At 47.9% G+C, this 68,108-nt stretch overlaps 5 protein-coding genes and 1 pseudogene across 13 annotated transcripts in view; 3 read left to right on the plus strand and 3 right to left on the minus strand.

Moving 5' to 3' along the window:
- Nucleotides 1–5,813: 5,813 nt before the first annotated feature.
- Nucleotides 5,814–18,817, minus strand: ARHGEF15 (Rho guanine nucleotide exchange factor 15). Of its 4 annotated transcripts, none has more exons than XM_080922540.1 (16): nucleotides 18,725–18,817; nucleotides 16,390–17,045; nucleotides 15,644–15,994; nucleotides 15,227–15,281; nucleotides 13,415–13,473; nucleotides 13,125–13,336; nucleotides 12,844–13,004; nucleotides 12,541–12,693; nucleotides 11,780–11,909; nucleotides 9,986–10,060; nucleotides 9,795–9,887; nucleotides 9,551–9,711; nucleotides 9,299–9,451; nucleotides 8,872–8,954; nucleotides 8,656–8,760; nucleotides 5,814–7,359 (listed from the first exon to the last, which is right to left on the minus strand). In XM_080922540.1, the coding sequence occupies exons 2-16, from the start codon at nucleotides 16,994–16,996 to the stop codon at nucleotides 7,208–7,210; spliced, it is 2,550 nt and encodes an 849-aa protein (XP_080778666.1). In that variant the 5' UTR covers nucleotides 16,997–17,045; nucleotides 18,725–18,817; the 3' UTR covers nucleotides 5,814–7,207. The 4 variants fall into 4 exon arrangements, with proteins under 4 accessions (XP_080778666.1, XP_080778667.1, XP_080778668.1 ...); XM_080922541.1 differs by lacking the exon at nucleotides 18,725–18,817 and adding an exon at nucleotides 18,225–18,258; XM_080922542.1 differs by lacking the exon at nucleotides 18,725–18,817 and adding an exon at nucleotides 18,148–18,236.
- Nucleotides 18,818–21,804: 2,987 nt separating this feature from the next.
- LOC308425149 (AN1-type zinc finger protein 6-like) lies at nucleotides 21,805–27,705 on the plus strand (annotated as a pseudogene). Its single transcript has 3 exons — nucleotides 21,805–21,836; nucleotides 27,024–27,430; nucleotides 27,562–27,705. The product of its transcript is annotated as an AN1-type zinc finger protein 6-like (transcript).
- Nucleotides 27,706–30,475: 2,770 nt separating this feature from the next.
- On the plus strand, nucleotides 30,476–34,485 carry SLC25A35 (solute carrier family 25 member 35). The gene is made up of 6 exons (XM_080922494.1): nucleotides 30,476–30,495; nucleotides 30,973–31,360; nucleotides 32,775–32,840; nucleotides 33,247–33,399; nucleotides 33,696–33,830; nucleotides 33,974–34,485. The coding sequence occupies exons 2-6, from the start codon at nucleotides 30,986–30,988 to the stop codon at nucleotides 34,145–34,147; spliced, it is 903 nt and encodes a 300-aa protein (XP_080778620.1). The 5' UTR covers nucleotides 30,476–30,495; nucleotides 30,973–30,985; the 3' UTR covers nucleotides 34,148–34,485.
- A 20-nt stretch (nucleotides 34,486–34,505) lies between these two features.
- Nucleotides 34,506–39,103, minus strand: RANGRF (RAN guanine nucleotide release factor). 2 transcript variants are annotated; one of them, XM_080922496.1, is made up of 5 exons: nucleotides 35,644–39,103; nucleotides 35,444–35,560; nucleotides 35,125–35,281; nucleotides 34,958–35,043; nucleotides 34,506–34,640 (listed from the first exon to the last, which is right to left on the minus strand). In XM_080922496.1, the coding sequence occupies exons 1-5, from the start codon at nucleotides 35,718–35,720 to the stop codon at nucleotides 34,628–34,630; spliced, it is 450 nt and encodes a 149-aa protein (XP_080778622.1). In that variant the 5' UTR covers nucleotides 35,721–39,103; the 3' UTR covers nucleotides 34,506–34,627. The 2 variants fall into 2 exon arrangements, with proteins under 2 accessions (XP_080778622.1, XP_080778621.1); XM_080922495.1 differs by having other exon boundaries at nucleotides 34,511–34,758.
- A 4,547-nt stretch (nucleotides 39,104–43,650) lies between these two features.
- PFAS (phosphoribosylformylglycinamidine synthase) lies at nucleotides 43,651–61,457 on the minus strand. Its single transcript, XM_080922380.1, has 28 exons — nucleotides 61,440–61,457; nucleotides 56,812–56,985; nucleotides 56,196–56,331; nucleotides 55,425–55,530; nucleotides 54,808–54,997; nucleotides 54,595–54,700; nucleotides 54,175–54,315; nucleotides 53,933–54,057; nucleotides 53,696–53,824; nucleotides 52,682–52,813; nucleotides 52,437–52,565; nucleotides 52,055–52,128; nucleotides 51,777–51,933; nucleotides 51,435–51,496; nucleotides 51,160–51,321; nucleotides 50,785–50,907; nucleotides 50,562–50,693; nucleotides 50,089–50,319; nucleotides 49,769–49,949; nucleotides 49,600–49,683; nucleotides 49,240–49,395; nucleotides 48,939–49,058; nucleotides 48,542–48,687; nucleotides 48,223–48,430; nucleotides 48,029–48,120; nucleotides 47,832–47,946; nucleotides 46,674–46,997; nucleotides 43,651–46,587 (listed from the first exon to the last, which is right to left on the minus strand). The coding sequence occupies exons 2-28, from the start codon at nucleotides 56,951–56,953 to the stop codon at nucleotides 46,277–46,279; spliced, it is 4,014 nt and encodes a 1,337-aa protein (XP_080778506.1). The 5' UTR covers nucleotides 56,954–56,985; nucleotides 61,440–61,457; the 3' UTR covers nucleotides 43,651–46,276.
- A 5,577-nt stretch (nucleotides 61,458–67,034) lies between these two features.
- Nucleotides 67,035–68,108, plus strand: part of CTC1 (CST telomere replication complex component 1) — a 19,765-nt gene continuing 18,691 nt past the window's right edge. For 3 of the 4 annotated variants that reach the window (XM_080923357.1, XM_080923358.1, XM_080923359.1), the window contains exon 1: nucleotides 67,095–67,221. In XM_080923357.1, the coding sequence (XP_080779483.1) occupies nucleotides 67,189–67,221 (33 nt within the window). In that variant the 5' untranslated portion in view covers nucleotides 67,095–67,188. Of the gene's footprint in view, nucleotides 67,222–68,108 lie in introns of all 4 variants that reach the window. The other variant, XM_080923360.1, reaches the window with a different exon arrangement.

A 68,108-nucleotide genomic window follows, 5' to 3' on the forward strand; every position in this document is an offset into this window, starting at 1 on the left:
CAGTCCTGACTTCCTCTGGTGATAAACAGCGATATGGAAGTGAAGCTGAATAAACCCTTTCCTCCCCAATTTGCTTCTTGGTCATGTTTTGTGCAGGAATAGAAACCCTGACTAAGACACAGAGGGATGAGGCTTATAATTTAAGGGTGACCCAGGAAATGGGAAAATCTCACCTAGAATAAAAAGAGAGCCAAGGAAAGAACAAAAGCTTCCTTCGTGAACTTACACAACACTGAGATTGCATCTGGCCTCCTATTTGAAGACTCCAAACTCTTCACAAATTAGCTCACTGGATTATAGATGCAGCTCAGTGGCAGGGAAGACGCCCAGCATGCCTGGCCCTTAGTTAGATTCCCCGGCATTGGGGGATGGGCTGACAGGTCATTATACGCAAATATGATTGTGTACTATTCCTTGTTCTATCCTTTAGTTCTTACTTGCTAAAGATTCACTGGCAGGGGAAGCAGCATTTGCAAGCGTCAGAGGCAAGGTCCATGAGCCCTCCCCACCCTGGCCCCAGCACCCCGTTGGTCAGCTCAGCCCAGCCACAGTCGAGGCCATCCCCATCTTCAGCCATCAGGCAGTCATCAGGGGGATCGCCCATTTGTTTTCTAAGCGAGATGACAATATAATGTCCTAGAAAGAGGAAACCATGCCCTGGCTTCAGCCGTGTATCTACCCCCACAGAGTTAAAGCTTAGCAACTGGAGGGTCTGACCACAAACTGACCTGTAGACATTTTGTCAGGCTGTAATTGGTCTTCTGCATGGCCTCCTCATCTAACTCAAGTGTCTGTAGAAAAATATCAGACAAATGCTTTTTAAAATGGACTTAGCATTTCATGTAGGCAAGGCTCACAATCCCCTTTCAGAAAAGGTGACGGGAGAGCGACATTGTGGACAAACACAAGTGTGAGACGTATATACACATCGGTGTATAAGATGAAGGGGAAACATCTGAGGTGAGCTTAGTGGAAAATGCAGCCCATACTTGTTGGGATTCTGTAAACCCCACCTCTCAGTTACCTAGCAACAGCCAGGTATACCCCACCCCTCAATTACCCAGCAGTGGCCAGGTATGCTCCGCCCCAGTGACCTGACACTATAAAAGAGCTGCTTGACTCCTCCTCTCTCTCTTGGCCTCTCCTGCCCTTGTGCTCTTGCAGCCTTGCTCTTCCCTTTCCCTTTCCCCCTCTGTCCCATGTGCTCATGGCCGGCCTCTACTCCTCTACTCTACTTCTCTCTCTCTCTCTCTCTGTCTCTACCACCCTCTTAACTCTCCCATGACCTAAATAAACTCTATTCCGTACTATACTGTTGTGTGGCTGGTCCCTCAGGGAAGGGATTCCCAACATGGGCCCCCCAGAGGCATCTCCCTTGCCCTCAGGCCTCGCCGCACCTCCATGGGCCATATGCCCCCCACTCTCTTCATTCTTCCCCTAACATTGGTGCCGTGACTGTTATCCTTTCACAACACTGGTGCCCTGTGACTTTTCCTTTCATTGGTGCCCCGTCATCTTTTCCTTACAATACTGATCCAGCTGTAAAGAATATGAATAACATAAATCTTCCCCAGATCCCAAAAAATAGTAACGTTAATGACCTAGGTATAAGAGTGTCAAACCTGCCCTCTGTTAAAAAAGATATTTAAAAGGTTACTCCAGGGTACAATCCAGGGAGAAGCCATCTAAGTTTATCTGGCTCAGAGAGAAAAGTCTTAACTCTGCTCTTGGTTTTAATTCTTAGTAGACACTGTATAAAATCAGTGTGGAAGTTTAATATTGCTTTTATTGATCAGTGGTGTGAAAGGAATTGAGCAGTTCAAGTGTGTGTGCGCGTTTCTTTTCTAAATGGCATTTTATTTACAATTTTTAAATAATGAAGTGTTAAAAATAAATAAGTAAATTACATTCTTGTGCCTACATGAAGCCATGTCTCTATGTATTGGCTAAAGTAGTATTTTTTTAAATGACATGTAAACACGATCTTTTCCTACTTTGAATAAATTCCAAGGTCACCGAAGAAAAGAATTACAGCTAAGCAGAGCTTGATGGTAGACATGTGTAATCTCAGTACTGGGGAAAGGAAGGCAGGAAGACTGAAGATTTGAGATAGGCCTAGACTACATATACCAAGTTCCAGGCCAACCTCAGAGACAAGGTGAGACTGTGTTCCAAGTCACAAGGCTTGGTGTGGTGGCACATGCCTTTAATCCCAGCATTAGGAAAGCAGAGGCAGGTGGATCTCTGTGAGTTCGAGGCCAACCTGTTCTACACATCGAGTTCTAGGCCAGCCAGAACTACATAGTGAGACTCTGTTTCAAAGAAACAAATAAAGAAAAATAACTAACACTTGGCTACTTATTAAATAAGCATTAACTATGTACTGAGCATTGTTCTCATGTTTTTTAAAGTCTCTCAATAATCCTGTAAGTCACATACAAATGTTGTCATCGTTATTATATGAATAAAGAAATGGAGGCACTGAGTAGAGAAGTCAAGTGATAAAACACGGGTCGGCCAGCTCCAAGGCGTAGGTTCGCTAATTAATGCCTTAGCGTTTAGGTTGCCATGGTCCTAAACCACCTTTCCTAAATTCTCCTGCTGGTATTCTTTATGTTTTGTTTTCCAGACTAATTACCCACAAAAATGCTCAGAGAATCCCTTGCATTCTTAAGTAGATGGTAAATTAAGAGACTAACATCTGGATTTGGTTCTGTGAATCACAGGACCAGGTTGGAGGAGAGACAGGCTCAAATGATTTTACTGGTTTTGAGGACAGGTCCCACAGTGTATAATCCAGCCTAGCCACAAAAGAGCCACGAGGCCAACGGACAAAGCACAGATCCATGTAGTAGGGTTTGGCCTAAAGTTGCTTGCATTGTAACGTTAATTACAGTCCCTAAAAAACCCGCGTATACAAGGGTCTGCACAGAGCTTCTGGGAACTTGCCCCCAGCTCGTTCTGATTGGTAAATAAAGATGCCGACAGCCAATGGCTGGGCAGAGAAGAGGCGGGGCTTTAGGATTCCCGGGTTTGGAAGTAGGAAGAGAGTAAAAGGAAGAAGATCCGCCATAGTGGGAGGATGTGAAAGGGAGGAGAGATACCACGCCTGAGAGTGTGCAGGACAGAGCGGCTTGGCCGCCATGTGAAGGAGTTGGGAGATCCCTCTGGGTACAGAGCAGCCAAGATAGAGAATATAGAGTTTAGAAAGTAATAACAGGATTGTTGGCAGGAGGTGGATTATTAACCTCGTGGAGGTTAGGCAGTGGCCCAGCTATTGAGCTGATTAAGGCATATCAAAATATAAAGGTTGCGTGTGTCTTTCATTCGGGAACTTAAAGCATTGAGGGGAGTAGAGAACCTGCTGCCAGAATTTATATAATCTTTCATTCAACTCATTTAAGTGTGAACGAAGTGGAACTTATTGGGAGGTAGGGATTCTGAGTAGTAGCTAAAATAAGCAGACTACTGTTAGGTAAGAGCGTGCATTGTGGTTAGGACAAAGTGTTTTTATCCGAGATCAAATGTACTTGGATTATCTTAAACCAAGGGAAGAGTTAAGCACATTTCTGTGTAGGTCATACAACTGTTTTTACTTGTTTATAGTTTACCAAGAAAGAAGACTCAGTTACTTTGGAGCAATTCTGTGATTGTCTTGGTTGGCTTCCCATGTTGTGACTACAGAATCCAAATAAACCAACTTCTAAGAAAAGCCTTGTTTATTTATTTACTTGGTTAGTTAGTTTTTTTGTTATTGCTTTGTTTTTGAGACAGGGTTTCTCTGTGTAGCCTTGGCTACACACTGTAGACCAGGCTGACCTCATATTCACAGAGACCCACCTGCCTCTGCCTCCCGAGTGCTAGGGTTAAAAACGTGCACCACCATGCCTGACAAGGCAAGCTTGAGCTCACTGGCATGCTGCTTGCCCTGGTGCTCCAGGGCTATGGTAGAGCAGAGGGTGCATGGCCAAGGGAACCCGCTCGCCTGCTGTTGGATAAGGAAACAAAAGAGAAAATGGTCAAGGTTCCACTCTTTCCTAGAAGGGCTCTCAGTGCCTAACTTCCTTTAGGTCCCACTTCCTAAATTTTCTCCCACCAACTAACCTTGTAAGCCTTCAATACACGTCCTTCAGGAGACATTTAAGATCCAAACTTGTGGGGCTCGGTGGCACCGATACAGAATCCCCATATTCAGAAGGCTAAGGCGGAGACTCAGTGCCGTCCTGAGCTCCTGGTAAGATTCAAATCCACAAACCAAGTAAGATCTGAGCCGTTACACAGTTCAAACTAGCTTAGCTATGTCAAGCAGAGCCAAGCAGACGGCTCAGGATCTGAGTTACCCCATAACAGCCGGGGTGCTTAACCCGTTAGCCATTCTCGAGAACCTAATCGCTAAGCCAGGTGTGGCGGCACAAGTCCGGAGCCAGCACTTGTGAGATGGGGTCAGAAAGATCCAGTGTTCAAGGCCAACCTCACAGAAAGTTTGAGGCCAGCTGGGCTGTGTGCACGCGCACAAACCCACACACTTCAATCATCAAATGCCTATTCAAAAGGCAATATGTCTATGTAAAGGCTCGGATCTCGAGAGCCGGGAATCACTGAAGTTTACTTATTATGCTAAAAAACGAAGAAGAGTTTCCTCAACTTGTTTTCCTTTAGTTGGACTTCAGTAATAAATTGGTTTTCGTTTGGGGGAGCAGGGTCTCACTGTGTCTGTGGGCTGGCCTGATATTCTCTATACATACCAAGGTGGCCTTAAATTCACAGAGATCCTCCTGTCTCATCCTCCCTAGTGTTGGGATTAAAGGCATACACAACCATATCCAGCTTTGGTTTTTTGGGGGTGGGGGTGGTTGTAGTTGTTTTTTGTTTGTTTTTGAGACAGGGCATCCCAGCCCCAAGTTTGTATCTCATGTGAAAGAGGGAAAAGGTTCTTTCTGATACGGTGGCTCATGCCATCATCCTCAGCAGTTGGGAGTTTGAGACAGGAAAATTAAAAGATTCCGAGGTCAACCTGGGCTATACAGTAAGACCATGTCTCAAAAAAAAAAAAAAAATGTTTTTGAAACAAAAAGGGGAGCTTGGTGGAGAGGAACACCCATTAAGAAACCTTTGTAGATACAACAGGTCTGTTTCCACCGATTCTACCTACAACCTCTGGCCCACAGTCCCCTTGTCACCTGGGTCAGATGTCATCTCCTCCAGGGTCTCCCTGTCTCCCTAACCCCATACCATTTTGTCACAGCCTTTGGAGAGTGTCTTTTCTTTGTAACAGTGCATCCTAACTTCATCTTACCTATTAATGTGTTGATTTCAGAATCCACTCAAACCAATATAGGCCCCCTACGGTGAAGGGCATTTTTTACACCGACTTTTCTGTCTACCAGAAGAACTGTGCCTGGCACATAAGAGGTGGTCAATGAGCAGGCACAGAATGGAGTCAGACAGACACTTGACTGGGCAGTGAAAGGCCTCTGTTGCTGACTTTCTATTCCTCTGACTTTACACTGTACCCTCCAATCAGCTCCAACCACGGTGACCCTGCCTTCTTCCCCAGCCTCCAACAACCCCAGCTACAGTGGCTGTAGTCCACTGCAAACATGGCTCCCCTAAGAAACTGTGCAGGAGCCAACACACTGCAGGCAGACCTTGGACCTGCTCTCTAAGCTCTAGTTCCAGCGGAGCCGACACCTGTTCTGGGCACTGGTGCATCCAGCACTCTGTCCCCACTGTGTTTGCAGACCACTGCTCTTCCCGGATCTGAAGAGCCTCGGTATGATGACACCATGACACCAAAATTTATTGAGAGTTTTCCAAGCTGGCACTTTGCTGGATGAAAGCTGTGGACACACAAAGTGCCCTTCTGCCTTCAAGTCCCCAGAGTCATCACCTCTCCCATAGTCATGTAGGCAGTCTCTATTTGGTTGTCATTCATGAAGGAACAGTATTGCACAGTCATGAAGGTTTAGGAAGCCTATGCCCAGGTCTGGGCCCCAAGTCCAGCAACTATCTGTTCTACTGTCTTTGCCTTCAGCCCTTCAGCATCACACAGGACAGGTTCTCTAGCAGAAACCTAGGCTAAGTCTGAGCAACACCAGAAGCTCTCTATTCCCTCCTAGTTCAGTCTTCTGCTTCTGAAAGGGTCAGGATAGAAGAAGCTCAGGACTGTTGCTGGCTGGCCTGGGATCCACCTTGTTCTGCAGCCTGAGGCTGGCTGACATCAGGATGACAATTCAAGCTCAGGGATGATGCAGAGCAGATGTGGATCACTGAGGTCAGTGATGGGGACAGGAAGAGGGTCACAGACTGCAGAGGATCTCAGATCCCAGCTGCTTAGCCCTCAGTGCCTTCCTTGGCAGACCACCAACAGCTTCATGATACCACCCTTCAACTATCATAGAACCCAGAAAGACCAAGAGACCCAAAATCCACGGCCCTCACTCCCAGTCTTTGGGCCAGCTCTGCTCAGAACTCTCTTTTGGAACTCAGGGCATATGGCTTCTTTGGAGAAAATGAGAGGATAAATGTGAGAGAAAAAGGAAAGGAAGTGTTCAGTCACCGACAGGAGAGGTGCTCTCTCTCCCTCTCTCTCACACACACCATATTCAACACAGTTGCCTTCCTAGATACATATATATATATACATGGACATACATGCACTCACGTTCTCTGAGATGCATTCTCTGGATTCTTCAAGAAGAAAGGAAGTGGTTTAAAAAGGCAGAGAAAGAAGCCCCAAAGCAGAAGTATTAGATTAATTTAATACTTCCTATACTCAAAAAGCAGGATCAATGGCTTCTGTAAAACCAACAAGAGTGATTATTAGTCTCTTAGGCCCAAATCACTATCTTCTTTGGCTGGATGGGTCCTATTCCATCCCTGTTGTCTACAGGACTACTCTGATGACACCATTTCTCACTGCAATGCCCCTTGGTTGTGGACATACTGTGATACTCAGTGGCCAGGGCCTCAGCCTTGGCCACTCTGTACTTAGCTTCCATCTCCATTGGCAACACATTAAAGCCCTCTTTCTTGTGGTGGGCTCCGATGGTCTTGTTTCATTAGCTGCTCTATCCCTATTGGTTGCCTCTAGAGGTAGTGTTTCCACTGACAGCAAGTAGATGGATGGTTGGACGGATGGACAGGCAGACTTTGTCTTCCCCATGCTGCTGCCAGTGTCGCGATCTGTGCTCCTCACTAGCCTGCCCTAAGGTTGAGGGGTGTCAGGAGTGTCTGAAGAGGGTCCTACAGCCTCAAGGAGCTTCTGATGCTGGCGAAGGTGCTTCCTCCTTTCCTGTTCTCCTGTGACTTCACACACCAGCTGGGCAGGGAAGGCTCCAGGAAGCCCCTTAAGCCAACCTGAAGGGAAAAAGACGTGTGTGGAGCAGGCCAGCGGTCAGGTGATGGGATTGAGGGAGGGGGATCCTTAGGCCTCAGGTCATGGTGGGGTGGGGGTTAGTGGAGAAGATCAGAGCATTCAACGCCAACCACTAATGCTCCAGCCACTAATGCTCCCGGAAAGGATATCAGCATCTGAGAGGGTCTGCGTCAGCTGTGCGGGATCCTACAGTGACTGCTCCCATCACACAATCAGAAGACCTGAGCTCCAGAGCTGACTCAGCAGTTAAGAGAAACTGCTGTTCTTCCAGAGGACCCAGGTTTGATTCCCACCACCCACATGGTGACCCACAACCACCTGAAACTCCAGTCCCAAGGGATCCAGTGCCCTCTTCTGACCTCACCAGGCACACACACGTGCACAGACATGCATACAGGCAAAACACTCGCACACAGAAGATAATAAGATAGATAAATCTAAAAAAAGGAAAAAAAAAAAAAAAAACAAAGAAAAATAAACCTGAGGAAAGAATCCTTGCAAAGGGCTTCGAGGTCTTATCTGTCTTACCTCTGACCTCCTTTGCTCCCAGCATTCCCTTCTGGGCACAATGGCGTCCTGACAGTGCCTTTATTGCCCTGTTTATGCCCCCCTGCTAGTCTACTCTTCCTCCAGACACTGAATGCCTGGGTTGATCACCTCTGTCGAATTCACACTCTGCCTCCTAGCTGGTCTGTCTCACCTGATTAAGATCCTACAGAACCCTAAAATCCCCGCCTTCCTTACTCCTCTCCATCCTTTGTCCCATTCTGTCCCCTTCTAACATGCTACATGTAACTACATGTAACTTTTATTTATTTATCCCATTTAGACTTGTTTTGCTATCTAGTGCTGGCTGTTTCAGAAATCACTATGTAATCCAATCAAACATCAATCCTCTTCAATCCTCTTGCCTCAGCCTCCCCAGTGCTGAAACTACAGAGCTACAGATATCAGCTGGCTAGCCTGAAACTCACTATATAGACCAGGCTAGCCTTGAAATCGCACAGATCCGACGGCCTGTGCCTCCCAAGTGACAGAGACCAACATCAGCACCACCACACCAGGCTCACTTATTCTTTTCTACTTCCTCATTAGGAAGCATACTTCAGGGCCAGCGTGTGGCTCATTAGCGTAGCATTTGCTCATCATGTGTAAGGCAAGGGCTTGATCCCAGCACAGCCTGGGAGAAAAATCATACACAGGGTATAGCATGACACATAATGTATTTGTTATTCGAGAAATATTTACTGAGGGAGTAGATGAAAAGGCTGGCTCACCTTCAGGATTCTTGTGCAGATTCTTCCGGGGGGCCTTGGACTCCAGACTTAGCCCCTCAGTCTTGGAAGGTGTTGATGGCTCTGAACAAAGCTCCTGGGAACACTCTGGTGAAATGGAGGTAACACCTCTGTTGGACCCCTTGCTCTTTTCAGTTGCCATCCCATATTCCCCTTAGACTCACATCTCTTCCCCTCTGCCCTTTGACAGAAGCTTACCACAGTCCTCATAGATGGTGTCTGGGGGACAAGGAAGGGGACCTGGGGTGGGGAAGGCTCCCAGCCAGCGCTGCATGTCTGACCTAGTGATGAACATAGGAGAGAGGGGGTTCATAGTTGGCCCAAGAGATACTCCTGGGGGATGAAGTAAGGGCAACAGAGGAGAGAGAATAGAAATAGAACACAGAGTCTGAGGATCCTAAGTGTGGCTTGCTTGACTGCATGTTTTGACAATACTGCCCACGCTGGCCTCACATTCCCTATCCCCAGTCTTTCCAATGCTCAGATGATAAAGGTTCGCCACCAGACTGGTTTGTTTTCTTTGGCTGCTGAAGACTGAATCCCAGGGCTCAGGCGTGCTAAGCAAGCTCTCTACAACTAAGCCATCTCCCCAGCCCCCAAGGTGTTTTCAACAGAGGCGACTCACAGTGAGGCCGCTTGGAGTAGCCTGTGGGTGGGGCGGCCCTGGTGGTTGCTGAGCAGCGAGAGGCGGAATGTAGGGGGTCCAGATGGGTCAGGAACCTGCTGGGCCTGCACCAGGGAGCGATGGGCATAGTCCAGAACCTGCAGCCGCTGCCCACTGCCCAGGGAAGAGGGCGTTCAGAGGAGAGCAAGGGTCCTGCTAGATGCCTCTTCCCTACTCCGGCTCAGGCTCCCTCCCCTCCCACGCAGGACCCACCTCTTGGGCTGAGTGATAAGCAGCAGGTCACTGAAGAGCAGCAGGCAGAGGGGAGTGAAGCGCGGGCGGGAGGTGAAGAGCACACCCCCCCTCCGACACCCCAGCTCGGTCAGCTCCCCCTGCAATTCCAAGCGCCGTGACCAGGAGACCAGGGGTAGAGCCTGGGAGGAAAAAAAAAAAGAGAAGGGACTAGCCTTGCAGCATGTTGAGGAAAGGCTAAATAGAAAGTCTGGGCTTGACTAACCTTGACCTTGTGGAAGCGCAGCCTTTGGGTGAGTCGGATCAGCTCCTCAGTCTGCTTCATGCGCCCCACCTCAGCGCTGCAGCGCTCAATGATCTGGTGAGGAGGATCCAGTCACCCATCTCAGCATATTCGCTTCCACTTCCCCTCCGCCACTTGGCACCTCTTCCCTCCTCGGCTTCCCTTCTGCCCACCTTGCTCACAGCACCCAGGGCCTTCTGGGCATTCTCCTGACGACTGGACCCCTCCTCTGTCTGGCTTAGGATATTCTGGAAACACAGAGGAAAGGAACCGAGATCATCCTCCGTGGCCCCGAGATTCTGAGGTGCTGTGGACGCAGCCCAGCTTTGCCAAATGTTTAGGGTTGAGACCTCCCCCTTAACCAGCTGCCAGAGCCTGAGCAATTAGGGTTAGTGCTCAGAGCTCAAATTTCTCCATTTATAAGTGGGGCTGATATCTACTTGGCACTTGGCATGTTAACATGAGGAATCGAGGAAGGAATAACGAGGATTTAGCATAGTTCTTGGCACATCATTTTTTTTAAAATAATTACTAGCCTAACGATAAAGCAGGGCAGTTAGAAATGCCTGAATTTCTATTTATTTTTTTAGCGTGTGTGTTTTTCTGAGACGGCTTTTTTTTTTTTTTTTTTTTTTTTTTTGCACACAGCTCTGGTTAGCTTTGAGGTCTGAATGCTCCTGCCCAGCCTCTGGAATGCTGGGATTACAGGCATGTACCATCGAACCTGGCTCCATCCATTAGTTTTGTATAACCTAGGGCCAAATTATTCAAACTGCAACTCAGTACTGTCCTTTGTAAAATCTTATAAAAAAATGGTTCCCGGTGTGGAACGTCTAGAGTATTGGCACACTCAGCAATCCCTGAATCAGTGTGGCGTTACTGCTGTTATATTGTCTTTAATGCCAGAAAAGAATAAAACTCAAGGCGACTGGGTTGGCAGCTCGATAACAGATCGCTTGTTTAGCATGAGTGAGGCACTAAGTAAATAAATAACAAAAAAAAAATGTAAAAGACAGTATGTACACACCCTGTTATCCCAACACCCGAAAGGCTGAGGCAGAAGACTGCAAGTCTGAGGCCAGCCTGAGCCGGCAGTGAGTTCTAAACAATAACAAAGACCAAACACCAAAGCCAACTATCTCAAAACAAAGCAGTCTTTCTTCTTTCCCATCATCGAGTTGCAGACTCTGCACACCGAGATTCCAGTACAGCCAGGCAGGAGGAAGGCTGCACCTTTACCCCCAGAGGTGCAGGCAAGCAGATCCCTGCTGCCAGGCCAGCCTGGAATGCCGAGCAAGCCAACCAGAACTACGGAGTGAGAGCTTGTCTAAAACGGGAGAAAGAAAGCTGGGCGCACACTTTTCATCCCTGCTCTCTGAGTTCAAGGCCAGCCCGATCTACAGAGCACGTTCCAGGGCCACACAGAGAGACTCTGTCTTGACAAATCAAAGAAACGAACAAAACAGTGTTCCTCCAAACCTCCCTTTCCCTTTCTCAGTATTATCCCACTGAGCAGAATTTTCACTTATTATATTAGTCAGTTACTCAGTATCCAGGGCCTACCTTTGTACTGTACACACTAGGGAAACTCTGCTCAGCCTACCCTACAGCCACCATAAAAACTGAATTTTATAGATACACTATAAATCTGTGTGTCTACCATTCCCCTTCGAAATTCACAAACACTGAAATAGCTAAGGTTTTTTTTTTCAGTCCTCCCCAAAAACCACTGTTTGTTCCTTTGGAAATCTCAACTAGTTAGAGGCGGAGCAGAAAAGTCTAGGAGGCTCTTTCTCTGAACCGATCTGTCCCCTAAGGCATTGAGGAAGCCGAGGCCCGTTTGGAAGATGTCCCGAGACCTTTCCGGTCATGGTGGGGTGGGAAATGGTGACAACTAGACCAGATGCTTTGGCGAGTTTCCAGGGCAGGGTTGGTGGGAGAGGACAGGCACCAGGCTGAGGCAGTACCTGCAACAGCATCCGGAGGCGGGTGATGCGCTGGAAGGGCAGCAGTAGGAAAGAGGGCAGTGGGAGCCGCTCACATTTGGGGAGGCTCTGTAGCCTTCGCAGCTCTGCAGAGAAGCGCACGTTTGTATCCCTGCAAAGAAAGCCCAGACCCTTATGGGCTGCCTCAAGTGGGGTCCCGAACGCCCCCAGCCAGCTCTGGCCTCAGCCTTAACAAGATCTCACAGGTTCCTCCGACTCTGGGACACAGAAACCCCTATCCATAGTTTGCTCTCATCATTTCAATTACGCGCCTTTAAATGGAACGTTCCAGAAACAAACAATTCATTCATTTTCACGGGTTTGCTTTTGTAACTTCAGCTACTCAACACCTTTACGTGGAATGTTCCAGAGACAAACAATTCATATATTTCAAATGCTTTTCTGATCAGCGACGATTTTAAAAAAAAATCTCAAGATGCCCCATCTTAAGATGTCTTATCTGGAACACCAGTGGTCATTCCCTTTGTCCAGTGTATTCATGCACATACACCACTCACCGGGTAATCACTTATAGCGTTACTGTCTTCCTCATCAAATTAACTCTGGTGGTATCCCAGAGCTGTGTCCAGGTAATTCTTATTTTACTCACTAATGTCCAAAAGTACGAGAGTAGTGATGCTGACCATTTTATTACATTATAGTGCTCTCATTTTTCTAACTCATTACTGGTTGGTTTTGAAACACATTCCCAGGGAGAAAGGAGAAAAACCACTTATTCTCACATAAGGCGGCTATACGTCTCCTCTTGATACTGCTGGTTCCGTACATAATCCACATACACGGAGAAAGGACCAACTGCATGGGCATGCACCACGTCACACAGGTCAGTGATGTGTGGAGAGGAACGAACACGAGACAGCAGTGTTCCTAGGAACCTGGAAGTATAGACGGAAGCAATTGCTAGAGGGACAGAAAGTCTGGTTTACCAGTGCTGAACAGTAACTGGGTAATGAGAGGAAAGATGCAGACGAGGGAGAAAGCCAAAGGGGATGCTCAAGGCCCAAGGAAGACAGGGCCCCACTGACCGCTCACTGACACTCTGGACTCGCTGCACATTGGAGAAGAGCGTATGATGATCCCGAGGGGTGAGTGTGTCCCGGAGAGCCTGGCTCAGGACAAAGGTGTCTGTCAGCAGCCTCAGGGAGCGCAGGTAGGAGGCCTCTGATGTCACCACCTCAAACAGGCTCTAGACAGGAGAGCAGGGCCACAGTAGAGAAGGCAGCGGGCCACCTCACAACCACCCCAAGACTCAGGTCATGTACCTTCCCCATCCCCACACTTCTCAGCCCCACCCAGGGGTTCCCACCTCCTGCATGCGCCTTTCCTGAGGGCTTAGACTCTCTAAGAGACCACTGCCTCGCACAGCCGGGAGCTCCTGCCACAGAGTGTTTCGAGGTCCAGGGAGCCTGGAGAAGGTGGGAGCTTCTCCAGGATTAGCTGGAGAGGGACCCCCATCCTCACCCACACCCCACAGCTCCTCCGACAGCACAGCTGCTCGGTAAGTCTGGTATAAAGGCTCTGGAAGGTAGAGAGAGAACATCAGGGAAGTCCAGGGCCCTAGAACCCTTCCCTCCGCTGGCCACAGCAAAGACCTACCGTCCTGCAGGGGAAGTTCCCACTGCAGCTCCTTCAGCCCCTCCAGTCCTTCCTCCTCCCTGTGGAGAAAGAAAGGAATACCTGTGTAGGAGTAACTCCCATGATACCAGAAGAAAGCTCCCCTAATGGAATTCCAGATGTCTGTGCCTGTTGGAGGGGAGGCCCTCCACAAATCAGGTCCTAGAGAGTCCTGCCCCATCAACTGCTGTCAAGTAGACACTTCCGAGTCCCTTCCGCCAGCCCTGTCACATAGCATTGTCTGGAGGATCTTAGCGGCTTGGTAAAACTCCATATGCTCAAACTCTCACACATGTAGCTCTCCATCTTCCTGCTCCCGGCTCAAACTCTCACACATGTAGCTCTCCATCTTCCTGCTCCCGGTTGCCCGCCATTCACTAAAGCCACAAGCTGCTATAGTAGATACTTTCTGAACAAACGAGTATACTTGGATTATTACTTCTGATTTAAAAAACAACCAGTCTAGGATGATTAGCAAGCCCAGACAACCATAATGGATGGCCATGGTTGCCAAATGGTTTTGCTAACAATAATTTTAATAGAGGACTTGAGAAATGGCTCTGTGGTTAAGAGAATGTGCTACCCTTGCAGTGGAGTCGTGTTTGAGTCTCAGCATCCACATCAGATGGCTTACACTGCTCTGTAACTGAACCTATAGTGTGTGTGTGTGTGTGTGTGTGTGTATGAGTATGTGTGTGTATGAGTGTGTGTGTATGAGTGTGTGTGTATGAGTGTGTGTGTATGAGTGTGTGTATATGAGTGTGTGTGTTTATGTATGAGTGTGTGTGTGTATGAGTGTGTGTGTTTATGTATGAGTGTGTGTATGAGTGTGTGGTGTATGAGTGTGTGTGTGTATGAGTGTGTGTGTGTATGAGTGTGTGTGTGTATGAGTGTGTGTGTTTATGTATGAGTGTGTGTGTGTATGAGTGTGTGTTTATGTATGAGTGTGTGTGTGTATGAGTGTGTGGTGTATGAGTGTGTGTGTATATGAGTGTGTGTGTATGAGTGTGTGTGTGTATGAGTGTGTGTGTATGACTGTGTGTGTATGAGTGTGTGTGTGAGTGTGTGTTTGTGAGTATGGGGGGAAGTACCTGAACGTGCACTCACACTCACACAGCACATTTAAAAATAAATTTTAGTCAGGCATAGTACTGTATACCCTTAATCCCAGCCCTAGGGAGGCAGAGGCAGGAGGATTTATGTAAGTTTGAGGCCAGCCTGATCTACAAAGCAAGTTCTGGGACATCAAGGGCCACATTAAAAACCCTGTGTCTGGAAAGAGAAACAAAACAAAACAAAAAAAGACTCAATAAATACTTAAATAGAAATAGATCTTTCAAATATTTTAAATATAAACTCACAATAAGAAAATTTAAGCAGAGCCTGGCCCTGCCTTTTGTTTCTTTTTGTTTGAGTGTTGCTTTGTTTTGTTTTTGATCTGTTGTTGCTGTTGTTTTGAAACTGAACTGGGATACGTATCCCAGGCTGGCCTCAACTCCTAACTTTCCTGCCTCAGTCCGCTGAGTGCCTCAATAACCCAATATAACAGAGGCATGCTTATCCCTATTTCTTAGAGAAAGACTCTGAGACCCAGAAAAAGAGACTTTATTTAAGGTTGCACAACTACTAAAGAACAGAGGTCAGACTGGAAACCTGGGCTCCTTGTTTCTGGATCCCTGACCCTTCCCCCTTCTGCCTGAGTAAAGTAGTATTCATTGAACTTGAAGGTTAGTCTGCCCTTAGGTGAGAATGTGGTGAGGTAAGAAGGGGGAGCAAAGGTAGGGAGTTCAGTACCTTCCCTCCAAGGCTACAGGAGGAGCATTCTGAGGAGCTTCTTCCGGTCTGTCCCCTGGAGAGAGAAGCCAGAGTGACCAGAGCTAAACTCCAAACACTGAGCCCTAGCCCTAGTGAACACTGGCACTGAGACTCCCACTCCCCTTAACCCCGAAGCTGAAGCCGCAGAGGGTAGGAAAAGAAAAGAAAACAAAACAAAAAAAAAACCAAAACAAAACAAAACAAAAAAAAAACACCGAAAAGTCCAGGGCATGGAAAGAGGTGTTGTTGGCCACTCAGCTCCATCCCCGCCCCTCAGCTCCATCCCCTCCCCTCACATCCCAACCGTCCCCACATCCCACCTCACTCCCCACCCCACTCCACCGATGTCCCCAAAACCCAGAGATCCTATGCTCTAGCCCCGTCCCCTCTCCCTACCTTCCCAGGCCTTTGTAGCTATTTGGATCCCATCTTCCGTAGGCAGTTCCAGGTCCCGCTGTTGAAGCTCCTCAGAGGTGCTGGTATCCTGTCTGACTCTGGTTGGCTTGGGGGGCTTGAGGGGAGGTAGGAGTTTGCGCTCCGCAGTGGAGCGATAGGATGTGAGCACAACCGGAGGGTGACTAATAACAGGAGGGTTGATGCGGGAGCGGGACGCTCGGAGTGGGGAGGCCCGGCAGGGGGCCCTGAGGATGTCGTCAGAAGTCCCCACTGGCACCCATCGGAGCTCCAGGCCAGGCTTTGCTACATGGCAGACACAGGGACAGCATGGAGGACAGGCCAGGGCAGCATCTGTGACAGAAGCGGTTGCCTAAGTAGGAAGTCCTTGGGGGTCTGTCTCATTCCAACTACGCCTCGTCCCACATCAAGGACCAACCCGGGTATCTACAGATCTCCTGCATCCTGACTGCAAACTCAGAAACACAGAAAATATATTTCTCAATCATAAAATCTACATTAGGGGCTAGAGAGATGGCTCAGTGGTTAAGAGCACTGACTGCTCTTCCAGAGGTCCTGAGTTCAAATCCCAGCAACCACATGGTGGCTCACGACCATCTGTAATGGGATCTGATGCCCTCTTCTGGTGTGTCTGAAGACAGCTACAGTGTACTTATATATAATAAATAAATAAATTTAAAATACAATAAAATCTACATTAGAAATATTAGCCCTTTAAATATGCTTACCGGGAGTGCCATTCTCCTGGGACCCATTCCCGGAAAGGACGACTTGGGGAGTCTCTTTCTCCCCATTCACATCCGTGCTCCCTTGGGAGCACCGTTCCAGGGAGTCTGAGGACTGGGCCTTGCCTTCAGCTCCCCATTCAAACTTGCCGGCCAGTCTGCGAACCGTGCCAGGGGCCGAAGCAGAGCCATCCTGGAGAGGCATAGGGCCCAAGGGCAAAGGTGCTCGGGAAGACCCAGAGGGCTTGGGTGGGGGCACCGGAGAGCAGGGAGCTGGTTCTGGGGAGATGGAGCGCCGGGACACTGGGCTGGGACTCGGTGTGCTGGAAGGTGAGTCAGGGAAAGTCTGAGAGTCCAGGCTGGCTCTAGAAACTGAGGGAGGCAGAAGAGCAGGGGGCTTCAGGGAAGCCGTGGGGGGCTCCCAGAAGATGGAGGCACACACTGAGGCTGATGCGTCATTGGATATTTGAGGAAGGGCTTTCGGAGAGGAGCCATTGTGGGGAGGCCCCGGGGAGTGTGGAGCCCTATGCCGAGATGGGGGTCGGGGGCGGATGATCCGAGGGGGCTTCAGGGTAGGGGGCGTTGCTGCAGGGAGAGACTGAGCTGACATCGTCTTCTGAGTGTTTCCAAGGAGTGGGGTGTTCTGCGGAAGTCATCCCCTGAGGAGGGTGGAAGGAAAAAGTGCCCCTCAGCCCCTGGACTGAAGTCAGGAGGAGAGAAGGCTGATTTCCCTCCCTTCCTTCACATCTCTACTGTCTTCTTTCTTCACCCTTCACCCTTCCTTTTTGAAGACAGGACCTCCATTCTGCATCCCAGACTGGCCTCAAAACTTCTGTTCCTCCTGCCTCGTCCTCTGGCGCTGTGTCACAATGCCCAGCTTCTCTATCCTTTGATTTCTGCTGCCACAGTCAAGCCAAGAGGACACAGTGGGGGTAAGGACAAGCCGTTGAGGAGGACGGGGAGGCAGCAGCGGGAACAAGAATCAAGGAGGAGAACTCAGCTTGCTGGTGTGTTCACTGTGTGTGGGGGTTTATGTAAGCGAGTGTTCGCTGTTATCCAGCGCTGCTGGATAGGTGTAGTTGAGTGTGCACCGATGCTGTGTTGTGTGGTACAAGCAGTGTGTGTGAGTCCATGCGTGCGTGCGTGCGTGTGTGTATGTATGTGTGTGTTTGTGAAGCCTGGTCTGAGGGACGCATCACTGTTTCCCTACTCTGGCTGCCCCTCCTCCCCCTCCCATTTCCCAGTTCCTCTCTCCGGACTCTCCCTTTCCGGATTATTTTTAGTCTCCTTTTCCTGCCGTGAAGATTCCTGGAGCCTCTGACCCCAGGAGACCAGGAGGCCCCAGCCTGGTCTCTTCTGCTTCCCATCCTTATTCCTGCTACACCTGGGTCATAGAAAGAGGCTCCAGCGGGAACGCTGGGTCCTGTCTAATGCCGGGGAGTTGGCTACAAGGCCAGGCAGAGGCACAGAACCAGCAGTGCTGGGACAGTGGACCTGTGCTGCTCTTCCTCCTGAGGACCAAGAGGATGGGGACCAGAGCTGGGGCACAGGGAGCCCCAAACTTCCCTATAACAGTCAGAAACCATAGCCTTCCAAGTCCCAGGTTAAGTTCTTGAGAAAAGATAGGTACCAGAGACCACTTAGATTGCTGCCCCTCCATGGGGCCAGTAAGCCAACCAGACGGTGAGGTTATCCAAGCTTGGCCTCCTGTTCCCCAGCCTCTGCCCCTTCAGGGAACCCACCCTTCCCCATCCCGTGTACCTTCGGTTACTTCCTTCCCCACTCCAGGCTGAGGCCTTTACAAAGCCTTGATAGTCGGAGCCCCAAAAGGCGCTTACCCTCCGGTTCCCTCCACTCCCAGTCACCTCCGAGGGCTGAGTGAGTTGGGGCAGGAAACAGGAATCCGATCCTCCTCCCAACCGGACACCACCACCCCCAACCACACCAAGCTCCACATGCGCAAACTGGGCTAGAGGATGTGAGGGATCCGGCATCCAAGGTGTTGGAGGTTAGCAAAGGCTGAAACTCAGGTATGCAGAGGAGGCGATTTTACGTGTGCTCTTTCACCTGTGCGGCTGCGTGGCGGGGGTGGGTGTGGGTCGGTGGGGTGTTCAAACGAGGGTGGGCAGCCCTGGGCAAGCTGGACTGACAATACGGATGACCATCCTCAGTGCCTCCCTCTGAGCAAGGGATATCTGTCTGGCTTGCACAACTGTCTGTCTTCCCTACTTCCAACCTATTGTCTTGGTGTGAGCCAACCACACTTAGGGCCCAGGAAGCCTCTCTTCTCCACCCTCCTCCACATCTGCAGCTCTCCCGCCCCCTCCCAGGAGTTTACCTTTATGGTTTGAGGTAGATTTTGTTTTCAGCTTATCTTCCCATCCCCTCGGAGCACCAAAGGCTGCCCAACCTCGTCACACCACTGTTCCTGCATCTCCTCTGAAGCGGGGAAACTGAAGGCCCAGATTTCCATCTCCAGAGGAAGCCAGTTCCTCGGCCCCACCCAGCCATTGTGTCAGACCAGGGGTGGGTGTGTTGAGGGTGGTGGGGAAGGGGATTCTCTAGATTTGTAGGATGACTTTCCCGCTTACAATTTTGCATTTCCAGTTTCTCTGGGCCCCAACTCTCAGTGTTGGGCTGGGAGGCTTCCGCGGTGATTGACCTAAAAATCAGTACCTCAGGAGAAGGGAAGATAGTTTGTGAAGGACTCACCACCAGATACCTTCGACTCGCTCTCTGGTTGGGAAACTGAGCTCCCAGGGCTGGGAGTACATCATAAAAACAACTGAAAGGATGGAGTGAATTATACGCCAGCCCGGGAGGGAGACTGGTGGGAGTGGCAGGGGCAGGTCCCTGTCCGACTCCTCCATGGGCATACATCCCATACTGGGAAGAAAATCCAGTAAGCTTGTATTGAAAGATGGTTTAAACCCCTTCTAGCTGACCGCCAAAAGCCTAAAGTCTTTCTAAGGGACTACACGATCTACCCTATCTCCCAGCTTCTCCTTTCAGGCCTAGTCTTACCTTAGGATCTTTGGAGTTCTGCCTAATGCCTGAAAATTTTCCCAAGAAATCTCCATGAAGCATTCCTTCACATCCTCTGGGAGGCTGGAAGAAACCCTCTCAAAGAGGTCTGTTCTGGCTACTCTAAAATTTCAATCCACTGGACTACCTTGGCCAGGCCTTGTCTCAAAAGAAGGAAGGAAGGAAAGAAAGAGAAAAGGAAAGAAAAGAAAAGAAAGAAGGAAAGAAAGAAAGAAGGAAAAGGTGTAAGCTAGCAGCAGAACCCACTAAGTGGTTTGGGAGGCTCTGAATTCCATTTTAGTGCTGATGAGAAAGGAAACTAAGAGAAGGCTCAGTGGTTAGGAACACTTCCAAAACAGACTTCCCAAAGACACCATCTTCTAGCCTCCAAGGGCACCAACATGCATAGCACTCGAGCTCGCACACACACACATACACACACACACACACACAGGCACATAAACGAAAATAATCATTAAAGAAGAAGAAATTAAGGACTGAGAGATGGCTCAGCAGTTAAAAACACTTCTGCTTTTCCAGAAGACTCCAAATTCAGTTCCCAGCACCCACACTGTTCGGCTGACAACTGCCTGTCATTCCAGCTGTGGGGGAATCCAACACCCCTGGCTTTCATGGGCATCTGTGCTCACATGCACATATCCATATAAAAGCAAGCACATACGTGCTCATACACCCAAATAATTTTATGTTGTTAAACATACAAACCGATCTTTTCAAAAGAGAAAGTAAGGAGGAGCTAGCCATAGTAGCGCACACCTTGAATCCCAGCACTCGGGAGGCACAGACAGGTGGATCTCTGTGAGTTTAAGGCCAGCCTGGACTACAGAGAAAATTTCAGGATAGCCAGAGACTCTGCCTATAAATAAACCAATAGAAAAAAGTAAGAAGGAAATGAATAAAAGAGTAAGAAGGAAGATGGCTGGGTACCAGGTCCTCACACCTGGCCGGTTCACATTCGTCTGTCTTATTTAATAAGGTAAGTAATCCCAAAAGTCCTGACACAGTGCCAGGCATACAGTACATGCTCAACAGAAGCTTAATGATTTGCTTGGTCTGGTTTTTCGAGACAGGCTTTCACTGTGTGGCTCTGACTGTCCTGGAACTCATGCTATAGGCCAAACTGGCCTTGAACTCACAGGCAATCCCCTGCCTCTGCCTCCTGGATGTTGGAGTTAAAAGTGTGCACCACTATCATGTGGCTTTTGTATTTTTTTTTTTTACTACTAACTATCTAACTACTACTAACTAATTACTACTGACGTTCATCACTGCCAGGCAGCTGCTTACCATTTGACAATCTAAACCAAAATGAATAAATTCTCCTCTTATCCTGTTCTTCACCAGGTATCTATAGTTTATATTGATCCCATTAGTTTCCCAGTACATCCCACCTTAGAGCCAGGCACCCACCCAGCCCCCATCTCTAGACATTTAAAGAGAAAAAAAAATTTCCCCTAAGAGTATTGGAGACTCCAGCAAGAAAACTAGACACCTATATCTAGCCAAACTAGCCATGTGCTGGTTTATTTTGACTGAAATGTTAGGGGGTTTTGTTGCCATTTTGGGTGTTTTTTATTTTTTATTTTTCCTGTTTGTCTTTTTTTTTGTTGTTGTTAATTCATTTGTCTGTGTGTTTATTGGGATGAGTCTTTTGTTGTTTAGTTTTGCTGCTTACAAAGTAACATCTTGGGCTGGAGAGATAGATGATTCAGTGGTTAAGAGCACTGGCTGCTCTTCCGAAGATCTGGGGTTCAATTCCCAGCATCTACATGGCAATTCAAAACTGATCCAGTTTGAGGGGATCTGAGGCGCTCACACAGACAAACGTGCAAACAAAACACCAATACACATAAGATAAAAGTAAAATGTGCTGGGCAGTGATGATGGCTCATGCCCTTAATCCCAGCATGAAGGAAGCAGAGGCAGGAAGGTCTCTGTGAGTTCGAGGCCAGCCTGGCCTGGTCTACAGAGCTATAGCCACAGGCTGTACAGAGAAACCTTGTCTCAGATAAATAAATAAATAAATAAATAACACCTGGAAACTGAGGCAGGAAGATCCTGCCAAACTGCCACCAGAGTGAGTGCTTCAGGTGTTGCTTTGGCAGCCAAGATGAACCTGCCCAGTCGGAGACATTGACAGCCCTATGCCTCCTGAACCCCAGGGGTGTGGGGGGGAGTACCCCTTTTACAATCATCAAGACAATCTGATGGGACTGGAGAGATGGCTCAGTGGTTAAGAACACTGGCTAATCTTGGAGCGGTTCCAGGTTCCGTTCCTAGCACCCACACGGTGGCTCTGAAACTCCAGTTTCAGGATAAAACAATGCCTCGTTGGGCCACGGGGTCCAAATAAGACACGAAGGTAAAACGCTCATGCACAAGAGGAATCAAAAGGTGAAGCTGTGGTGTGATGACACACACCGTTAATCCCAGCGCTTAGGTTAGGAGGTGGCAGTTTAATCTCTATGAGTTTGAGGCTAGCCCAGTCTGCAGAGCAAATACCAGGCCAACCACTGGAGTCTACACAGTGAGACTTTTTTTTTTTTTTGAGATAGGGTTTCTCTATGCAGCCCTGGCTATTCTGCTACTTGCTCTTTAGACCAGGCTGGGCCTGAACTCACAGAGATCTACCTGCCTATGTCTCTCAAGTGCTGGAGTCAAAGGTGCATACCACCACCACCACCACCCAGCTTGAGATCCTATCTTAAAAAGAAAACAACAACAACAACAAAAGAACTTGGGAGGATCTCTGAGTTCAAGACCCACCTGGTCTACCAAAGGAGTTCCAAGACAGCCAGGGCTGCACAGAGAAACGCTGTCTCAAAAAACCCAAACAAACAAGCAAATAAACAAACAAAAAGCTGAACTGCAGATTGCTGAGTGGAAGTTTTATCTCTGCACAGTCAGCACGTGTATGAGGGAAGGAAATACACATATATCAAGTCAGGCTAATTAGGGAGGCATGCGCCTGTGATCATATCTTCCCTACCTCGACGGACTGTGTCCCTGAGCCACGGCTAAAATGATCTTTTCCTCCCTCACATTGTTGTAGCTGTTATTTTCTCAGCAGGTAAAGGCATTGATGTGAAGGCCTAGTGACCCGGGTTGGATCCCTGGAACCAACATAAAAAAAAAAAAAAACAACTACACACAGCCACCAAACCCACGCACTATTGCTGATGCCGAGTAGTGCTTACTGGCAGGAACCTGATATGGATGCCTCCTCAGAGGCTCTTCGAGAGCCATACTAACAGGAGGATGCTTGCAGCTAACCATCGGACTGAACACGGGGACCCCAATGAAGGAGCTAGAGAAGGGACTGAAGAAGCTGAAAGGGTCTGCGACCCCATGGGAAGAACAAAATGATCAACTAACCAAACCCACCACAGCTCCCAAGGGCTAAAACACCAACCAATGAGAGTTTGCATGGAGAGACCCATGGCTCCTGGTGCATATGCAGCAGAGGACAGCATTGTCTGGCATCAATGGCGGGAGAGGCCTTGGGTCCAGCGAAGTCTCATTTTCCCAGTGTAGGGGAACGCCAAGGCACTGAGGTGGGAGAGGGTGGTTGGGAGAGAGAGCACCTTCATGGAGGCAATGGGAAGGGGAGGGGGATGGGACTGGGGGAAGGGAATAACATCTAAAATGTAAATACAGAGAATATCGGGGGGGGGGGGGCAACTGCACAAAGTTGTTCTCTGACCTCCATATGCATGCTGTGGCATGTATCTGCACCCCCGGGTACACGTGTACGCACACGCTCAGACACACAAGTAATATTATTATTAAAATGCTTTAAAGGATCAACATGAGGCTTCAGGGACCAGAGGTGAAATGTTATGTTTTAAAAGTAATGTGGGCTGGAGAGGTGGCTCAGTGGTTAAGAGCATTGACTGCTCTTCCAGAGGTCCTGAGTTCAATTCCCAGCAACCACATGGTGGCTCACAACCATCTGTAATGGGGTCTGATGCCCTCTTCTGGTGTGTCTGAGGACAGTTACAGTGTACTTATAAATAACGAGTAAATAAATCTTAAAAAAAAAAAAGTAATGTGTTTGGCTAGGCATGCATGCCTTTAATCTTGGCACCTAAGAGGCACAGGCAGGTGGATCTCTTTGAATTCAATGCCAGCCATGAATTCTAGGGCAGCCAGGGCTCTGTAGAAAAACCTTGTCAAAAAAAAAAAAAAAAAAAAAAAAAAAAAAAAAAAAAAAAAAAAAAGGCATGTGTTTGGTTTGTGGTCAGGTTGAAGGAACTTGTGATAGTCTTCATTGTCAGCTTGAGTAGATTTACAATTACTTAGGAAATATACTTCTGTTTGCATCTGTGAGGGTGTCTTTCAGGGAGGTTAGATTTTTGGAAGACACACCCACCCTGAATGTAGATGGCTTCACCCTGTGGGCTGAGATTCTCGACTGAATTTTTTCCATGAAGAAAACCAGTTGAGCATTAACATCCATTTTTGTCTGCTTCCTGAGTGGCCATCACAATGGACTCTGTCACTTGAACCATGAAGCTGAATGTACCTTTTCTCCCTTAATCTGTTTCTTGTGAGGCACGTGGTCACAGCAAGGAGAAAGAATCCAGTGTACCCATGGACCAAGGTTATGAAAGCAGGCATCTGCTGACTTTTTTTTTTTTTTTTTACATTCTGTGGTGTTCTTGGTGGAACCCAGCCCCTTGCACATGCTAGGCAGGTGTTCTGCCACAAATCTACACATCATCTCTTTTTTTCCAGAGACACATTCACTATGTAGCCTCAGCTGTCCCTGAACTGCGGATTCTCCTGCTTCAGCTTCCAAAGTGCTGTGATTATAAGCATGGACCACCATGCCAGCTAGCAGTTTCTCATAAAGCAACGCAGGACTACCTAGCCCACAGGTGGTGGTAATGCTACTTTTCCCTCCTCCCTTCTGCTTTTGCCTGGAAGGTATTTGTCATCCAGGAGCTGCTACAGTGGGCTCATGCCGCTCACTTCCTGAAGTTCTCCACTTCATCTCCCAGGAGGAGGGATGAAGCAGGGATGTCCCCTGGTGATCACTGAAGTCCCTTTCCAAAGAAGGAAAGTTCTGCTGGCTTAGGCACTTGTGCTCTTCCTAAGGCTATAAGGCTAATGAGCTGTGACCATTGTGCTGCCTTAATAGAAATTCTAGAATTGCAGGTTAAGGGTGTAGCTCAGTAGATTAGTGCTTGCCTAGTACGTATAGGCCATGGATTCCATCTCTAACACTTAAACAAAACAAAGTTCTCCCCAAAATTGTACAGTACACACACAGAGGGGGGGGGACATAAATTTATTTTGCAATCAACTTTAATAAGGGTTCAACCTCTCCTTTTACCCACCACCTACCAGTGGTAGTGGAAGAGAAAAGTTATCAGGATATGGGGGAAGTAGACCCCATTTAGCAATAGTTCTTTGGGGGTGTGCTCCATCTTCTTGGGCAGCAGTTCAGACCTGTAGCAAACACCACACACGACTCAGCAGCTGCAGACCAGTCCTCTAGGCAGACAGACACCACACACGCGCCAGCTGCTGTGGTTCAATCCAGAAGAAACTGAAAGGCTTGCCAACCGGCCCGAGGGAAGGCCACTGAAGCAGCAAGCTGCTGGCAGGAACCACATGGTGAGTTTCTCTCAGTTGTGTGAACCACAAGTCAACAACACTGTGTAAAGTGAACCAATACAGGTCTATCACTGGCGAAGGCTAGCAAGGCGGAGCAAACCAACCAGCGCTCAGTGCTCGTCTCCCACTGTCTGTGGGGTTGTATTTATCCTCTTTCGTCATGCTTCTTTTACGTGTCTGCTCTAGCCAAACATCCTTCCACCTGTGTCTGCTTCAGGAACATATGCTTTCATGTGTCTGCTTTAGCAAGGCATCCTTTCACTTGCGTGCCCCAGGAAACCACCAACTTTCCAAACAAACTAAAAGTTTCCACGCCATATATATATATATATTGTTTTTAATGCTGAGTGTGTAGAGCAGGCCTTTCAATCCAACACTCAAGTGGATCTCTGTGAGTCTGAAGTCAGCCTGGTTTACAGGTTGAGGAGTGCCGGACCAGCCAGTCCAACCAATATGAAAAGGAATGCACTGAAGCTGGGGACAGACCTTAGTGGAGGCATATGTGAGGTCCGAGGTTCCAGCCAGGACCTTAATTTTGTAGCCAGCTCATTCACAATCATGTAAAAACTAGAAGCAGCAACCAAGATATCTTTTCATATATGAATGGATAGTAAACAAATTGCCAGGCATCAACAGATGGGATATTATTTAACTGATAAAAGAAATTAGTTATCACACAATTGTGATAGTGTAGAAGCTGAGACAGGTGGCTCTCCAGTTCAAAATTAGCCTTGACGATATAATTTTATCATCTCAAAAACAAACACACAAGCAAACCAAAAGAAATGGTCTATCTAGTCACAAAAGTTATGAATTTAGTTGTGCCTGGCAACATGTCTTTAATCCCAGCAATCACAAGGGAAGACGTGGATCTTGTGAGTTTAAGGCCAGTCTGGTCTATAACAAGTTCCAGGACAACCAGAGGTAAAAGAAACTCTGCCTTGATAATAATGATAATAACAACAATAATAAACGAAAATTAAGAACATATTTCTAAATCAAAGATGCCTATCTAAGCCAGGTCTGGTAGACTATGCTTGCAATCCCAGCACCCAGCTGGCAAAAGGGTTTTAAGTTCTAGTCCAGCCTGGGCTACCTGAGACTATTTTATTTTATAACGATAAAAATGTTAATAAATGAGAGACTGATATATTTACATACACACACACACACACACACAAGCTCTAAAAGATAAATTGAGCAATAAAATAAAATATGTTGAACCTTAACTCAAAATATAAAACAAGGGCTGGAGAGATGGCTCAGTGGTTAAGAGCACTGACTGCTCTTCGAGAGGTGCTGAGTTCAAATCCCAGCAACCGCATGGTGGCTCACAACCATCTGTAATGAGATCTGATGCCCTCTTCTGGTGTGTCTGATGACAGTACAGTGTACTTATATACAATAAATAAATCTTTAAATATAATGTATAAATATGTACATAAGTGTATTAGTGGGGACAAAATCCCATACAGAAGAATTCCATGTAGGTGTTCTCTTTTCGTGGTGGGGAGAAATAGCCGCTCCTGTTTTTTTGTTTTTAATTTTTATTTTACTTCATTTTTTTTCTTTAAAGATAGATTTCTTTTTATTATTCCTGTCTATGTATGTGTACATGCGTGTGCAGTAGCCACAGAGGCCAGAGAGGAGCATCATACACTACTAGAGGTCCGTCAGCTGCTTGTGGGTGCTGGAAATTAAATTGATTCTCAGAAGCCAGGAAGAGGGTTGGGGGAAGAGGGTGGAGTGGCACGTATCTTTAATATCAGGAGGCAGAGGCAGGTGGATCTCTGTGAGTTTGAGGTGAGTCTGATCTACAGAGTGAGTTCCAAGGCAGCCATGGTTACACAGAGAAACCCTGTCTTGAAAGAAAGAAAAATTACTTAAAAACAAAACAAAACAACCTTAAAATCTGTTAATCTCGGGGAGCGAGTGGAGGTTCAGTGGCCTCACCTGTCCTCCCTCCGCAGCGAGAGGAGGCGGCAGCGCGTCAGGCCGGAGAGGGCGCAACAGAAGAGCGTGGAGCGAGAAACTAATCAAAGCCAAGCACCCATGCGTTGCTCCACTGGCTGCGGGTTTTATGGAAACCCTCGTACAAATGGCATGCGTTCCGTATGCTATAAAGACCATCTTCAAAGACAGGATGGTAGCAACGGTAGGATAAGCTTTTGTCGGCAGTCTGTCTGAATCCTTACCAGTGCCGTGCAAAGGTGACAGTGTCCCAGATGCTCAGTCAGCGCTAGAGTCTACGTCTCCACCTGTGCACCCAGGCCCTGTATCACACCAGTCACTTTTATCAGAATCTGTAGCACCTTCCCAAGTGGACAGCTCATCTGTGGACAAAGCAGTATCCGAGACAGAAGACCTGCAAGCTTCAGTATCTTATACGACACAGCAGCCATCTCAAGAGCAAAGCAAGTCTCTTGAAAAACCAAAGCAAAAAGAAAAGAAAAGAGAAAAAAGAATCGTTGTTTCATGTGCAGGAAGAAAGTGGGACTTATTTGGTTTGAATGCGGGTGTGAAAATGTGTATGGTGGTGTGCACAGTTCCTCGGATGGTCACAATTGCTCTTACAATTACAAAGCTGATGCCACAGAGAAAATCAGAAAAGGAAATCCAGAAGTCATTGGTGAAAAGATCCAGAAGATTTGAACTCCTGCTGGAATACAAAATCCTTTGACTATCTCCAAACTAAACATTGACTTGAGGTTTTTGTCCCTAGTCCTCGGGATAGAGCACCGTATCTTGCATAGACCGTTGAATTATGCGTGTCATCAGAAGAATAGATTTTTGTTTTTGTTTAGAAAATGACTCTGAACATTTATTTCCGTTGCAGTTTCTGTGGCTGAAAAGAAGTATTATATTTTAAAGATCATTTTAATTTTAGTTGAGTGCAGAGGGCTTTTATAGCAAATGTGGAGAAATTCTGGAGGGCTGTGATTGTTTCAGTATTAAACATGCATGCATTGGTCTTGCAGTTTACTTCTCAAGGTGTACAGCTTTTCTCTGCAGCACGATTCCCTTCTGATAAGGCCCTTCTGGGTACAACTAGTTATCAGTAACTGAATTATCTTAATCATTACGGCTGCTTCTGCTTGTTTTTCATTAACAAAGGTTATACATGTTAGCATATGGTTTCTTTACACTCACTATGTCTGAATCATTTATCACAGGAGAATGTGTGCTGACGAGATTCTGTATTTGTGTTTTTTTTTTTCTTCTTTCTTCTTTTTAAAGCAGGGGGGGGAAGCTGAGTGCATTTCTCTGTTGATTTCGAAGTTTCTTTGAGATTACTGCTCACTGGCCTGTGTGTGCACAATGTGAGGAGTGCTCTGGTCATTGTGCGGTATTTATGTTTATTCACCAGTCTTTGATTAAATAAAAAGGAAAACGAGAAAAAAATCTGCTAATCTCTTGGGCATCTGAATGCTGGATGGTAAGCACCCAAGGGGACTTAGTGAAAGAGTAAGTGAAAGGTGGGGTCCACCTGAAGAGAGTTTCTGGTTCAGGGTGTTTCCAGAGGCTAGATGTATTTCTAAGTTCCCAGGTACTGCTGCTGCCATAGCAACCGTCCTTTTGAGAACCACAGGCTTTAAGCTCGGAATGTGAAACCGTGTATGCTGCCACCCAGTATGGCAGCAGGCTGGAAATCTTCAGCACTCCACATGCTGAGGCAGGAGGATTTTTGAGTTTGAGGCTCCTAAAGGCTACACACAGCAAGGTTGTCTGACAAAGAGCACATGGTTCAGATTTGGCCCCCAAGGCTTCTAGGAGTTTCCAGACTAGTGCAGGGAAATTAACCACTAAGAACAATAGGAATGTTTCTGAGGTATTCCTAAAAGTAGGTATGTTTGAGGAACAAAGTAGAATGAGGCTGACTACAGATAATTTGAAAAGTCATCAGAATGTGAGGAGGATGGGGGATTGGTACCATAAAGAAGGGGTGTGGAGAGAGATCATGGAAACACACCTGAAGCCCAAAGAGCCAGATCAATAATAATAAAAAGCAGTGCCCCCAGAGACTGAGGCAGGAGAATTTCTGGAAGTGGGGAGCTCACATTGCATAATGCCTCAGCAAAAGCAGGTAAAGATGTGTCTCCAGTCTCTGGGCAAAAGGAGAAATCAGAAATATGGGCACATGAAGAAAAAGATAGGAGTTGAGACAGAACAGTGCCAGCTCATCGGAAACAGGAGGAAGCAGGGGAGTGGAGGGGGCTGTGGTGTTTCCTGACTGTAACTCTGGAGCCCTGGTCATCTGCTTTTGTTACCTGTGGAGTTTTCTGCCTATAGTTTTGGTGCCTTGTGCCCTGTACATTGTTTGATTTATTGTTTACTTTAAATTTTTGTTAGACAACATTACTAAAGAAAGGGGAAGGGACCTCCAGGAAGTGGAATGAGTTCTATCAACCCCAGACTTTCCAGTAAATTACTGAGCACGTTAACACAAGGGCAACCTCTCCTTTGGAGTATGTCCCACAGATTACAAGGGGTTTCTGAGAATGTAAGTAACTTGCCCACGGTCATCCAGACAGTAGGAAGGAAGATGTTAATCGGAATTCAGCGCTAAGCAGGGTTGACTGTTACTCGGTTGAGCCCTCTGCTTCTTCCTGCAGCCCAGGAGACGCAACCTAAACCCCTACCTTCTTTCTCCAAGCTTTCTCTCTTAAGATCTTTTTCCAGTTTCTTTCCCGTGGGGTCTTTCATAATTATCCACACGAATGAAGCAAGGGCAAGAAACAAGTCTGTAATCTAAGCCTTGCAGGAAAGGAAATGGAAATCCTTGTCTTGACCTGCCCGGCCTCCTCTAGGTCATTGTGACATCAAGAGCTTACTTAATAAGATCAAGTTTTGTTCCCTGGCTGGCCTTCAGGCCTCTCCCTCCCTCCCTTGGCGCCCGCAGCTGGCCACGCCCTGGTACTAGACCCTACAAACCCTTTACTCGGCCTTAGGGGATGGGTGCCGTCCAGCAGGTGTGTCCCGTCTCCCTGGAGGGCGGGACCGCAGTTTCCGGACTGTCCTGGCATCCGAACAGCGCAGGGCGTGGCTGCGGTCAGGCGAACCCCAAACAGAGATGACCTGGGCTAGAGGACAATCGGGAGCCGGCCACCCACAGGAGGAGCTGCCCAACCCTTCGCGCTCAGCTTCTGCATCCCGGCCCACCCTAGTTCCTGGACAGTGGTTAAAAAAGAAAACAACAAATTAAAACCCTCCCCACCTCCAGCACCCTCCCAATTTCAGGCCTTAGAACCGGGGCGAGGAGAGTTAACCCAACACGTTCTAGTTCAGGCTGAGGGCCCGGCCGCTGGCAGCGCCTCCCATTGGCTGCGGAGCCGGCTCTGCGCTGATTGGCTGAGGCGCTCGGCTGCAGCTCCTGAGAGTCCCCATTGGCGCTGCGTTGCAAGGACCCGAGAGTGGGGACCCGGCCTCCGCAGACTACCTCGGGTAAAGGTGCTCCAGCTCCTGTAGCTACCTTGCCACGCTCATCCTTAGCCAGAACCCTAACTTCCTTCAAGACCCTCCTCTTGCTGTCGCCGAGCCACCTTCGGGTCTTCCCTCTGATTCTTTCCCTCCTGTTGCTTTTCTTTTTCCTGCTTCTCCAGCTACCATTTCGCAACTCCGCGTTTTCTTAAGATACTCTTTGGTCCACCTAGCCTGTCATTCTAGGCACCTGCCAGCTTTAAACTTCTGCGCCTCCCTGATCTCAGTTCCCTTTGGTCTTCAGGGCCTTGTTACCACACTCTACTGCGCTCCTCTTTTCTCCTTTTTTGCTACCCTCTGATCCCCAGATTCTCTCTAACCTTACTTGACTTCTTGACATTTGACCCTGGCACTTTAACTCTGTAAATTCCTACCTGTTGCAGCCTGGGCTTCAAGAAGCCAGGCGTTGTCCTGATAGTCATCCCTGCTTTCTGAAGCTAGCTCTACCTTTACCATGGACTTCTTGATGAGTGGTGTGGCAGCCTGCGGGGCCTGTGTGTTCACCAATCCCCTGGAGGTTGTGAAGACCAGAATGCAATTGCAGGGAGAACTGCAGGCTCCGGGTACCTACCAGCGCCACTACCGAAACGTCTTCCACGCCTTCTTCACCATTGGCAAGGTGGATGGCCTAGCTGCCCTGCAGAAGGGCCTGGGCCCTGCGCTCTTGTACCAGTTCCTGATGAATGGCATCCGCCTGGGCACCTACGGGCTGGCAGAATCTGGGGGTTACCTGCGCACTGATGAAGGCACCCACAGTCCTGTCCGCAGCGCCGCAGCTGGGGCCCTTGCTGGAGTCATGGGAGCTTATCTGGGAAGCCCAATCTACATGGTAAGAAGAGTGGTCTCTGGTCTGGGGGCAGAGGGTGGGAGCTTGCCCTTCACAAGCGCACTGGTGACAGGGTGCTGTGCCCCATAAGCAGGAAAAGGCGCAGGGAAAGTACTGGCAAGCTTCAAGACCTTCTGATCTGCCTTATACACAGCCACCCAACTGACTCTGCAATGTGTTGATAAAGATTACAGACTTAGCTTCTGGAGAATTCCTTTGAGTCCTGGTGTCATTGTTGAGGTCTCCCTATATTGTATCAAAACGTCCTCTGTAGAACAGCCTGGCTTCAAACTACAATCCAGCCTCAGCCTTCTCAGTGCTTTGGCTAACAGGTGTGCCTCCTAGCTGCCTACAATGGACTTCCTGGAACTCAAACCCTGGCTTTGAGAAGTATTCATTGTTGCCTACATCTGTTAAGACAGGAATAGTGGCAGACTTGAAATTGTTGAGAGGATTGAAGAAAACATATGACAGGTACATGTGAAGTGTTAGTATAGGTCCTAGCAGATGGTAGGCATTTGACAATATTTCTCTCCTTTCCTTCTTTCTTCTTTTGTTTCCTCCCTTGATATATGGCCCAGGTTAATCTGAAACTCAAACTGGCTTGAAGCTCTTGATCCTCCTTGTCTCTGCCATCTGGGTGCTTTGATTACAAACATGTGCCACCATGCCCAGTGGCTGTGTAGCTTTTATTGTTTTATTACTGAGGCTGACTTCACGTAGAAGGATGAGGAACCTGAGAGCCATGCCTTACTGAGTGTAGGACAGGAACGTCCCGGCCAACACGGAATCACACTCTCACGATTTACTCCCGTGAGTTATCAGATAGGGGTGAAGGGTTGGGAGCCTGAGCTTGAGATGTTGGGTGTCCGGCTCAAGGTCACACAGCTGTTTGTTGCTGGGACGAGGCCAGGCTTAGTGCAGCTAAGGAAATGAGATGATCTACAGGAGAGTCAACTTGGTCTCACTCCTAGTGTGTGTCTGAGATTGGAGGACAAAAGCATCTTCAAGTGTCAGCTCAATTCATGCCCCCTTGGGTAGGCTGGCAGGAGGCTGGTGGAGGTGGCACTGGAAAGGGAGCTGGCACAAGAGGCTAGACATCCAGAGCTTGCCTAACATGAAGTCTTAGGAAATGTTACCATCCTCCAGACCTCCACTCCCCACCCCCAGCCCCAAGGGAAGTAGGATGTGGAGGAGGCGGGGTATCTTGTAGTCATAGGAGGTCTGTCCTGTGGGACTGCAGCCAAGGGACAGCCTCATGACCAATTTGTTTAGTGGGAAAAACAGTAATTACCAGATTAAAAGAATATATTCGTTGCTTAATACCCTAGAGGAAGTATGAGGGATTGGGTGTTTTGGTCTCCATGGTGGGAAGGTGACCCCTGGGACACAGGCTATGATACTCTCTTGTCTCTAGGTGAAGACACACCTACAGGCACAGGCAGCCTCTGAAATTGCCGTAGGGCACCAGTATAAGCATCAGGTGAGGGTCCCCCAAACCACTGGAACACCCATTTCCCCCATTTTGTTCCAACTTTCTGCCTATACCTGGCAGCTCCAACTCTAGACACTGCTTTGCTCAACCCCCTCAAGCCCTGCTCTGTCAGACCCTGGAGCCCAGCCTGATCCCTACGCCCACGTTCCTCAGCTCTCCCACACCTGTTTCCTGCCCCATTGTCTTGACCTGCTGAGGTCCTCACTTCCATACCTCCTGCCTGAACTCTGGGTTGGTGAGTGTCAGCAGACACCTGAGGGCCCATTCTGGCTCTTAGCCCACACTGGACTTGCTGTCTGGACAACAGGTGCACGGCACTTGACAGTGTTAGCAGGAGGCAGTCCTTAACGCTGGGTGACTGAACCCCAACCATATGGTCTCCTCCCCTCCCCAGGGCATGTTTCAGGCACTAACCGAGATTGGCCAGAAACATGGTCTAGTGGGGTTGTGGCGTGGGGCCGTGGGCGGCCTGCCCAGAGTTGTCATCGGCTCCTCCACCCAGCTGTGCACCTTCTCATCCACCAAGGACCTCTTGAGCCAGTGGGAGGTACTTCCTGGGAATGGGCTGGGCCATCCTTGGAATGGGAAAAAGGGTGGAAAAAGGGAGGTGGACCCTGGTTCAAAAGTGAGGGAGCTGTAGGAGCACTTGAGGATCAATGATTCCTTAGACAGGATTCTGTCATCATTTCCTAGTAGAAGGGATACCTAAGCCCTCTGGACACCCCTTCAGTTATCACTGTTATCTCTGATGGTATGGAAGCTCCCAGAATTATCAGTTGTAACAGGCCCTGCCCTAAAGTTAAATGACTGTAATTGATAAAAAAAACCTTTATCTTTCTATAGATCTTTCCTCCCCAGAGCTGGAAGGTGGCTCTGGCAGCTGCCATGGTGAGTGGTGTGGCAGTAGTCCTGGCCATGACACCCTTTGATGTGGCCAGCACAAGGCTTTATAACCAGCCCACTGATACTCAAGGCAAGGTAAGGAAGCACTGTAGGGTTCAGAGTGACAAGGAAAGCCGGGGGTGGAGAAGCAGATCCCCAAATGCTGCCTCGAACGGTGTCTGACGCTGGTGGGCTCTGACATGCTTCTCCTGTGCTCTCCTTCCTCTGACACGCTCCAGGGCCTCATGTACCGGGGGATCCTGGACGCTCTGCTGCAGACAGCTCGGACAGAGGGCTTTTTTGGCATGTACAAGGGTATAGGTGCCTCCTATTTCCGCCTCGGCCCCCACACTATCCTCTCCCTCTTCTTCTGGGATCAGCTGCGCTCCTTTTACAACACATACGCTAAATAACACTCACTCTCTTGTACTCCAAATCAACACTCTGGGCACCTCTGCCTTTACTACTTCCCATCTCAGTGACTGCTGACTGATTGACTTTTCAATGCACCTATGGGAGACAGCCATGCCTACTCCTCTGTTCTCCCAGGCTTGAATCACTGAGTGGGTCTTGCTTTAAATTTCCCCACAAGTTCCCCCGACATATTTCACACCCATCTCAGGGTTGAATCAGTCACTCCAAAGTAGATTTCTACTGCCATTCTTGCCCCCCACCTCCTGTGCACAGCTTTAAAACTCCCCCTTCCAAGACCAAAGGGAACTGGGGAGACCCTAGGTGTCTCTTAAGATTCGAAGCCACAGAAATTATGTTCTTCATAAAGCAAGTTTATTTCTGCAGAGGAGGTGTCTTATGTTTACATCCAGAGAAGGAGCAGAAAGGAACTCCCCCTCGCAGAATTGGGTCCCTGAGTCCTCAGCAGCATCTTGTGTGTTTCAACCATCTTTACTGGGGACCAAAGAGGTTGGGATCATGAAGAGTCAAACTAGTTACCAGCTGTTCAAAATTACCCAGGCTCCAAGGTGGACACGACAGATTTTCAGGGCCAAGAGACCTGCTGTGAACCCTTAGGGTAAGGGAATAGAGGGAGAATGGTCCAGCTTGAGGTTTGCAAGATCACACTTCCTATTCCCCAGAAGACCAGGAATCCCTGACCCCTCCCAAGCCCGTGGCCTATTTCTGCTTCCTTGAAGGAGTTTGACCCACCCGGCTTATTTGTAGCGGGGACCCAATTTCGAGCTTCCCACCCCATCCTTCATCCTTACGGGGGCTGATTGAAGGTGAGCAAAAGATCGGTCTGATACCGGGGCAGCCGTAGCAAGGCCTGATGCAGTGTGACATCCTTTGCTACCTAATGGGATCAGAATCAACATGCTTACCAGGATACCTGGAGTTATCCCTTCCCAACTCCAGGGTATCCCATGGCCCTCACCTGCTGGTTTTCTTTAGCTACCTGCTGCTTGCCAGAAAGGAACCAGGCATCTTGACAGCAGCCTCTCAGGGATAAGTTCTCCAAACAGAGAGGCTGCACAGATAGCACGTGCACAGCCCTAGCCCCCTGCACCCCGCCAACGTCCTCAAAATGGTACCTGGCGTGGGAGGAACAGGGGTAGGGAGGGGCATCTCTGAATAACCCAACCCCACCCTCGAGCCTGGTCTGCTATCGCCCTTGGAATTTTCGTCCTGAATAACCGTCCAGCTCCCGGCCCCGCCCACTTCCTCAGCTCCCGGCCTCCCGTTGGCTTTCTCACCGCGCAGCCGCTTCGCCCTGCACGTGGGCCTGCAGTTCCAGAAGTTCTATGATCAGACTCTGGTCGGTCACAGGATGGCAGAAAACTTCTTGGTTGTCTGGCACCGGTCGCAGATCACTGGAGAAGGACAAGGGCACTCTAGTCTCTGGCTTTTTCCCGTAACCCATCCGACCGGCCTCCGGGGCGGCTGGCTTTCTCACCTCACATCAATGGCCCCTTGGGGGAGGATGGCGGAGAAGGCGCCTCCAAACAGTGGACAGTTTCTAGTGGGCTCCATAGATCTAGTATTTGAGTCTGGACATTAGCGAGGTTTTAAAGAAACCTACATGGGCCTTCGGGGCATCATTTCCCTTGGTGTTCCAGGAGCAGCCCCTACCACCTCCGGCCCAACTAAGCTCTTGGACCTTTAAGATCTGGTCACGCCCTGCGAGCACGCTGACCAATCGGCGTCCGCGCTTTGGGGGCGGGGCTATTCTTGGGGGCTGGTCTCTGAAGTCCCGCTCGTTGGTAGGAACCAGGCCCAGAGACTGGGGTCTGGTTTAAGGTCCGACCTGGGTTTAGGACTCTAGTAATGGCTTAATCCCTCGTGCCCACTTGCTCCTTCATTTTTAAGGAGTCGTACCTTCTAAGAAGGTAACTTGAGACCATCGTTAAGGACAGTTGTTTATTTAAAGGGCTTGTCTAGGTGGCAGGTTGTGAGGCCACTTGGCTGCAATGGACCGACAAACAGACCACTAATTTCCAGGATCTAATGCTGGAACTTAGGGAAACAACAGGCCCAGGTGTGGATCTGCGTTAAGATTCAGACCTCAAGCCTTGATACCTAACCCGAGGATTACTGTTCTAATCCCCTCAAATCTTCCCCTTGGGAGGGCAAGGGGAAGCTCTCTCCCAGTCCACCTGAACCAAAGCACAGATTAAACTATTGTTTTTTTTTTTTTTTCCTTTACGGATTTTTAGAGTGTTCTTTTAAGTATTTGTTCAACTTTTATCCTTCCAGTTAATTTCTCCATTCACCCTTGATCTCTAGCACCTGGCAAAATATTTAGCACATAATAGGCCAGGTGGTATATTGTTCCAGTGCTGAATAAACCTACTAGTGCCGATGCCTGGAAGCCGCGAGGCCACCCATGACCTCATGGATTTTACATCCTAGCTGAGAACTGGCAAAGGGATTCTCACCCTGGCCACTGAACTCATAATTTACTGAAATGGGTCGAGGGTTATGTACCTGTTGATGCCTTAAATTGCAGCTCATTTCCTTCATGAGTTTGACAATACAAAAGCACACCTCACCAAGGTGTAAAAGCATCCGTGGAACTTGCTTCAGTCTTAAAGTTTGATTTACAGAGCTCTTGAGGGCATCCTAGAGGGTGTTTTAGCCCGGACATAGGTGTAGAATCTTAGAGACCACAGTGTGTATGTACTCTAGGGAATGCAAATATCTGTCGGGGAGGACAGGTAGGTGGAGTCAGGGAGTTGTGAAGAAGGTTAAGGATGGAGGATTTTGCGTGTTGACTTAATTGCAATGTTAGGGATTGAGCCCAGGGTCCTCTACCATTAGATTCTCTCCCTCTCTCCCTCCCTGTAACTGAACCTCACCCCCCCCCTTTGTTGTAGATATTTGAAAAAGAGTTCTTTTTCTTTTTGTATTGGATATTTTATGTATTTACATTTCAAATGTTATCCCCTTCCCCCCTCCCATGCTCCCATCCCCTTCCCCTGCTTCTATGAAGATGCTCCCACTCCCACCAACCCACTCCCTCTTCATTGCCCTACACTGGGGAAACCGAGCTTTCACAGGACCAAGGGCTTCTCCTCCTATTGATGCCAGACAATGCCATCCTCTGCTACATATGCGGCTGGAGCCATGGTCCTTTCATATGTACTCTTTGGTTGGTGTTTTAGTCCCTGGGAACTCTGGGGGTGGGGTGGGAGCTGGTTGGTTGATATTGTTCTTTTTATGGGATTGCAAACCCCTTGAACCTTAGCCTCTTAAGTGCACTCAGTCTGTGACCCTACCCCTTGTCTGGATACCTTACTTCTTACTTTGCCATCGGGCGTCTCTCTGAACCTTTCCCAATCTCTTAAGCACTCTTAGGAGTGAAATGTGCCCAAGTATGGTGACTCACGCCTTTAGTCCTGGCACTGAAGAGGCAAAAGCAATCAGATCTGTAGTTTGAGGCCAGCCTGTTCTACATAGTGAGTTGCAGCTCAGCCAGCGTTATATATTGAGAATTGAGACGTGGGTGTTCTTGATCAATCTGTTGCTGGGTGGATATTATAACTAGGTTTCCTCTGTAAGGGAAGGGATGTACCAGGTCCCATGGGATAGAAGGAGCTGGCCACAGAGGTCTTCTGTCTCTCCATGTAGACCTTTCTGTCTGTCCTCCCCACCAGGAGCAGCAACAGCTCGAATAACTTTGTACACAGTCAAGCAGATCAGAAATCCTTGGGTAGGGACCTCCAAGGACATACATGCTATTAACAAGTTCATAACACTAAGTACCAGGAATGGAGACCTGTAATGAGCCGGAGGGAGGAGAAAGTTTCTTCAGCTTTCCCCTTTGGAGTTCCTGGCATACCTCATGTTCTGCAGTGGACTAGTGGACCTCTGCCTTTCTCCAGCCTCTGGGTTTTGGGATAGAAAGATGGGGAGCAGAGATGTGCAAGGCCCAGGGCCTTCATGGAGAGTGGGTGGAAGGCCAGCATGTCTTGGCAGATCTCTATATCCCCACTGTTGGCTTGCCATCCCTCCCTTGGTATCTGACAACTCTTCTGCTCTTCTCAATGCTGACACCTCAGAGTGTTCAAATTCAAACTCCCTAAGAAACTGGAGCTTTCTGGGTTTGTTGCCATTTGATCTGAAAATACCTATTTGGCAAGCTCTCTGGCTTGTCTTCCCAGAGCCAGAGTCCAGTGAAAACCTTGGCCCAGCTGCAGCTAGGACAGGTGTCATGGGACAAATCTCAGATGGTACATATCCGTTCTCACTGTGTGAGTGTCTCCAGCTCTCAATCTACCGGAGGCAGAAAACCTTCAACCAGGGCAAGTGGTTGGTGCTATGGGATGATCCCTGCCCTCTGAAAGAACCAACAGACAGACTTCGAGGAGCCTGGAGAGATGGCTCAGCAGTTAAGAGCACATATTGCCCTTGTAGAGGACCTGGGTTTAATTCCCAGCACCTATATGGTGGCTCACAACCATCTGCAACTCTAGTTCCAGGGGAACTCATACCCACTTCTGTCCTTCATAGGCACCAGATTGACATGTGGTAAGCATCAGTACAGGCTCATAAAATAAAATATACAAATCTAAAGATTTGTTTATTTATTATATATAAGTACATCTTCAAACACACCAGAAGAGGACAACAGATCCCATTACACATGATTGTGAGCCACCATGTGGCTGCTAGAACTTGAACTCAGGACCTCTGGAAGAACAGTCAGTGCTCTTAACCACTGAGCCATTTATCCAGTCCTCCCTCCTTTTTAAAAAGATTTGTTTATTATAAAATATATAAATCTAAATGGGGGGATCAGTGCCAAACATCCCTTATAGAAGAGTTAAGGCAACATCTTTCTTGTATGCAGCAGCTTTAAACCTTCAGTCCTACCATGAGTCTCTTTGAAATGTTGGTGAGGGTCATGAATACTTACTCAGAAAAAATGTTTGTAAATTATGAAATAAAGTGTGTAAGAACACAAGAGATTCTAGCTTGTTTTGTTTGTTTCTCATTACATGTAGATCAGGCTGGCTCCAAGCATAGAGATCTCTGTGTGTGTATGTATGTGTATGTGTGTGTGGCTGCCAGCCAGCCAGCCAGGTGTGTGCAGGTGTCCTTGGATCCCCTGGGAGCTGGTGTCATGAACTAAATAGCCGGAGAGAGGACAAGCTAATGAATGATAGGGTGTGGGGTATTGGATTCTAACCTGGTGACCTGCTGGAGTCTGAGGATGGTCACAACTCTTCAAAATCCCACAGGATCTAGTCTCTAAAGCTACACACCGCTGATGTGTGTCTTTTAATTCTAGCATTCGGGAGGCAGAGGCAAGTGGATCTCTGTGAGTTTGGGACCAGCCTGGTCTACAGAGGGAGTTCCAGGCCAGCCTAGGCTGTGTAGCAAGATTGTCTCAAAACAATAGAACACAGTTATATTAGTTACTTTTCTGTGGCTAAGACTCTAAGACCCAGGGTACTTACAGAAGAGTTTTTGGGGCTTAGGATTTCAGAGGGTCAGAGTTCATGATGGTGGTGGCTGAAGCCAGAGCCAAAAGTGGAAGGCAAAGAAAGCTAATTAGAAATGGCCAGAGTCTTTTGAGACTTCAGAGCATACCCCCAAGTGACATACTTCTTCTAACAAGGCCAAACCTCCTAATCCTTCCCAGACGCCTACTAGGGACCAAGTATTCAAATACATGACCTGGGGGGCATTCTTATCAATCTCCCAGGTATATAAAACCAAAAGAGAACAAAAGAAAGACAAATATTTTTTAAAAATTATTTTTATTTGGCTGCACAGTGAGTGCAAAGCCATGGAGCACAGGCAGGGATGCGGACACAGTCTACTGAAGAGGTCCTTACCACTCAGCAGAAAAGATAAGGAGAAAGCAGGCAGATGGAGCAGCCCCCCTTTTTTCCCAGTCTTGTTTGCATTGCCTTCAAAGCCAGCCTAAAAGGAAGAGAGGCATTTTCCCTGGTGGAGCCCTATTAAGATAATTTTATTTTCATTTCCTCCAAGCACTAGGTAAACACAGTTCATATCTTTTTTATGCAGGTGTGGTTAGTTAAGGCCTGTATTCCCAGCACTTTGGAGGTTGAATTAAGATCTCTTCAAGTTTGAGACCATCCTAGGTTACATAATAAGTTCCAAGCTAGCTACGATGTGAACCCCACTCCCTCAAACAAGTTCTTATTTTCATCTGCTCCGTTACACAACCAGGGAGAAATGATGCCTCTTATTATCATGGTCCTTAGCTCCATGACTCTAATGCCTCTCAGGAGTCCTAGGCTTCTTTATGAGTGCAGTGGGCCAGGCTCATTCAAACTGTAGTACTAAAAATCCAGAGACAACTGTTCCATGGTTACTGCTCTGTCATGAGGAACCTGGGTTTGGAGCCAGCTAACAGCTCATATCCCCTCCCAATGATCCCCAAAGCAAGTTCTATATGCCCTCAAATCAGTCCTGGAAACCCTTGAGACTTCTCATCAGGTTCATGTCCCTGAGTCTCTTACCTGTCTCAACACATGTTCCAGAGGTGGAGAGAGGACAAGATTCGGACAAGCTAATGAATGATAGGGTGTGGGGTATCGGATTCTAACCTGGTGACCTGCTGGAGTCTGAGGATGGTCCCAACTCTTCAAAATCCCACAGGATCTAGTCTCTAAGGCTACACACCACTGAACCATCTCACCTGCTTTATTTGGCCAAGGTCAATTCCTTGTTAAGTTCCCACAGGTGAGGTGTTGGGAGAGTCGGGGGAGGGCCTACTACTGTGGTGGCAAAGACAGGACTTTGCCTCTGGGCAAAGATTTGGCCAGCTGAGCTAGTTGGACTCAGTGGCCAGGAAGAAGACACTCTCTTCTGTCTCCCTGGATACCTCCAGGGCATCTTAGGGTACTAGGGCAAAGCTACTTTACCAGTCAGACCTGATGATGGTTTAGTCTGAGCTCTCAGACCTACACACTCCCCCTAGATAAACTTCCTCATCCACCCACATCCCAGTGCCTCAATCTTCTAACTTCCTCCTGGATATCCCCTCTAACATACTTCCACCATGTACCCACTGACTCCTCAAACTCAATAATTTCAAAGTAATGCTTAACTTCCAAATGTGTTCCTCTTGCCAACAGTGAAATGTTTGTATACCCAGTGATCCAGGGGGCAGGCCAGGGCTCTGGGCTTCATTACTGGCTTGCTTTCTTCCTTATCCCCTCTTTACACTTAACCCTCTCCTCCTTTCTGGTTGTTTCCATTGGTTCCCAAATCCTCCCAATTCTCTTCATCTCTGAGGCCAACACTCCTTCCAGGCCAACACTGTTGTGATGTGGTCACTGCATAGCTCTCACACTGTTCTCTCCACCTCCCATCCTCTTTCCTTCTCTGCAGCTACTATAATCTCTAGGTCTCAAGTGGGGCTGAGAGTGTAGCTCAGCACAGTAGCTTGCCTAGCATGCATGCATTCCAAGGCTCAGTTCCGAGCATCACATACGGACAGCAGTAGTGGTGCACCCTTATAACCTCTGCCCTCCGGAGGTGAAGGATGGAGGACTGGGAGTTCAAGGTCATTCTCAGCCCTAGAGTTTGCAGCCTGTGTAGACTACATGAGCCTTTATCTCAAAACAGCCAAATCACAGATCTGTTCATACCTGCATCCCCTACACCCACCTCGTCAAGTGCTTTCCCATCGTTCTTGGGTCTTAATCCTGATTCCGTAACATGTTCTGCCAGGTCTTTGCCGTGTCTGTTTCCAGTTTGCTCTTCATGGTCCGGACACACTTATTCTCAACCATTCAGATCCTTAGTTAGCATACCCTGTCCAGCCTGAGGTTCTGCAAATTTGTTCTTCTACAGTGCTACCACACCTCCTCTGCCCTTCATGCAAACTGCTGTTTTTGCCTCCAGAACCCTGTGCTGTTGAGTTCTCAATGTAAAAGAAATCACTGTTCCAAGTCAGCTTCCCTCCACTGGGTCACAATGCCAGGTTTCTTCTCAACCTGGTGAACAGGCCCCAGTTTCACAGACAACCCTCTGTCCCACCCCCCTTCTGTGTCCTGAAGCCAAAGACAGATATTGTCACTCATGTCTGTTTGTGCTGGGTGACCCACGTGCCAAAGGTAATCCTAATGACTAAGCTTACCTGGACTAAGCCCTAGAGATGCCTCTGCCCATCCAGCAATTCCTTAGTGTCACCTTTGGCTGTTTGCTGCCCCCAAGTGCCCAACCATAGACTAGAGAGTTCTTAACACCACAGGGTCTTGAGAACATCAGGCGTGAGACAAGAACAGTTAGACAGACCCCGGCACAGCTCTGGAGGTGACATCTCAGTCCACAGGCTCACTGCCCCCTAGTATCCACATTTTCTGGGCACAGTCCCTTGTAGTGTGTTTGAGAGACAGACAGACAGACATCCCAATGGCAGTCTGTAGGGAAACATAGAGTGTGTTAGAGAGCTGAAGGTACCCCGGCTAGGGACATTCCTGGAGAAAGTTCTCATCTGGTAGTACCCACTGGGCCCCTCCTACTAGCTGCCGTTCTTGCAGTGGTGCCTCCTACCAGCATCTGGGCACAGTATAATGTGTGTAGTTCTATAAGTCTATCCTATAAAACTGAAGAGAAACAAGGTAGAGAAGGGAGATAGACAAAGGGAGAAAGGATGAGAAAGAGAAACTGTCAAGTTAGTGTTCTTCACTGACCTGACGGCACACTCACTGGGCAAACCAACAAAGAGACAGAAAGGGGAACTGCAGGGCCAATCCACCTTAAACCAGGCATAAAAACCACTTTCTATTGAGAAAAAAAAAAAAAAAAAGGAAATAGCCACACAATTCCCAGCAACCACATGGTGGCTCACAACCATATACAGATAGAGTACTCATACACCTAAATAAATCTTAGAGAAATAATTACATGGCTTATTTTTACATTTTTATTTGATTTACCTTTATGTGCCTTGGTGTTTTGCTTGCATGTCTGTCTATCTGTGTGAGGGTATGAGATCCTTTGGAACTGAAGAAACAGTGAGCTGCCATGTGGGTACTGGGAGTTACTGGGAACTGAACCCAGATCCTCTGCAAGAGCAGCCAGTGCTCTTAACCACTGAGCCATCTCCCCAGCCCCAAGGACAAATATTTAAAAACGAAAGGTTTTTTTTTTGTTTTTTCTGAGCTGATAGCACCCCTGCAAACATGGTGAACATTCCTAAGACCGACTGGATGTTCTGCAAGAAATGTGGGACGCACCAACCCCACAAGGTGACACAGTAAGGAGTCTCTGTCTGCCCAGGGAAAGTGGCATTATGACAGGAAACAGAGTGGCTATGGTGGGCAGACTAAGCCCATTTTCTGCAAAAAGGCTAAAACTACAAAGAAGATCACACTGAGACTGGTGTGCGTTGAGCCTAACTGCAGATCTAAGAGGATGCTGGCTATTAAGAGATGCAAACATTTTGAACTGGGAGGTGACAAGAGAAAGGGCTAAGTGATCCGGTTCTGAGCTGATTTTATTATGACAATAAAATTTTGACCTAAAACAAACAAACAAAAAGACAACAAAAACCATGCTAGCTGGGTGTTCGTGACACACACCTTTTATCTAGAGCAAGTACAGTGTAGCCAGGGTTACAAAGCAAACCATCTGGGAAAAAATAAATCTGGAATTGCTCAGTGGGCAAAAGCACCAGCCTCTAAGCTGACTTCTGAAACTTGGAATGTCCTGTCACACCTGGTTGGCTACATTTGTGCATGCTTGTGCACACATCATAGCACTTACATGTATGCCACCAGACAGCTGTGGAGAGCTGGTTCTTCCTTTTTATCCTGTGAGTTCTGGGGATTGGAATCAAGCTATTATTAGGCTTGAAGGGAAATATCTTTACCCACTAAGCCAGTGGTTCTCAACCTGTGGGTCATGACCCTCCAGTGGGATCAAATGACCTTTCACAGGGGTCACTTAAGGCCATCAGAAAACAGACTTTACATTATGATTCTTAACAGCAGCACAATTAGTTACAAAATAGCAACCAAAGTTTTGTGGGAACTGTACTAAAGGGTTATCGTTTTAGAAAGGCTGAAAACCTGTGCACTAAGCTATCTTGCCCATTCAGGTTTAGAAACTTTTTTTATAAGTATTCATATTATAAATATATAAATTTGAGGCAACGTGCTCTGACTAGCCTAGAAGACACTATGGATATCAGGCTGGCCTTAAACTTACAAAGATCTACCTGCCTGTCTCCTAAGTGTTGTAATTAAAGGCATGCACCACCATAAGCAAAATATATATTCTTCTACAGAATCAAAGGCAATGTTCACAAGTCCAAAATGGTACTTAGGTCAGACCCCAGCATTTGATAGAGGACCACAATTTCAAGATTACTCTCAGCTACATGAGTTCACAGCCAGCCAGAACAACAAACAGGTCTCAAAAATACTAAATCCTTAGAATCACTCTAGTTAGGCAGTTTCTTTGCAAAGCAATAAGGAGAAAGATGTGACTTCCCATCTCCAAATGTTTTCCTTCTGTGGAGCCAGAGGGAGATCAAACTCAGGAAACCCAAGTGTTCTACCACTCAGATGGACACTCAACCTGCAACTAACACTATTCGTTCACTTAGTATCTTTTTCGGGGAGCTACTTCTGCAGAAGCACAAGTCTTCTACATTCCCACAAACCCTGAAATATTTAGAGATGCAACACATTAGTCTGTGTTTATAAGGAAACTTTTTTAGTCATGATGTAGAGCTTCTTAGGGGGATAAGCTAGTCTACCTTATGAGTAAGTAGGAAGGAATGATGTAGCTGTCTGCAAAAACAGCTGCTACCAAGGAATGTGACCTCTGACTGCAGGATCATCAAAAGCAGATGTAACTGGGTGGGTAGGGCACCTTGCTGTCCCTTTCAACTTGTAACCAATCATAGACAGTTTGTTATTAAACTTTCCTTTGTTAACTGGAAAATGCCTCTAAACACCTTAACTTGTTATGTTAGACACATAAATTACCCAGCACCTTGGTGGTACAAGCTAAGTAGCCATTACTTCAATTCCATTAACAGGGCAGTACCAGTCCCTGGCACCATCACTGATCAAGGAACAAGAATAATGAATGGCCAGGTGGTAGCGGCACACGCCTTTAATCCCAGCACTCGGGAGACAGACGGATCTGAGTGCAGGGCTAGCCTGGCCTACAGAGTAACTTCCAGAACAGCCAGGGCTACACAGAAAAAAACAAACTCCAACAGCTAGCTCAGGGCTCTGCTCTAGTCACTTTAAGGTGGCTGCTAAATTAGGAGAAGACTCGGGAATGTGACCTGAGACAGGCACAGGTGAGCCCCTAAAGCATGATCAGAGGCAACAATTCCTAACAGCTGGCAGAGCATGTCTGAAGAGGGATCCAGAAAGCTGCTCTTTTCAGATGAGAGCAGAGGTTGGAAGGGGCTGATGTACATTACTCCTAGAACCTAAGCCAATGCCAAGCATCCTGGCACTCACCAGGGAAACTGACTCTAAAGAATTCTGAAAAGGCTCCAGGTGCATATGTAGCAGAGGATAGCATTGTCTGGCATCAATGGGAGGAGAGGCCTTTACTCTAGTGAAGGTTTGTTTTCACAGTGCAGGGAAACGCCAAGGCGCTGAGGTGGGAGTGGGTGGTTTGGAGAGGGAGCACCTTCACGGAAGCAAGGGGTAGGGGGGAAGAGTGGGGGCAAAAGGGATAAGATTTGAAATGTAAATACAGAGAATTAAAAAAATAAATAAAAAAAATAGAATTCTGAGTTTAGAGCCAGCCTGGGCCATAGAGTGAAAGATGATCTCACAAAACTAAAGAAAAGGGGACAGAAAACCTAACTCAAAGTTCAAACCAGGAGGATGAGGGATAACAAGGGGATGATCACGGGTAAGAATTGCCAGTAAACCTTTGCCCACCCCCTGCATGGTCAGCCGTCTTCGGAGCCTAGGGTAAAATGAGCAATGCAGCTGAGATCATCCCAGCGTTCTGGTTCTTGCTGTCTAAGATGCTTTTGGAAATCACATGGGGATACTCCTGAAGGCAGCAGGGACAATGATAGCAGAGTCAAAGGATGAGCTGTGGGCAAGGGTGGCCATGCTGCCTCCTCAGCAGCTGTCCTCCTGGGTCCAGTTCCGAGCATTGACGAAGAGCTGCAGCCATGGGGAGGTGGAAAGGCCGTCAAAGGGAGAGGGTCTCCATGCCCACTGCCAAAGCCTCACAGCCCGCTCCGGGTGTGGCATGAGTGCCAGATGGCGACCATCTTGGGAGCAGATGCCAGCTATGCCCCCTGGAGATCCATTGGGGTTCAAAGGGTACTGATCTGTGGGGTTTCCATCATCATCCGCCCAGTGCAGAGGAACCAAGCCCTGGGCCTCCATCTTGGCTTGGAGTTCAGGAGAAGAAAATGCCATGTAACCTGGACGTGAAGAAGAAGAGTGAAGGCCAAATTCCTTCAGGTCCAGCCACAGCCTGCAAACCCTCCCCTGTCTTCCTCAGCCTGACCTTCCCCGTGAGCACTCCACACAGGCAGCACTGAGCCTTCCATCCCTCGAAGCATCAGGGCTGGCCCGGGCTCCACACGAACAGCGGCCCATCGGGACTCAAACCGCCCAGACAGATTGTGGCGGAGCAGGAGGCCTGGCTGTGCTGGCTGGGAGTCATGGCCAGGCTCAACTTGTTCTTCATTGGAATCACTTCCCACCCAGCCTAGAAGAGCCAGCAGCTGACAGCCATTACACACGCCCAGGCTGAAGGTGTCCGGCCGCCTGCGGAATCGTCCCAGCTCTTCCCTGGCCTGTGGATTAAAGGTTACCGCAGCTGCCCAACCTAGGAAGAACAGGTAAGCCAGAGTGAGCCGTAAAAGGCCTGAAAAAAGCAGAAGCAGGGAGTGAAGAGAAATAACAGCCCTCTATTCTAGAATCAGGTCTTCTCTTCAGACCCTGGGACAAACTTGAGGGAAGAAACAGTCTGATCTGCTTCAATCAGACAGCCTGATGGAATCCATGAAGTTCTTCATGCTAAGCCAAAATCTGTTTTTTCAATGCTATGTAGTTGTCTAAGATTCAACAATAAGAATTCACATCTGTAAATGCCAATACTTAAAAGGTAAGACGTCTTCCAAGGCTACTTTGTGAGTTTGAGCAGCCTAGGTTTCATGGAACTGTCTCTCATTAAAAAAAAGGAAAGGAGGGCTGGAGAGATGGCTCAGCTGTTAAGAGCACTGACTGCTCTTCCAGAGGTCCAGAGTTCAATTCCCAGCAACCACATGGTGGATCACAACCATATGTAATGGGATTTGAAGATAGCTACAGTGTACTCACAATTTAAAAAAAAAAAAAAAAAGAAAAAAGAAAAGGAAAGACCTCACACATAAAAAGCCTGACCTTTTTGCCCCCTCTTGATCAAGTTGTACTGAACTATCTTTCCACAGAACAGGACAATCTGATCAAGCTGCAGAGCAGCGATCTGTTGAGATGAGACATGCCCTCTAGGCTTGTACAGCTCTGGAAAACCAGCCTCCTCCTCCTGCTCTCTGGTCCTGGACCAGAGCACTCTGTCCAACTGTGGGGGCAACAAGTCAGACACAGCCCAGGCAGAAGCAGCCAAAGGCATTTTACCAAAGAACTGGAAATGGCAGATGGCGTCTACATACACACTGACCTTTGGCAGAGCCCAGGACATCTGCATAGCTGAAGCCGCCCACAAAGGCCACACCCCGAAATGTGTCCAGCCTGATGGCCCCAGAGCAGAGATCCTGCATGGTCACATCCCACACCTAATACAACGGAGAGGAAACTGTTAGAGGACACGCAGCCAAGCCAAGATCAAGATCTCCAGCTGTTAGGCACCAGGCTTACCTCAAAGCCAGCCAAGTGAAAAGCATCCGCCATTTCTCGGTCTCCATTGCTGCCTTCTTCTCGCAAAATGGCAACTCGAGGGATGGGACCACCTGGAAGATGTGTCTCAGCAGAATGCTACCTATCTACTCTAAAACTCCAGACACCTCCCCGGGGCAGATCAAGCACCCAAGCCACTGTACACACTCCCTTACCAGGTTTACAGGGCACAGAGGTCATAGGAAAGGTGGGCGGCAGGCAGTAGCTGGGTCCTGTCCGCTCCTTCAGGCCCTGTTTCTCCTCTGCCACACAGCGTGGCTCTGCCTGCAGTAGGTCCAGCTGGAAGCTTGTTTCCTCCCAGAGGGCTCTCAACTGCCCAACAGTCTCCTCTACAACCACAGTCCCATTCACTGACACTCGGACCTGCAGAGGGGAAACCAATGAAGGGCAAAGAAAGTGTGGCCCCATGATGGTTTCAGAGTGGTATTTGCTGACAGGTTCACAGTAACAATACATTCACCCTGGCTTCCTCACCACGGCCTGGGGTCCAGCCTCGCCTGTGTGGCCTAGTTCCAGACAGTGTAGGCCAGCACTCTGGTACCTCTGCAGTACTCCGGCTACATCTGCCTCCTGTACCTCCAACACCAGACCCGGCTCCTCCGCAAACAGCACAGGCAATGCTGGAAAAGAGACGGAGGTGAGTCAGGATGAGTGAGTGGGATGGGGTAGGACTCAGGTGAGACGGAATCTGGAGGAGCTCGTGGAAGCAGCACCACATACTATGAGAGGTCCTAGAAGGCCACGGTGAAGATAGCAATGGAGGACTCAGCAAGACTCAGGAGCCAGTGTCAGAGATACCACATTCTTTACACCAGGAGGTCTACAAGTAAAGGAGGCAGCCCAGGCCTTAGACTAGACCCAAGCAACTCACCATGGATCCCGGGGGCAGGTACATCTACCTCTATCCCACAATTTCCTGCAAAGGCCATCTCTAGAAGGCAGGTGACAAGCCCTCCATCACTGACATCATGGCCTGAGCAAAGACGGCGGTCTGGAGGAACAAGAAAAAAAGTTCAGCCATTGCAGGCCAAGCCTATTCCACAGCATCTGGAAAGCCGGTGAGCGTGAGAAGGCGGGTACTCGTAGTCTGACCTATAGGCAACTCACAATCACCTGTTGAGTAGGCAAGTGCCTCCCACATGTCTGCACCTATGTACAAGGGCCCCACTCACCTTTTAGCAGTCCCTGGGTGATATGAAAGGCACGCAAGAGGTTCTCGGGAAGGTCTAGATCAGGAGGGTGCTCCCCAAGCTGAGAGAAACACTGGGCCAGAGCCGTTCCTCCCAGCCGGTGCTGCCCAGGGCTCAAAGGCACATAGAGCAAATGACCTAAGGAAGCAAAGAAGGGGACAGCAGCTCAAGACGCTACCAAAAGTGTTCCCAGCACTGCGTTCACAGTACACAGCTGCCAGTCCTAGAGAGCAGCAAAGCTCAGGGCTGAGGTGAGAGGGACCAGGACTCATAAAGTAGACCTTAAAGCAAGGAACAAGCTTAGAAATATATACACTAGGACAAGGGAAAGGGAAGCCATACCTTTCCCTCCAGGATGCTTGAGGTCTGGGGTCACAGTAGCTGTGATGTCTGGACAGACAGCATATGCTGAAATGACCAGTGACCCTACCAAGCAAGGAGAAATAAGACAAGTGAGGTACCAGTCCAGGTCCACAGGTCCTTTTTCCTCTCACAAAAGCCTCATCCTTACCAGGAGCCTGCACGGTCTCAGTGCCAACCCGGGCGGCCATGCTGAGGGAGTCTTTGCCACCATCTACTGCCACACCCAGCGCTGCCATCACGGCCACCATAGCCTCACAGGCATCGGCTAGTGCTGCACCCTCACCTGGAAGCTTGGCTGCCCACATCCAGTTTCCACTGCACTTCACATCCTGGGGACAGTGGGGACAAAGACATGGCACTGGGAAGGAAGAGATGCAGAAGGCCTGGGAGTTTATATGCAAAAACACTGAGAGTGACTGATGGATGCAGAAGCCCAAAACTGCAGGACAAAAGCTACGCAGGACTCACTCTGAGATCAGTGACCAGAGCAAACACCAGGTTGGTGAGGGCTTCAGACACAGCTAGCCTGGCAGCAACCTTGGGGTCCAGCAGGCTCTTGACTGGCTGTTCTCCCAGGGCAGTGGCGGCCCCTATGAGCTCCTGGTGGCTCAGTGCTACAACAGCCACATCAGCCAGAGGAGTCTGCAGGGGCCCGACACACTGCTGTTGGGCAACAAGGCCGCCCACAGAGCGATCCACCTATGGAACACAGATGCAATTGGCAACCGAGAAGAAGGCAAGGGTCAGCTGAGGAGTCGGTAAAACTGAAAGTAAGAACATACCGAAGGTGGGTAGCAGGGATAGTAGGCTACTGAACATGCTCTGCCCTCCAACCCCTTTATTCCCAGAGTCTAGGAAATCCCAATGGGGAAAGAGAGCCAGGATGAATAACAGAAAACAATGCAGAAGGCTAAAGCAGCCAAGTGGGGTACAAGGACAACCTTGTTAGTGAGGTAGCGTTTGCTGGCCACAGCAGGCAACCTTAGAACCCTTTCTAGAGCCTGGCGCACACTCAGCTCTGGGGGCAAGGCCAAAGGCTGCAGCACAGGGGGTTTTCTCTGGAGGAAGAACTCCTAAAATCGAAGTGGTCAAATGTAAGCCAGAAATTATGTCAGAAAGGCCACTGCAACACCTCCCACCCACCCCCGGGCTTGGCTCACATACCTTCTGAGGCATTTTCCCCAGAACCCAGTCAAGGTCCAGGTCCACAGGGGTTGGAGGTGTTAGGGGAGCATCTCCCTGGCCACTTTTTCCTACCAGGCATTCACGATCATCCACTAGCACGATCTGTAGACCCCAGGGATAGCCCCCAAAGAAAATTAAGCCTTAAACACGGCAGGGAATGTACCTGAAGAGCAGGAAAAAATGTTCCCACCATGTCTGCTTCCTTAAAGAGCTCCTCCTCTTTCCCAACTCCTCTTATGTGCACTTTTCATTTGATCTCATTTTGCTCCCTCAATGTTTCTCCCCCAAGTCCACACACCCAGGCATCCCAAGCCTGCCTGGAGCATCTGCTCCAGATCACTGGGGTCAACTCACTCTTTTGTCTCCAGTGATTGTGCCCACAAAACAAGCTGGGCAGCGTTCCCGGGCACTGGCACGACTCAGGAAGTCCCGGTCAGAGGGCCTCAGCAGAAGTGCATTTGACTCCTGGTACTCGGCCCCCCAGATTTCCAGTGCATTCAAGGTTGGGTCACCTAGCTGCACACATATGGAGGGAAGAAAAGGAAGGGTCAGTGAGACTGCCTTGCCTCACAGTGTTTCTAGGAACTGGGGAGAGAGGATAGCCAGGCTTCGGGGATGAGACTCCACACCTGGAAGCGGCTGGTGTAAATGATGGCTCCCGCTGGGTCACTCAGCTCCTTTAGGACATTGCCTATTGAGAGAATGTCAGGGAGAGGTGGCAACCTCGTCATGGTAAGTCCCAGGAAAACAAAGGGAGTTTCTGATCTCCAGAGTAATACCTAAAATCCTGTGTCTCTGGAGGAGCTGCTGCTTTACACTCAGTCCAGCCTCCCTCCCACAGCAGCAGCAGCGTCTCCCCTCCCCCAGGCTGTCCAGCACGTAGAAGGTGCTGCAAGCTCTTAGTGCTTCTCTCTAAAGCAAATCTGGAAGACTAAGTAGACTGAGTCCCTCATCCTAACTACTTCCCTCACCATTGCCACCAGCACCCTGGTCATGGAGGCTGCAGATGGGGTTTCCTCCTGGGGCTTCCACACAGGCCCGGATCACACGATTCATCTTCTGCTCCATTTCTGGGTCTCCCCGTTGCACAGCTCCAAAGTCCAGATCACTGGTGTTGTCTCCCTGAACCTGAGGAAGCATGGGTCATAACTCATCTTAGGGAGGTCTGAAAGCGCCATCGACACTAGTACCCCACGGTGGGTGGGGCCCAGTGATATCAAAGTTGGCTTCCTTAACAATTTTCACTCACCTGCACAGATGAAGCAGCTCCACCCCCAACGCCAATCCTATAGACAGGACCCCCAACCTTTACAACCTCCATGCCTGCAAGGAAGGAAGGACAGTTGGACCAGAACCAGAAGCTACACAGAAGGCCATTAAAGCAAAGTAACATGAATGTACAGGAGCCTGATGTGCAGAACAGGATGACAACCATCTACTCAGCAGAAGGGCAAACCTCACAACCTGAGGAAGACACTGTGACAATAATAAAAATTATAGCACCAGAGTGTTGAAGAGAGGGCTCAGTGCTTTAGGACACTCGCTGCTCTTGCAAGATCTCAGTTTCCGTCCTGTGGCTGCCCTATGCTAGAGGAAGCTGGCTGGATGCAGAGAAGGGTGGTGGCTCTTACCTGGCTCTGGGGCTTCTTTGCCTACATGCTTGGCTTCCATGGACCCAATGCCCCCACTGAACATGACGGGCTTGATCCACTCACGTCTCTGGCCATCTGGAAGCTGGAGACCCAAAGAGCGGGCAAATCCTAGTGTGGAAATGGAAAGAGGTTAAGTCCCAGTGTTTGTAACACCACAGCCCCCGGGTCTCCACACCCACAAACCCCTCCGGGGCAGCAGTCATTTTTATACACCCAAAGCTCACCAGCCAGCACTGGCTCTCCAAACTTGTTGCCATAGTCAGATGCTCCATTACTGGCTTCGATGGCAACTTCCAAAGGTCTAGCAAAGTTCCCAGGATACTGGAAACTCGGATCCTCCCAGGGCAGATTATAACCTGAGATGAAAAGATAAGGCTCAATAGACTATAAAAATAGAAGGCAAGAGCTAGAGAGTAATTTAGGGTACTGGGTTTGGTTCACAGCACTAGAGGAAAGCAAGCGGAAGCTAGAGCACATACCTTCAGAGAAGACGCGGAGACATTACAGCTACCCTTGTGCTTTGCTTCCCATCTGTTTTGTTTTGTTGAGACAGAGTCTCATTATGTACCCATGCTGGCCTGGAGCTCACATACATACCCCTGCTTCCTGAATGCGGGGGTCGAAACCTTGTGCCACTGTGCAGTGTATTTATGCTACTTTTGTATTCTTCAGTGATGCTAGTTATCCATCAGAGCCTCACGCATGCTAAGAAAGAACAGGCTGTGCCATGTGTTTCCTAGCCTCTTTTACTCATGTCCACTATGCTGAGTCGGGCCTTGGCGATGTAGCTGTCTCTGAGCCATTTCTGTTCCTGTCAGTAACCCCCTCACCCATACTTTTTATGAGTAACTCCAATAACAACCATTGGTTCACCACTTTGGTGGTGTCCATACTTTGGTCTGTTGTGGAAAGATGTGGAAAAGTTTTGTCATGCACACCCCTTAGTCTGTTTTCTAAAAAACTGGATTTGGTGGGCAAGCATCGATAAGATAACTCAGTCTCATGTTTTCTTACTAAGTGAATGCTGGTTTCTAAAGAAAATTCTAAGTCTTCAAAGCCAGTCTGGCAACCCACAACTTCCCCTATTACCCTTACTGCTCATGTCCACAGTCAGCATGGTGATTACTCTGAAGCTCTCCCTCCCAAGAAAGACAGAGCGTGACCTAAGAGCTGTCCATGTTGGTCCTGCCAGGACAGGATCTGGAAGGGAAGGTGGCTAGAGAAGAGAGAGATAGAACCTGGGATGTGCAGGTTTCCAAAGCAATAGCCAGCAGTGCCAGCTACCACATGGGCCCCACGGCCTGTGCACTGGACATCTCTGATACGGCCACCCGTGCCTGTGGTTGCGCCGCTGAAGGGGGCAACTCCTATGAAGAAAAAGCAACGGAATAATACAGAGATAAAACCATTCCCAACAACCTCCACGGAAGTAAGAACAATTTAGGCTCAGCCCTGAGGCCTGGGACCCAACTCACCTGTGGGGAAGTTATGTGTCTCTGCTGTGAAGACAACATGTCTAAGCCCCTGCTGTTGCTGGAAGCAGCTTGGTCGTGTAGAGTCCTCAGGCCGCAGGAATCGGACCTCCTTCCCCTGGATTGCACTGCAGACACAGTCACTCTATACCCTGCCTTTTCCCCAAGAACCATGCCAGGCGAACCAGGGTCTAAGGCCTCCCTTGTCTGCACCCAAGATCCCCACAGCCCAGGGCACGGCCAACCTGCTGTTGTCACAGAACTTGAGGACATTGTTAGGGTTGGAAGATGCCTGAGTGCTCATGATGGATTCAAAGAGTGTACGTAATAGCTTCTTCCCATCCACATGGAGCTGGCCCTTGAAGAACCAATGTCGGCTGTGCTCACTGCAGGGGTGGTGTGGGGAGGGGAAGGCACATGGTCACCTCAGTGCTGTGCCTTCCCAATGGCATCCCACAGCACCACAGCCAATTCCTACTTAAGAGAGAAAGCCATCACATATTCTGCCACTGTGGCTTGTCCAGAAGCAAAGTAAAGCAAAAGCAAGATTTCACAGTAGACTCCCAGAAGGGTAAGGAGGCCAGACCCTCGAGGGATGCAGGGAGAGCACTTGTGGTATTCCAACTGCAAAGGCCAAGGCAGCACACAGTAGTATTCCTCCTCACCTATTGGACTGAGCCAAGTCAAAGACCTCCACCGTACTTGGGTTCCGCTGCAGCTCCTGAAAGCGCTTGGTGTAGAAATCGAGGTCCCAGGAGTCAAGAGCCAAACCTAGGGGCCAAACCGTAGAAGAGCTGACAACATGCTCCAGGCTGCCACAGTCCAGGCTCAGTCGTCCTCTGAACCAGGTCAGGCCTTCCCTATGAACTCCCGCTCACCCAGCTCCTGGTTGGCCTTCTCCAGGGCAGGCCGACCCTCAGCTAGGATGTCAATGAAATCCTTGAGTGGGGCTGGGATGCTCTGAGGAGAGAAGCTCTGGATGGGGTCAGGGTAGTGCTGCTCTGTCATCCGGTCATGCAAGGCAGCCAGAGAAATGGCTTTCATTTCGGCTGTAGGGTGGTTGGCAAACTGAGGGGAAGATACAGTCATAAGAAATCACAAGACGGGGTTGAAGACAGAGAGAAAGGACTCACTCTGGACCTCCAAGTTATTCACCTCACCGTGACCACGCAGCTTTTCATCCTAGTGCACACACCAAGGCCAGGGTTTACATATACTACTAGGTAAATACACTAATGTTCCCACCACTGAGCTATCCATTCCATTCTCAGACCCATAGAGCATCTCTGTTCAGACTAAAAGGATGCACAGATAAAGTCTGGGAAGTCAGGCTTGCCCATTCTCCCTTCAACCAGCAAACAGCCCAACTTCCTAAGCATACACGGCAGGCCGAAAGCTAAGAACCCCCCCCCCCCATGACTCTTGCTGGAGTTCAGGATCTAATCTCTGGCCCACTTGCCAATCTTGATCTCCTACCACAATACCCACACCTCACCGAGAGCTGGTATCGCCGGGTGGTCTCTACCCGGTCCACAGCTCTTAGCCCAGCAGCCTGGCACACAGAAACAATGTTGGTCGATGCCGGAGTAGAGAAATTCAGCCTGAGGAAAGAGGGAATGGTTACGGTCTGAGGGCCTTGGCGAGACTCAGTTGGGACGGTGGCTCTTGCCCGCTGTTATCTACCCAATGCACTATTAACTCTTTACCTCTGGGCTCCTGCCTCAGACTGGGTGTCAGGAGACCTGCTTTCAAAAATTAATCAGAGGCTGGGGAGATGGCTCCAAGTTTGGTTCCTTGCACCCACGTCAGGCTCACAGCTGCCTGAAACTCTAACTCTAGGAGGGTTGATGCTTCTGGCCTCTGTGGCACTAGGTAAACAGACCCATACAGAAACCCAGTGTGGGACTCAGCAACACCATGTTTCCGAAGAAAAGCTGTCTAATGGTACAGTGCTTACTCAGCACGTGTTAAGTCCTACAGTCGGTCCCTAGGAAATGGGGAATGGAGAGAAACTAGTGCAGTTTCAAGGTCTCAAGTACAGGTCGTTGTTTCTAGAACAGACTTGGGAGTGAGTTCGGTTCTCACGACATTTGCCCATACAAGGAGAATATTTGCATGATTTCCCCTGGGCAGAGAGAAGGATGGACAAAGGAAAACTGTCAAAGACTAAAAGGAAGAGGAATGGAAGCGAGGGGACAGGCAGTGAGTGTGAAAAGGAGGCGTCTGGAATGTGGGAACAAGTTGCCCAGGAAGACACCTGACACACCTGGGTCCCACCTCCAGCAACAAATCATTGGAGCCTGGAACAAGCCAGGACTCCTGAGCAACATCATCCCGCAACAAAGGGCAGCCAAACAGCCACATCAACTTCTTCATCTCCTCAGGCCATGGAAGGGTCTCAGCTGTAGAGACAGGACAAGGGCACCTCAAGACACTGCCTCATGTACCAGATCACCTCCTTTAAGAAACCTAGTCTCAGCACCGTGGAAAGAGGAGCAGGTGGGTCTCTGCGTTCTAGGCCAGCTCAGTCTACATTTCAAGCTCCAAGCACCACACCAAAGAGACCTGCCTCAAATTAAAAGCAAAAAGGACAAAAACAGAATCCAATACTTAGGGGCTGAGATGAACCTAGAAGTTAAAAGAAATGGCTACTCTTCCAGAGGACCTGGGCTCGATTCCTAGCACCCACGTGGTGGCTCACATCCACCTGTAACTCCAGTTACAGGGGATCTTCTGGCTTCTGCACACATGGTACAGGGACATACATGTAGGCACACATGGTACACAAATATGCATGTAAAACACAAATACACTCAATGTACCTCAGCCTGATCCCCAGGAAACCAACATGGTGGAAAATTTAAACCCAGCATCTGGCCCACCTGCCCAGTGCACATTGTAGCACAGCTCAGTCTCCACACTCTGAAGTGTTGGCAGTTTCTCCTGTAGTCTCCGAAGAACATGGCCAGATGCTGCCCCCTCATGGCCAGAGGGGCGGACATAAAAGTGAAGGACAGGGGCCATTTCTGCAGGTGACCTAGAGATAAATTAGGTTCCTAAAAAAAAAAAAAAAAAAAAAAAGTTGAGTTTAAGTCTCATGGATATCCCAGATACTAGAGAAGGGACACATTACAGGAGTATTCAGGAAAAGTAACCAGAAAGAGTAACCCTGATGATTTTTAACTAATCCTGCAAAATGTAGGCTTTTCAGGGATAATTTCACAGTATAGCATGTTCTTAGCCCTGGGCACAACCTTCAGGCATGAGTGCGTCACTTCCTTTGACCCAGGCAAGGTCTTAATGCAACAATGGGACTGGAGAGATGGCTCAGCAGTTAAGAGCACTAGTTGCTCTTCCAGAAGTCTTGAGTTCAATTCCCAGCATCCACATGGTAGCTCACAACCATCTGTAATGGCATACAATGCCCTCTTCTAGTGTGTGTCTGAAGACAGACAGCTTCAAGTGTACTCATATGAATAAAATAAATGAATCTTTAAAAAAAGAAAAGAATGCTACAATGAGGGCTGGAGAGATGGGTCAGCAGTTAAGAGCACTGGCTGCTCTTCCAGAGGTCCCGAGTTCATTTCCCGGCAACCACATGGTGGCTCACAGACCATCTGTAATGAGATCCGATGCCCTCTTCTGTGTGTCTGAAGATAGCAACAATGTACTTAAATAAATACATCTTTAAAAAAAAATAAAGAATGCTACCATGAACAGATAAAATATTACAATTTCAGCTCAGTATGGCTAACACTAAGGGACAGGCACACCAACCTGATAGGAAGAACTTCCTAGGATAAATGTCATCTATCATGAACTGAATGTTTTCTATCTCCTGCCTACATTCAATATGACGATGTTTAAACGGGTACTTTAGGAGTAGTATTAGGGTGGTGAGAGTGATACACTCAAGAAAAGGATTAGTGTCCTAAGTTACTAAGTGTCCACTTCTACCATTCACAATGCAAGGTCAGCAGCATGAAATCTGAAGTCTTTACATGAAAATGACTGTAAGAAGGAACCAAACCGAAGCCATGTTGAATAAAACTTTCATTTTGAATAGGGGTCAAATAAAATTTAAATTCTCAAGACCTCCCTGGGTAACTGACATCCTGGTTAGCAGAAAGAGACACATACATGGATAACTGATATCCTGGTTGGCAGAAAGAGACACATACATGGATAACTGATATCCTGGTTGGCAGAAAGAGACGCATACATGGATAACTGACATCCTGGTTGGCAGAAAGAGACAAATACATGGATAACTGATATCCTGGTTGGCAGAAAGAGACACATACATGGATAACTGATATCCTGGTTGGCAAGTTGAAACATAAATGCCAGGATACCATCCTGCCACAGTTGAATAACCCAACCAATGGGAACAGGATAAGTATACTACAAAGACATGTCCCTAAATCCTGACTGGTGGGATAACTTGGCACAGATATTTGCGAGCTTAAAAATCCACATTCTGGCTCGTGGCCAAATCAGCTCCAGAGTGTGTGTCCCTGATCGATCAGCAGTGCCCGAGTGCAATAAAATTTTGTCATCTGCTTACATACTTTTTAAGATGAATGTTCAAAGACAAAGTCAGCTCCAAAGTCTGTGCTGTTGTCCCTGACAGATCACTTCAAATAGAGATCTAGCCCTGTTGGACTTTTGTGACTGCTTGGACACCAACATGCCCATGCTGGCTCTTTGACCTCCATCTAGAACTATGAGGAGTCCTGTTGTCACTGACAAGTCTGGAGGAAGAGAGTGGGCTAGACCTGGATGCTGTCACTCTGAGTATCACACCCTGTTTCACTGCCTTTTTAAAGACCCTGCTTAATACAATGTAACCTGCCTAGGACCTGCAACAGACAAGAGACAATGTTTAAACAGATTTTGGAAATGAAATTTAGGTTCCTTTATTTATTCATTTATTTTTTTGAAGATTTATTTATTATATATAAGTACACTGTAGCTGTTTTCAGACATACCAGAAGAGGGCATCAGATTATTACAGATGGTTGTGAATCACCATTCCACAGGCCAGTGGGATGGCTCAGCAGGTAGACACTTGCCACCAAACCTAGCGATCTGAGTTCGATTCTCAGAACACATTTAATGGACGAAGATAGCTAACTTTCCACACCTCTGTCTTCAAATGTGCTTGGGGAGCTCAGATACAGGTGGAATACTTAGTGTGTTATGGTGATGAGCCTGATCACAAATTGGGGCCAAAAATCTTTAAAACAAAACTGAATTATTTTTTTAAAAAAACATTTATATATTTTATGCATATGAGTACACTGTAGCCATTTTCAGAAGAGGGCATCAGATCCCATTACAGATGGTTATGAGCTCTTAACTACTGAGCCATCTCTCCAGCCCAAATTCTTTAGTACACTGTTCAAGACCAGTTGTTGATCCAGGGGGTACTTAACTGTTCTTACAAGCCCTCTCAGCAGCAAATGACTCAATCCATTTTCTACTTCTTCACTCTCCTCTCAGGACTTTAAGGACACCAACGTTATTCTGACACTTTCCCTGGCTGAGCCTGAGTCCCCGGAGCTGTGACTCCTATTCTCTTGCTCAGCTTCTGTTAGGTGCCCAGGATTCTGTCCTTATTTCTCTTCCTTTGCGCTAAGTGATTTCATCCAGTCCCGTGCTTTGAAGACTACCTAGTAAAACCAACCAATGAAACTGCTACCATTAAAATTCATTACTTAAAAATTTAAATTTTAATTCATTTAAAATGCCAATTTGATAGCGCTGAATTAGTATTCGCCAAAATATTCTATAACTTTCCCCAACATTGAATCTTTAAAACTCCAGATTGGTATATTTAAATACCATCACATCTACACATAAAGGTGTCGTAAATATAGCCAACAAAGGCTGAATATTCAACTCAAAATATTGGTCTAGTAGTCCTGAAGCCCTGGGCCAGTTTGATTTCCAGGACCATATAAACTGGGCAAAGTGGCACATAGTCCTGTAATCCCAGCACACGGAATGTGGAGGCAGGAGGATCCTGAGTTCAATGTTATCCTCAGCTACACAGTGAGTTGAGACCAGCCTAGACGGGTAAGAGACTCCTCTCTTCTTTCAAGAGGAATAGTTTACTGAGTTCATGGGAGCGAGCTGGAAGCCAGGCAGTAACTGTAACCAATCAGGCAGATTTGCTATGCCTCTCCTCTACTCCTATTATAGGGAACACTTCCATCATCCAAACAGTCGCTCAACTGAATGCACAGGCACAGGATTCAGTGATAAAGCACTTGCCTAGCATGTGGAAGGCCTAAGGTTCAACCCCCGGAACTAGAAAAAGTAAAACTGAAGTCAACCTTAACTGCTCTTTTCCCTCAGCCTCTCCATAAAACAAACCCACTTCCACCCATTGCCTTTTCGGATCTACTACCTCACGAGTCCAAGTCACCATTATCGTTCATTTGGACTGATCAATGTATTGTCCTCTTTTTTGCTATTCTTTGTTTTATGAGAAAAAGTCAAGTTATCATATAGCCCAGGCTGACCTGGAAAAATCTTCTGGCCACTGCCTCCTAATGATGGGTTTAGGGAGTGCATCACCACACCCAGTTGCATTGAATTCTTCAATGGTCAGATTCCACTACTGCACACCCACATCCTATTTACCATAAGCTAGTGTAAAGATCATGACTTCTAGAGTGGCTAAGTGCTTGCCACTGCCAGGCATGGTGGTGCAGGCTCCAAATCCCAGCACACAGGTGGCAAGGGCAATGAATCTCAGAGTTCCAGGGATGATATAGTTCCAAGCCAACCAGGCCTGCATAATGAGACCCTACTTCAAAAAGGGGGAAAAAAAAGCAAAAACAACCAACCAACCAATTTGATCAATGAATGAACCCTTTCTCCCATCACACCTCAGTTCCCCCACTCCCATATATACTCAGTCTTCCTTAAAAAAAAAGAAAGAAAGAAGCAAAGCAGGTGAATCTCTATGAGCTAAAGGCCAGCCTAGTCTATGTAAGTTGCAGGACATCCAGGGTTACACAGAGAAAACACCTAGGGTTTCATTTAGGTCAGGCTGGCCTCTATCTGTATAACTGAGGATGGCCTTGGAGTTTCTAATCTTTCTACTCCCAAAACCTCTCTGGTGTTCTTCACAATACCTGGTTTAAAAGGTCGTAAGACTGGAACCCAGGACCCTGAGCGACATCTGCAGCCTTATTAAGATTTTCGTCTACCATCCCCAGTGAAATATAAGTTTCAAGAATGACGGGACGGGGTTTTATTTCGGGGCTCTAGTCCCAACGGCTAGTATGGTGCCGGATACAAAGCAGGTGGTCCACCCACATCGAGTGCTTGCAGAACACGCGCTCCAGAGGGATTCTCTACCTAAGGCACGTAGATCCAGCTGGACCCAGCCCAGTCTGATGGGGAAAACCACGCGGCCTGGATTTGGTTTGAATGTATGAGCAATGGAACCGTACAAGGGAGCGAACTGAAGAAAGAACGCCCAAGTTTTACTCACACGAACTCGATCACGCCGCGGCAGCGCTCTAATCTTGGCGCGATGCTACGTCATCCAAGAGCGCCACCGCCGAAGACCAGATTTGCGCGGTCCTGGGGAACCACGCCCCTGCTGTGGGCGGAGCCACCACTCCCCGTGTGAGTTGGGAGTTTGAATCACAAACATGAACCTTGTTTAGAGGTCCAAGCCTGTAATCCCAGCAGTGGGAGGGCGGAGCAGAGACAGGAGACTATGGGTTCTAGACTAGTCTGGTCTACTTGGCCAGGCCAGCTAAGGATGTACAGTGGAACACTTTGTCAAACAAAACAAAACAACCTCAAAAAGAGAAAACGCCTCGAATGTTATTTCATTGATCACTGAGAAAATGCTGTACAGCTGGATCTCTTGGACACATTTTCTCATTGAGGTTTCTTCCTCTCTGATGACTCTGTGTCAAAGTTGACACAAAACCATCCAGTACACTAGCCAAAATTACATTTTCTGGCTCTCTGTATTTTTCTCTTCCTTCTGCCTTAAAAAAAAAAAAGATTTATTATATATAAGTACACTGTAGCTGTCTTCAGACACACCAGAAGAGGACATCAGATCTCACTACAGAACCATGTTCTGGGACTTGAATTTAGGACCTTGGGAAGAACAGTCAGTGCTCTTAACCACTGAGCCATCTCTCCAGCCCCTGCCTTGTTTATGCAAGATAAGTTGGTTTTTCCAAGGTCGTTTAGTTTAGAACGTGTTGCCTTGAGATTGATAGAATGTAACAGTCTAAGATTCTCAGACTCAAGTGAAATCTAGGAGAAAGTACTCCCGAAAGCCTTTTTTTTTTTTTTTTGGTTTTTAAAACAAAGAGTTCTTTCGCTGTCTTAGAACTAGCTCTGTAGACCAGGTTGGCCTCCAACTCACAGAGACTCAAGACTGGAATTACAGGCCTGGGAAACCACTGACCCCTTCACAAAACAGCCCTTTTAAAGACCCTGCTTAATACAACATAACCTGCCTAAGACCTGCAACAGACAAGAAACAATGTTTAAACAGGTTTTGGAAATGAAATTTAGGTTCCTTTTATTTATTTATTCATTTATTTATTGTTTAAAGATTTATTTGTTATACATAAGTACACTGTAGCTGTCTTCAGACACAACAGAAAAGGGCATCAGATCCCATTACAGATGGTTGTGAGCCACCATGTGGTTGCTGGGAATTGAACTCAGAACTTCTGAAAGAGCAGTCAGTGCTCTTAACAGCTGAGCCATCTCTCCAGCACCTCCTTTCTTTATTAAGCTGACAAATTTATTTATATTGCTCTGTCTTCTGATAGTAAAGACTTTGTCTCTATATGCATAAAAAGGCTATGAGAATATATGTGGCATATATGGATATGAGAATATATATTTTTTAATAAGCAAGGATTTTTAAGTGATAAAAGATTGTCAGGCATGATGCCTCACTCCTGTAATCCTAACACTTGGGAAGTGGAGGCAGGAGGATAAGAAATTCAAAGTCATTCTTGGCTACATAGCCTTGAGGTAAACCTGGGCTACATGAAGCCCCCCAACCCAAAAACAAGAAACAAACCGAATAAAATTTTTAAAACGGGAGAGGTTTTGTCCCAAGGTAAAATGACTAGATTTTACCAAGTGAAAATGGTACAATAAGGACAAAATAAAAAATTGTAAACATGTTGCAGGATGCTTGTGGATGGTAAGATTTAGAGATAGTAAGTTTGATGGTGCAAGCTATTAAAGAATCCTGTGGGTGGCGCTGGCTCAGTGGTTGGTGTAGGACCATCCCTGTGTGAGCTTGGGCCTGGCTCTCTGGAGCGGGGAGTTACAGACACTTGTGAGGCACTGGATGAGGGTGCTGAGAACTTACTTGGGTCCCTCTCTCTGTAAGAGGCACCTGCTGTGCTCGTAACTGTTCAGGCATTTCTCCAGTACCAAAATGACATCTTAAAAAAAAAAAAAACAAAAGGAAACAAACCCAATAGCCAGCTCTGGTTCATTATGGCTCAGGCCCTGATTCTTTTCGGGGATAAAGGATCAGTTTTATCTGAGAGGAGGTCCCTCAAGTGTAAAGGAGCTCCTCATGCTGCCTCGGACAGCAGCTTGGCGCTTTGTCTACCCCTGTTGTTTCAGACCTGTTCCACCAACATTGATGTAACCCGAAATTCAAATCATACAGCGGGATGGTGGGAGAATACCCAGTCCAAACCCATCCATTGTTTTCCATCTACGAATCCTCAAAGGTGACTCTCAGGCTATAGGGCACAATGTCCTTGATGAAGCTGCTAGCTTAGCTGTAACGCCTTTGTTTCATGATTGCCAGCCATCCCATATTGCTGACATAAGGGCAGCTTGACTGAACACAGAACAATAGTTTGGCTCAGAGCAAGGTTAAGTTGATCATATATTCTGAGGTTTATTATTATTAAAAATTTCCCAACTGTAGCCTTCACTCAGGAGCCTTCAAAATAGAGGTCAGCCTGAATTGTTGTGTCTAAACGACTAAAAAATACTTGCAAAAAAGGCTGGCCTCCCTGCAGCCTCTCCCATGAATTCATTGTGATTCCCCCTCCCGCATATAAGCTGCGTTGGGTGTAATTTTATAAAACACACTACCGCCTTCCCAAGAGCTCAGCCCATTCTCCTTGCTTAGCTCCCGGCCAGCTGGCGCCTTTTCTGGGAGCTGTCATCACTCCCCCAGCAACAGGTCTCTGTCCAGCTTTGCTCCGAGTAAGAAAAACATTGACTGTTTTATTATCTTAGAAATAGCTAGATAACACAAATGGTGGACGTAGAATCTCCTGCCTTAACATTATCAGCTAGCCTTTATCAGGCCTCCACAAGACCTTACATTTATGTCGCGTACTTCTCGTCCCAAAGCCTGATGAAGCTCCCTTCGTCTCTCTCCCTTCTGCTCCTCCTCCTGGGACCCGGAAATCCCACCTTTACCCTTCGCCCAGCAATTGGCTTCTGCCTTCTTTATTGACCAAACCAAGAGCCAATTAGGGAACCAGACTTATGTATCAGCTCCTCCCGCTACAAAGTGGGCCCTAAGAAAAGGTCAAAGATGTAATTTACAGCTCCGGAGTCTGATCTATCCGTCTTGGTGTGCTCGTTCAACAAACCCGCTCTATTTAACTGAGATCGGGGTCGGAACGGTTTGTGCAGCAGTTCCCAGACTCTAACATTCATCAGCAGGATAAATGAAGGGGTTCTACCAGTGGCAGGGGAATGCTGAAAGCAAAAGGAATGGTTAATTTTGATAGGTATTTTATCAAGGAGGCTGGTGCTGTTGTGAGAGGCTTTAATATAGGGGCGGGGGTGTTCCAGCTTTGGAGAAAAGGAAAAAAATACGCATCTCTGACATAATATGGAAAATAGTTGGGATGAGACATTGAGTTTATGTTCCCTATTTTTGTGTGGTTTGTTTTTGTGTGTCACAGGGTATCTTGTAACCCAGGCTGACCTCAAATCCCTGATCTTCCTGTCTCCACCTCCCAAGAGCTGATTGTGGAGCGGCAACATCATACCTGGCTCTCATTCTTGGATTCTTTCACTGTACCGCTCAAGCATTCCCAGGACTAATCCTGCTAGGTGGTTGAAACTACAGGCACATACCACCACACCGGCTCCAAACATTTCTTGTATAAAGAACTTATGAGCCTGTCCTGGTGATACAAGCCTATAATCTCAGAGGAGAAAAAAGGATCAGGAGTCTCAGGTCACCCTTGGCCAGATAGCAAATTCAAGATCCAATAAGGTGCTACAGGACCCAACACCTGTCTCAAAACAACAGAAAGCAAAATCAACAACGAAACAAAACAGACAAACAAAAAACCCTAAAAAGCTCCTTATTGAAGGTAATGCTAATCCTTGACTAGGTAGCTCCATTTTGTTTTTAAGTCGACACTGGATTTTTATTTATTGTTTCCTTTTTTCCTTCCTTACGAAGCTCCTGAGTCTTTCCTCCCTTTAGTTAATTTGAATGTCAGGATCAACAGGCCTGCTTGAACAATATCTTAAAAGAAAGTAATAAAACCCCTTAAATAACAGAGACTCTTATGCTACAAAATCTTTTTAGTTGAGACATGGCCACTTGGATTGGGGCTTTTGCCCCAATTTCCCTTTCATCACCACAGTGCAGAGTTCATGAAATAAACTGTTTGCAGCAAAAGTGAAGCTGAATGAATGGATACAGTCATTTGCAGGTTTAATACTTGGATACTTGGTCTTTTTTTTTTTTTTTTTTTTTTTAGTTATATATAAGTACACTGTAGCTATCCTCAGACACACCAAAAGAGGGCATCAGAGGGTTGTGAGACACTATGTGGTTGCTGGCCATCTCTTCAGCACCCCCCCCCCCCTTTTTAAAAGATTTTATTTATTGTAGGTATGTGAGTACACTGTCACTGTCTTCAGACACACCAGAAGAGGGCATCAGATACCCTCACAACCATTACAGGTGGTTGTGAGCCAACATGTGGTTGCTGGGAATTGAACTTAGGACCTTGGTGAGTCAGTGCTCTTAACCACTGGGCCATCTCTCCAGCACTATTTTGTTGGGTTTTTTTTTTTTTTTTTTTCGTTTGTTTGTTTTTTTTTTAAATGTAATCCAGACTGCTTTAAACTCACAAAGATTCTCCTGCCTCCTGAATGCTGTGATTTTGGCACCACCACATTTTTTTTCTTTCTTTCTTTTTATGTGGTTGAGTATTTTGCTTGCATGGATGTATGTATAACACGTGTGCCGTTACCCAAAAGAGGTAACTAGGTCCCCTGGAACTGGAATGTCAGACAATCCCCTGGCTTTGTCTTTTTCCCCCTTTTCTTTTCATTCTATGTATTTTGCCTGCCCCTCCCCCCAATCAATCTACTTGTTTTAGAACCAGGGATTTTTGTTTTCTTCAATGAATATACCCAGATTCTAAAACAGTGCCTGGCACATAGATGAATTCTATTTGGTCCACCAGTACAGAGCTGTTGATCTAGGCCGATTGAATTAGGGAAAGCAAATGCTTTCGTGAATTGAGCCACATGTGCCCACCAAGTTCTTTAGCAACGAGTACAGTTCTAGACATTAGAATAAAAAATAGAAAAAGACTCTAGCTAAATGCATCAGTGAGCTGAGTCCACAACACATATCGCGTATGTGAATGGTGTCCCGTGGCTGCCTTTTTTTTGCCCCCACTTCGTAGTTCTGGCTGGCCTGAAACTCACTATTTAGAGCAGGTTAGGCTGAGACTCGAACTCGCAGAGATCCCCCTGCCTCTGCATCCGGATTGCTGGGATTAAAGGCACATGCGCCACTCCATCCAGCCTGTGGTTACTTTCAAATTGCACATCTCTGCTTGGCAAGATTTAGGGAGACTGAAAATTTTAGGTGTTATGAGCCAAGTGACTACGTGCTCCAGGGGTCTTGCACCCCGCCCCGCCCCTCCCCACCCCTCCCCGCCCCTCTCCATCCCTCCCCGCCCCTCTCCATCCCTCCCCGCCCCTCCCAGCCTCACGTGAAACACTAGGATCCGGACGCGTCGTCACTTTAGAAAGGAAATAGGCCAGATATGGTGACGCACATCCCGCTATTAGGAGGCAGAAGAGTAAGGGTCGCTGCATATTTAAGACCAGTGGTGGGCCGCCCGCTAGTGGATGCTGGGAGAGGTGCCAGTGCTGCCCCTGACGTCACAGGCTCCCTCCCGTGAGCACTTGCGCCCGTCGTTCGCGCGTTCTTCAGGGTAGGGGTTTGGCTCATCATGGCTGCTTGCCGAGCACAACCACCTACCTCCGTGAGTGCTGTTTGTGTGATTCTCGTGGGGTTTTTGTTTTGTTTCTCCTTCTTGTGCTGGATTTTATTTCTTCAGTACCCCTTCCACCCGTTGTCTGTGGTCTCGGCCTGTGGAGCGGCGGCTTTTCCGGCCCTTTGTTTGAGGGCCGACCCAGCCTGGAATAGGTCTCCGCCCACTGTCGAAGGTTTCTGCTCTGTCGGAGATTAGCTCTGCTGATTGTTATGGCTACAGGGGCCCTCAGATTTAGCTGGATTGGGAAAGGAGAAACGCCCAGACCTTGGGTGTGTACCCCCGTTAGCTAGGCGGGAAAGCATCAGAAAACGGTACTAGGCAGCAGAGCCATGTTGATAAGCAAGGGTTAAAGCAAATATCGTTTGAAAAACTAAATTCCATTGGGTAGAGGTGGAGATGGAGGGGTCAGAAGGAATAGTGAACTGTCTTGACTGCTAAGCAACAACCTTTTGATAGTTGTTAGTGGCCTTTTTATGACAGCGTCACGTTAACATCACATAAACCTAGTGCTTGCTACGTAATTCACTAGGCTAACCTCTACAAATCACTGTACTTTCTATGTCTGCTTCGCTCTTGTTGGCACTAGTTGGCCCTTTTTGGACAAAGAAGTGATTGGATGAGATTTGGGTTTTACTTTGCTGAAGTGTACTATGGACGGCTGAGCTGAAAGACTGGTTGAAAGCAGAGCCTATGGTGGCTTCATCCACGGCAGCAGTGTTAGGGTACCAGAGGTAAAGAAAAGGAAGGGCCAGGCATGGTGGTTTACACCTTTAATCCCAACACTCATGGGCAAGCAGATCTCTTGTGAGTAGTTCGAGGCCAGTCTATGAAGTGAGTTCCATGACAGCTGGGGCCATGTAGAAGAACAGTCCTCT

This window comes from Micromys minutus, assembly GCF_963924665.1.
Source record: "Micromys minutus genome assembly, chromosome: 10".
In the NCBI taxonomy this organism is placed as follows: Eukaryota; Metazoa; Chordata; class Mammalia; order Rodentia; family Muridae; genus Micromys; species Micromys minutus.

Excerpts from the sequence above, each read along its gene's own strand:
- ARHGEF15 (XM_080922540.1), bottom strand. The coding sequence starts at position 16,996 with ATGTCAGCTCAGTCTCTCCCTGCAGCAACGCCCCCTACCCTGAAGCCC. Across the intron at positions 15,995-16,389 it reads CCAGGAGAATGGCACTCCCG|ATGCTGCCCTGGCCTGTCCT; the intron begins GTAAGCATATTT and ends CTTCTGTCACAG. Across the intron at positions 13,474-15,226 it reads CCTGTAGCCTTGGAGGGAAG|GGAGGAGGAAGGACTGGAGG; the intron begins GTACTGAACTCC and ends CTTTCTCCACAG.
- SLC25A35 (XM_080922494.1), top strand. The coding sequence starts at position 30,986 with ATGGACTTCTTGATGAGTGGTGTGGCAGCCTGCGGGGCCTGTGTGTTC. Across the intron at positions 33,400-33,695 it reads ACCTCTTGAGCCAGTGGGAG|ATCTTTCCTCCCCAGAGCTG; the intron begins GTACTTCCTGGG and ends ATCTTTCTATAG. Across the intron at positions 33,831-33,973 it reads CCACTGATACTCAAGGCAAG|GGCCTCATGTACCGGGGGAT; the intron begins GTAAGGAAGCAC and ends GACACGCTCCAG.
- RANGRF (XM_080922495.1), bottom strand. The coding sequence starts at position 35,720 with ATGGAGCCCACTAGAAACTGTCCACTGTTTGGAGGCGCCTTCTCCGCC. Across the intron at positions 35,561-35,643 it reads CAAGGGGCCATTGATGTGAG|TGATCTGCGACCGGTGCCAG; the intron begins GTGAGAAAGCCA and ends GTCCTTCTCCAG. Across the intron at positions 35,044-35,124 it reads TAGCTAAAGAAAACCAGCAG|GTAGCAAAGGATGTCACACT; the intron begins GTGAGGGCCATG and ends TGATCCCATTAG.
- PFAS (XM_080922380.1), bottom strand. The coding sequence starts at position 56,953 with ATGGCCCCTGTCCTTCACTTTTATGTCCGCCCCTCTGGCCATGAGGGG. Across the intron at positions 49,396-49,599 it reads CAAGCATCCTGGAGGGAAAG|GTCATTTGCTCTATGTGCCT; the intron begins GTATGGCTTCCC and ends TTGCTTCCTTAG. Across the intron at positions 48,688-48,938 it reads ACCTGCCCCCGGGATCCATG|CATTGCCTGTGCTGTTTGCG; the intron begins GTGAGTTGCTTG and ends TCTCTTTTCCAG.